Raw genomic sequence first — 72089 nt, 5'->3', positions numbered from 1 at the left:
ATTGGCCAGATTAAACGACAAAGTTTAGTTTGTGTATTGTGTGTTCTGTACAATAGATACGAGCTATACCAGTATAGCGCCTGGCCTGGCAGCACTGGCTAGAGTTTCAAGCCTGTCTGAATCCTTGTTAACTTGTCTGCTAAACTGTACGTGCATCTATTGCAAGTTACTGTAAACCTCTTGCTGAGATTAATATATGAGGGCATGTTGATCCCTCATAAAATAAAATAAATCATAAACTATTTGGTTGTAGGAAGCCAATTTTTCATAGAATAAGTAGAAAATAATGCTTCCTAGAGAAAACCTTTTTTTATCGAAACAACACAACTCGCTACCCCTCAACTGGCGAATCAGAAGTGCGGATTATAGTTTTTGTACAGTTGCACATACTAAGACACTGAGTTACTTGAGTTTTCATTATCAAACAATGTTCATCTGCGCTTCCATTGTATTCTAATTCCCATGTTATATATCTTTATCATTTCAGTTGGTGAGTACGGAATAATGGATAAGTCTTGGATTGATAAACCTAGAACTAGTATTGAATACAGAACAGGTGTTTGCCAATTCCTACTATTTGCATTCCGTGATGTGACAAACAAAGGAAAAATACTATGTCCTTGTGTTAATTGCGCAAATTGTCTAATGAAGAGCTACAAGGAGGTTAGTGAGCATCTTAGGTGTGATGGATTCTTAGAAGGATACACGATATGGACTTGTCATGGTGAAGATCCACCATCACTCTCTACTAGTGATTTCACACACACAAATTTTGATTATAGTGAAAATGACAACCTTCAAGAGGATGACATGTCTGGTCTTGTACATGCAGCTTTAGGAGTTGTCAATAAGCAGAATGTATTAAATTCAACTGGTGATGACATAGATAATCAGGAAATACTAGTTCATGATGTACCTGAACCTAACAATGAGTCACAAGCTGAAGACAACACACTAGTTAATTTACTTAAAGACGCAAAGACAGAATTGTACCCAGGCTGCAAAAATCATTCCAAACTCTCTTTCATTGTGAAACTATACCAAGATAAATGCACATACGGATCAAGCAAAGAAGCATTCACAGCACAACTGAAGATGTTTGCTGAGACCTTGCCAGATGCGTCCAATGTTCCAGCAAGCTACTACCAAGCAAAGAAAATAATCAAGAGTTTAGGCTTAGACTATGTGAAGATTCATGCATGTCCAAATGATTGCATGCTTTATCGTGGTGAGAGAGAAAACCAAGAGTCTTGCCATATCTGTAAATCGTCTCGTTGGGTGACTAAGAAGAAAAAGGGGGTGATAGGCGAAGTCGTAGAAGGTAAGAAGAAAGCAGCAAAAGTATTCCGTTATTTCCCTTTGATACCTAGGCTTCAAAGAATTTATTCAACAGAGAAAACTTCACAAGATGCAAGGTGGCACGACAAGGAGAGAACAAATGATGAAAAACTGCGTCATCCTGCTGACGGTGAAGCTTGGAAAAAATTTGATGATCTATTTCCAGATTTCAAAGCCGATCCTCGTAATATTCGCCTTGGACTTTCAACCGATGGATTTAACCCTTTTGGAATGGCAAGTAGTAAGCATAGCACATGGCCAGTAATATTAGTTCCTTATAGCATGCCACCTTGGGTGTGTATGAAGCAATCAAACTTCATCATGTCAATGTTAATTCCAGGTCCAAAAGGCCCAGGAAATGACATAGATATATATCTCGAGCCATTAGTGGATGAGCTAATGCAATTGTGGGCAGGGGTAGATACATATGATGTGGTCACTAAACAAAATTTCTTCCTACGTGCTGCATTGTTGTGGACTATGCATGATCTTCCTGCATATGCCTATTTGGCTGGCTATGGCACCAGTGGAAAATTTGGATGTCCAAACTGTGCTGAGCACACATCATCTAAATGGCTAAAAAAAGGCCGCAAGTATTGTTACATGGGTCATCGTCATTGGCTGCCAATAAATCATGCCTTCCGTAGGAAGAAGCAACCATTTTATGAAGATGTTGAACATAGGACTGCCCCTGAAATTTCAAGCGGGACAGCAGTCCTTGCTAAGTTGCGTGGAAGAACTTTCATTTTGGGAAAGCTGAATAAAAAATCAAATGTGGCAACAAATCCTAAGAAGAAAAAGGAGAAACAAAAAAGAAAGAGGAGTGGTGAGGGAGAGAGTTCAAACACTAGAGGTGGAGAAGGAATGAGTTCAGAGGATTCTAATAAGGAAAAGGATCCTAAGAACTGGTGGAAGAAGGAAAGCATATTTTTTAAACTACCATACTGGGAGTTTTTGAAATTGCGTCATAACCTTGATGTGATTCATATAGAAAAAAACATTTGTGATAATCTCACTGGAACTCTACTAGGTGATCGAAAATCAAAAGTAAATGTTGATGCACGTTTGGATTTGATTGACTTAGGAATTCAACCTGACCTTCATTCTGAAAAGTTAGACAATGGCCGCTACACAATGCCTGATGCTTGCTTCACAATGTCTCGAGAGAGTAAGGAGATTCTTTGTTCAATCATCAAAAGCATCAAGATGCCTTATGGATATGCCTCTAATATCTCAAGATGTGTTGACATGAAAGAATGCAAGTTCACTGGTCTAAAGAGCCATGATTGCCATATTTTAATTGAACACCTTCTTCCACTAGCATTGAGAAGTTGCTACCCTAGTGAAGATGTCATGTTTGTTGTTGTCGAACTATCCAATTTCTTCAAATCACTATGTTCTAAGGTGCTAGACAGTACTAAGCTTGACACGCTGAAAGCACAAATTGTGCTCACACTATGCAAGATGGAGAGATTATTCATCCCATCCTTTTTTACAATAATGGTCCGTTTGATTGTGCACTTGGTGGATGAAGCTAAATTGGGAGGTCCTGTGCACTATAGATGGATGTATCCATTTGAGAGGTAATTACATAGCCCATTTCCGTGTGTCCTATTTAACTTGTTAGAAACCTCATTGATGTGCGTAATCGGGCATATCCTGAAGGGTCTATTGCAGAAGGTTATATAGCCGACGAATGCTTAACATTTTGTTCACGATTTCTTAAAGGGATTGATAAATCATCAAGTACATCAATAAACACAAACTTGGAAGAAGAAAACTATTTGTTTGATAGTTTTGGAGATACAATTGGATCTGTACAAGATATGAAGTTTGATGGGAAAACACTTATTCAAGCACATCGTTATGTATTGCGACATATTGATGAACTAGAAGATTTCCGTGGGTATGTAGACTTACTAGTACACAAGTCGAATATGAAATATTATATTCATTTTATCTTAGTATGCCATCATTTATCTAGTGAATTTATTGAGGAGGAGAAGAGAAGGCTAAAGAAGTCAACAATAACTGAACCTGCAAAGTTAATTGATTAACGATTCCATGATTGGTTGTACCGCAAGGTTAGTATATATTGTTCACACATCCTGGAATGGTGATATCCCTTCATAACTTGCTCTACATAAATCTGGCTAATTCACAAAACCTACTATTATTATAGGTAATGCTTAATGCTGGTAAGCAACACATCACAGAGAAAATCATGAAGCTAGCTGAGAAGCCTAGTAACTATGGAAAAAGATTTAGTGGACTATTGATACGCGTACAGCACGCGACCGTTGGGAACCCCAAGAGGAAGGTGTGATGCGTACAGCGGCAAGTTTTCCCTCGGTAAGAAACCAAGGTTTATCGAACCAGTAGGAGCCAAGAAGCACGTTGAAGGTTGATGGCGGCGGGATGTAGTGCGGCGCAACACCAGGGATTCCGGCGCCAACGTGGAACCTGCACAACACAACCAAAGTACTTTGCCCCAACGAAACAGTGAGGTTGTCAATCTCACCGGCTTGCTGTAACAAAGGATTAGATGTATAGTGTGGATGATGATTGTTTGCAGAGAACAGTAAAGAACAATTGCAGTAGATTGTATTTCAGATGTAAAGAATGGACCGGGGTCCACAGTTCACTAGTGGTGTCTCTCCCATAAGATAAATAGCATGTTGGATGAACAAATTACAGTTGGGCAATTGACAAATAGAGAGGGCATGACCATGCACATACATGATATGATGAGTATTGTGAGATTTTAATTGGGCATTACGACAAAGTACATAGACCGCCATCCAGCATGCATCTATGCCTAAAAAGTCCACCTTCAGGTTATCATCCGAACCCCTTCCAGTATTAAGTTGCAAACAACAGACAATTGCATTAATAAGTCTTGCATAAGAGTTAACTCATAAAGCAATAAATTCATAGTAGAGGTATTGAAGCAACACAAAGGAAGATGAAGTTTCAGCGGTTGCTTTCAACTTATAACATGTATATCTCATAGATAGTTGTCAATGTAAAGTAATATAACAAGTGCAATATGCAAGTATGTAGGAATCAATGCACAGTTCACACAAGTGTTTGCTTCTTGAGGTAGAGAGAGATAGGTGAACTGACTCAACAATAAAAGTAAAAGAAAGGCCCTTCGCAGAGGGAAGCATTGATTGCTATATTTGTGCTAGAGCTTTGGTTTTGAAAACAAGAAACAATTTTGTCAACGTTAGTAATAAAGCATATGTGTTATGTAAATTATATCTTACAAGTTGCAAGCCTCATGCATAGTATACTAATAGTGCCCGCACCTTGTCCTAATTAGCTTGGATTACCGGGATTATCATCGCAATGCACATGTTTCAACCAAGTGTCACAAAGGGGTACCTCTATGCCGCCTGTACAAAGGTCTAAGGAGAAAGCTCGCATTGGATTTCTCGCTATTGATTATTCTCAACTTAGACATCCATACCGGGACAACATAGACAACAGATAATGGACTCCTCTTTATGCATAAGCATGTAGCAACAATTAATTTTCTCATATGAGATTGAGGATATATGTCCAAAACTGAAACTTCCACCATGATTCATGGCTTTAGTTAGCGGCCCAATGTTCTTCTCTAACAATATGCATGCTCTAACCATTAAATAAGTTGTAAATCTCCCTTACTTCAGACAAGACGGACATGCATAGCAACTCACATGATATTCAACAAAGAGTAGTTGATGGCGTCCCCAGGAACATGGTTATCGCACAACAAGCAACTTAATAAGAGATAAAGTGCATAAGTACATATTCAATACCACAATAGTTTTTAGGCTATTTGTCCCATGAGCTATATATTGTAAAGGTAGAGGATAGAAATTTAAAGGTAGCACTCAAGCAATTTACTTTGGAATGGCGGAGAAATACCATGTAGTAGGTAGGTATGGTGGACACAAATGGCATAGTGGTTGGCTCAAGGATTTTGGATGCATGAGAAGTATTCCCTCTCGATACAAGGTTTATGCTAGCAAGGTTATTTGAAACAAACACAAGGATGAACCGGTGCAGCAAGACTCACATAAAAGACATATTGTAAACATTATAAGACTCTACACCGTCTTCCTTGTTGTTCAAACTCAACACTAGAAATTATCTAGACCTTAGAGAGACCAATTATGCAAACCAAATTTTAGCAAGCTCTATGTATTTCTTCATTAATAGGTGCAAAGTATATGATGCAAGAGCTTAAACATGAGTACAACAATTGCCAAGTATCACATTATCCAAGACATTATAGCAATTACTACATGTATCATTTTCCAATTCCAACCATATAACAATTTAACGAAGAAGAAACTTCGCCATGAATACTATGAGTAAAGCCTAAGGACATATTTGTCCATATGCAACAGCGGAGCGTGTATCTCTCCCACACAAAGAATGCTAGGATCCATTTTATTCGAACAAAACAAAAACAAAAACAAACCGACGCTCCAAGCAAAGTGCATAAGATGTGACGGAATAAAAATATAGTTTCAGGGGAGGAACCTGATAATGTTGTCGATGAAGAAGGGGATGCCTTGGGCATCCCGAAGCTTAGACGCTTGAGTCTTCTTGAAATATGCAGAGGTGAACCACCGGGGCATCCCCAAGCTTAGAGCTTTCACTCTCCTTGATCATATTGTATCATCCTCCTCTCTTGATCCTTGAAAATTTCCTCCACACCAAACTCAAAACAACTCATTAGAGGGTTAGTGCACAATCAAAATATACATGTTCAGAGGTGATATAATCATTCTTAACACTTCTGGACATTGCACAAAGCTACTGAAAGTTAATGGAATCGAAAAATCCATCAAGCATATCAAAACAGGCAATGCGAAATAAAAGGCAGAATCTGTCAAAACAAAACAGTTCGTAAATACGAATTTTATTGAGGCACCAGACTTGCTCAAATGAAAATGCTCAAATTGAATGAAAGTTGCGTACATATCTGAGGATCACTCACGTAAATTGGCTTAATTTTCTGAGTTACCTACAAAGAATTAGGCCCACATTCGTGAAAGCAAAGAAATCTGTTTCTGCGCAGTAATCTAAATCTAGTATGAACCTTACTATCAACGACTTTACTTGGCACAACAATGCACAAAACTAAGATAAGGAGAGTTTGCTACAGTAGTAAACAACTTCCAAGACTCAAATATAAAATAAAGGTACTGTAGTAAAAACATGGGTTGTCTCCCATAAGCGCTTTTCTTTAACGCCTTTCAGCTAGGCGCAGAAAGTGTATATCAAGTATTATCGAGAGGTAAAGCATCAACATTGGTGTTGGGAGTTTTCTTAACTATGAATTTTATCTTATCTATGTGAGTTTCAGAGGCTCCCTTTTCATTATTCTTAGGTTTGCTATCCTCGTCAAACAAATTTTCAGGTACAAGCCAACCATAGTTATTTTCTAGAGCGTCACTCATTCCTAGGAGCTTACAAGGTATTGTTGTCTTAATCTCCCCACCATCATTAATATTATTAGTGTACCTTACTCTCTCCATGTCCATCTTTTCAAGGATACTAACAAAATTGGTATAAGAGCCAAGCATCTTATATTTAATAAAGACCTTTCTAGCCTCTCTTGCTACACCACCAAATTGTTTAAGAAGGGTTTCTAAAACAAAATCTTTCTTTTCTCCTTCTTCCATATCACCGAGTGTGAGAAACATGTGTTGGATTATAGGATTGAGATTAACAAATTTAGTTTCCAACATGCGAACTAAAGAAGCAGCAGCAATTTCATAAGTAGGAGCAAGTTCTACCAAGTGTCTATCTTCAAAATCTTCAACGGTACTAACATGATTGAAAAATTCTTCTATATTATCTCTCCCAATTATAGACCCACGTCCTACCGGTATGTCTTTTAGGGTGAACTTAGGAGGAAACATGATGAAATAAACTAAAGGTAAATAAAGTAAATGCAAGTAACTAATTTTTTTGTATTTTTGATATAGAGTGCAAGACAGTAAATAAAGTAAAACTAGCAACTAATTTTTCTGTATTTTGATTTAATGCAGTAAACAAAGTAGTAAATAAAGTAAAGCAAGACAAAAACAAAGTAAAGAGATTGTGATGTGGAGACTCCCCTTGCAGCGTGTCTTGATCTCCCCAGCAACGGCGCCAGAAAACAGTCTTGATACCCGTACAGCACGCGACCGTTGGGAACCCCAAGAGGAAGGTGTGATGCGTACAGCGGCAAGTTTTCCCTCAGTAAGAAACCAAGGTTTATCGAACCAGTAGGAGCCAAGAAGCACGTTGAAGGTTGATGGCGGCGGGATGTAGTGCGGCGCAACACCAGGGATTCCGGCGCCAACGTGGAACCTGCACAACACAACCAAAGTACTTTGCCCCAACGAAACAACAAGGTTGTCAATCTCACCGGCTTGCTGTAACAAAGGATTAGATGTATAGTGTGGATGATGATTGTTTGCAGAGAACAGTAAAGAACAATTGCAGTAGATTGTATTTCAGATGTAAAGAATGGACCGGGGTCCACAGTTCACTAGTGGTGTCTCTTCCATAAGATAAATAGCATGTTGGGTGAACAAATTACAGTTGGGCAATTGACAAATAGAGAGGGCATGACCATGCACATACATGATATGATGAGTATTGTGAGATTTAATTGGGCATTACGACAAAGTACATAGACCGCTATCCAGCATGCATCTATGCCTAAAAAGTTCACCTTCAGGTTATCATCCGAACCCCTTCCAGTATTAAGTTGCAAACAACAGACAATTGCATTAAGTATGGTGCGTAATGTAATCAATAACTACATCCTCGGACATAGCATCAATGTTTTATCCCTAGTGGCAACAGCACATCCATAACCTTAGAGGTTTCTCTCACTCCCCCAGATTCACGGATACATGAACCCACTATCGAGCATAAATACTCCCTCTTGGAGTTAAGAGTAAAAACTTGGCCAGAGCCTCTACTAATAACGGAGAGCATGCAAGATCATAAACAACACATAGATATAAATTGATAATCAACATAACATAGTATTCTCTATTCATCGGATCCCAACAAACACAACATATAGCATTACAGATAGATGATCTTGATCATGTTAGGCAGCTCACAAGATCCGACAATGAAGCACATAAGGAGAAGACAACCATCTAGCTACCGCTATGGACCCATAGTCCAGGGGTGAACTACTCACTCATCACTCCGGAGGCGACCATGGCGGTGTAGAGTCCTCCGGGAGATGAATCCCCTCTCCGGCAGGGTGCCGGAGGCGATCTCCTGAATCCCCCAAGATGGGATTGGCGGCGGCGGCGTCTCTGGAAGGTTTTCCGTATCGTGGCTCTCGGTACTGGGGGTTTCGCGACGAAGACTATATGTAGGCGGAAGGGCAGGTCAGGGGGCGTCACGAGGGGCCCAGACGACAGGCCGGCGCGGCCAAGACCTGGGCCGTGCCGCCCTGGTGTCTGGCCACCTCGTGGCCCCACTTCGTCTCCTCTTCGGTCTTCTGGAAGCTTCGTGGTAAAATAGGCCCCTGGGCGTTGATTTCGTCCAATTCCGAGAATATTTCCTTACTAGGATTTCTGAAACCAAAAATAGCAGAAAACAACAACTGGCTCTTCGGCATCTCGTTAATAGGTTAGTTCCAGAAAATGCATAAATATGACATAAAGTATGCATAAAACATGTAGATATCATCAATAATGTGGCATGGAACATAATAAATTATCGATACGTCGGAGACGTATCAACTATCCATAAATGGATTTACATTCCATACCACTTCTCGCGAGGATAATCGTCAAACCCAAAACAGTGGTGTTGTCAATGTATCTGAAGATGACAATATCAACTATTATGATCATCAAACCCAAAACAGTGGTGCATTTAAGGTCATTTTATTTAAGTGTGATTGGTACGATGTCCATCATCAAGCTGGCATGAAGAAAGATGACTTTGGTTTTACTTCACTGATTTTTTCACGGCTAATACACACCGGTGACAATTTTCTGGATGATCCATTTGTTTTTTCATCTCAAGTTGAGCAAGTTTTCTATGTTCAAGATGGGAAAAAAGATGGTTGGTCTATTCCAGTCCAGGTCAGACCAAGAGATTTGTTTGACATGGGAAGGGAAGAAGATGAAGATCACAGGGATATGTAGAACCATCTTGCGCAGCCCTAAATAAATTTCAGCACAATGAAGCTATGTTTATTTATTATTTCTTTGAGAGAGACATTAGTTGAATACTTTCTAAAGTTTGCATTCCAATTTAGTGGTATTTTTTTACATTTCTCTTTTACTGGAGCATGTATCAGTTGATAATTTAAGTCCACAATATATATGTTTAATGATAAATCATCATTGGTAGGTTATTTCTCGAGTTGCATCCTTATTACTTATAACTTTTACTCTTAACATATTTATTATCTTCCCTAGCACAGCACATGGCATCAAGAGCACGTGAATTTGAGAATTTGGAGTTTGTGGAGAACAATTATGCATATGAAGACCAAGAAATGGAAACAAATGTTGATCCAGCAAATAATAATGAAGATAATAACATAAACAAGGAGGACTGGCTCAACAACGTCTATGAGTATTGTAATTGCAAGATAAGAAATAATTCCCTATTCCATTTTTTGTATACAAACTAATTCATATTCATGTGTATACATATGCAGATCCCGATGGCCGCATTAAGAGACGACGTGGACCTACTAAACTGGCCCATCTTTCAAATCTTCCAGAAGGGGTTAGAATTATTGTCAAACTAGACCGCTTCAATGCGCCTATCTCAAAATCTGCTGGACTTCTTGGGTCCTATTTAGGAACTTTAGTGAAGAAGCCACATCTAGCTCCTCTAAATGTTCTAAAGTGGAATGATGACATGTTTAAAGAGATATATCATGATAAATTGCTTGCTGCAGTAACGGTACAGTTCCTACACTTATGATGTTGCTACTAAATTTGGTTGCATTGATATTATTTTAACTCCATCAACTTTATGTTCTCTGTCACAGAAGAAATTTGCAATTGGCCCAAAATCAAGGGATTGGCTTGTCAACCAGTTAGGCAACAAATGGAGGCAGTACAAGGCAAAGCTAAAGAAAAAACACTATAAGGCTGAGTTGCCTATGGAGCGTGTCATGGAAAATGCTCCTGAAACTGTTGAGGAAACGCAGTGGAATACACTTGTTTCATATTGGTACTCAGAAGAGGAAAAGGTAATGTTATTTGGCTCCTTTCAATAGTTCATTAGTAAATTTTCCATTCATAGCATGTCCTATTAACACATACTGTGATGAATGGTCAGGCAATCAGCAACAGGAATAAAGATAATTCAAAGAACATCAAGTATCCACACACACTAGGACGAAAAAGTTTTGCTAGGAAGAGGAAGGAAGTGGTAATTATTGATTGCAGATTGTGTATTTCTTTTCACTTCTTTTGTTGCATACTTTGATATTTATATTGTTGCAGGAAGATGCTCTTGGAAGAGAGGTGGATCGAGCAACTTTCTTTGATGAATGCCATAAAACTAAGGATGGTGTGTATGTGAATGCCTTAACAGAGGAAAAAATGGTATTGACTCTTTTCTACCAGATAACTATGCACGGTTTGGTATTGTCTCACATTTCTACAAAACTAATTCTGATAATGGTGCCGAAAGTACATAGTTGCCCACATGTTTTCTTTTGGTTCCGTACTATGCCTTGTGAGATGGCTCCTCTAATCTCATGTGTCCTCTTACTGAACCATGAAACTAGCGTAATTCACTAATCCCAAAGATTTCTTTGTTTCACATATTGTATTATCGAAACTTAAGCAGAATGATGTGATATACGCTAGCAAGAATGTGAATATCCAAACTCATTATTAAAAGAACTGATCGTTGACGCTCAGTATATTTTTTGGACACTGATGTAGCTAACCTATATTTTACACACATAAACACGTGTCATGTTTACTCACGAGCAGAAGTATATGGCTCTTCTTTAAATTAGTACCCGCATAAAGTAGTTTTCTTACTACACTAATAGTAAACATGCGAATGATTATGCTATACTATTTCCTTGCTGGATCTGATAGTTTTGACACAACTTGTCCATTATCTAATCTTTTCAAGAGCATGTACATGGTTTTTCACTGTTTACTGTAATAAAATTGGTTGCCCTCTAATTAAGATATTTTTAGAATGAGGTATATATGAAATTGGCTGAGAAAAATTTAGATGGGCATGAACTTACGGAGCAAGATTATGAAAAAGCTATGAAAGAAGCATTTGGGAAGGACCACCCTGGCCGTGTTCGTGGAATGGGCCCAACAATTACTGCATCAAAATATTTTGGTGGGAGGTTTTCCACTTTGTCAAGAGATGAAGCAGGAACAAGCAGTAGTAGCACACATGATGGACTCATGAAATTTGTGTTGTCCTATCTCGCTGAGAAGTACCCAGAAGATGACCTGCTTTCGCGTCTACCACCACATCTTAGAAGGCAGCTGGTATGTACAAACTGAATTATTTTTATGCTGACATGGAAATGCCTATTTTCTTACACATTTACAAAATCAGACAAGTAAAATGATTTTCTTCTGAATGGTAGGTTGTCGACAGAAAGAGGATTCAACTGGAACATACCAGTTCGACGCCATCTCCTGGAGAGTCGCCTGAAGCAAGTCAGGAGTAGAAAATATATATACCTAGAAATTTAATCATGGTAGCTCAGATTGCAGATATTTATTACAAAATTCATGTCTGGTAGTCAAGAGTTTGCATTTGCGATGTTAACTTCTTTCCGGAACTATTTCTTTGTACGTTACAGATTTGATTTGTGTTGTGACTGAATATATTAGTAAAATTATCATTTTCTCTCTCAGTATTCAGTGTCTTATATGATTTTGCTGATGTCACATGATGGGTACAAGATCTATTATTGTGTGGATACAAATTGTGTGGGATACCTATTGTGCCTAAATTATATTGATAAAGTAGAGACAGGTGTTGGTGTGTCCAGGGGAATAAAAACAACATCTCTAATAGTAAAATTGTGCATGTGCTCACATATACTAGAGACGGGTGTGACCGTGCTAAGCAAATGCATTACGTGACTGTTCTTTGGGCTAGACACAAAGAACCATCTCTACCAACATGATAGCCATCTCTAAGTATTTAATCTCATGTTTCACATTTCAAACTAGAGATGGGCATAATTTGAACTAGAGACGGCTTTTGTCATGTCAAGTGGATTGTATTGGAATTTGAATTCACAATGTAGCGACGGATTTGACCGTGTCTAATGATCGTCTCTAGTTGTAGACACGGTTATCAAAACCGTCCTTATATGTTTGACACGGAAGCTATGGCATCGCCTATAAGATGGGTGTTTCAACCGTCCCTATACCTTGTAGAGACGGGTAGAACCGTGGCTACAGGGCATAAAAACCGTCGCTACATGCAGTTTTTGCTGTAGTGTGTATGCTATTCTCATAATCAACTATGTTCAACGTTTACCCGCAAAAAAAAACTATGTTCAACGTTCAAGAACTGAATTTCCGATTCAATGTTCTCTTAACTATAAACAATTGTGGCAAAGAAAGGATTAGATTTTTGAAATATTATTATACTGAATTTGCCAAACCTACTCTATTTTTTCAAATGCCTCCAAGTTGGTTACTGGTTGGCAGATCGATGGTTCATGTCCACGATATACTTTTTGTGAGTATTCAACAATCGTATAACACCCGCAATCATATCCATATAGTTAGTATTTAAGTCACTTGAAAGCAATAATATTTTCAAATTTAATATCATTCGAAAGCTATATATGACTTTAAGCAGGTTGCATCACACCCAAGTATGGTTGAAATGCACGATTCTAATTTATTGTTTCCCAATGACTTTGATGGCCACCACCAATATATGTCTACATATTAAAGACACGTCAAACCTAAGATGGAATGATATATAAATTAGCCTCCATGACAACACTTCAGTATAGTTCGGGTCCAAAGAACATCGCGATGGTAGTATGCACCAAATTGACAGCTTGTTGGGTTTGAAACTAGGTTGGGAAGTATCGAGAATTCAGTTACCATTAATCACGTGATTTGAGTTAGGCAGACCTAGAAATGAAGTAGTTTTTCTATTAACAAGCTAATTAAGTTCATCCTTCAACCCATGTGGAACATTAATTAATGCCGACCACGTAACTATCCGGACATGTGGAGCTGCATAATTGGTTTCCGTCAAATTTCAGTATCTTTTGTCGAACAAGGTCCACCTAATTCTCATTATAACTATCATTCAGATGACATCACCCGAATTTTAAAAAAAAAAAAAATCTGTTGTATGCAACTGGAAACTTTCGAGCATAAAATATAAAATTTCAGCTGCAACTATTATGCAACTAAAAAACTAAACCGCAACCATAGTTTAACTTGAAAATATTCAGTTGAAAATGTGGTGATATCTCAGTTTCCATGTGCAAACAAAAACATTCTACAACCAATGTGCAACTCATAGGTCGCATGAATCATGATGCAAATCTAACCTCCCTATAGTTGATTGAGATAAAACTTGATTCCCATTTGATGAGAATTAGCAAAAATATTATAAACTCTTGAGTCAGTATGGGATCTTAGTTTTTCTTACCTCAAGATTCGGTAGAAGTTTTTTTGCAATCATTTCATTAAGATTAATAGAAGGAGCACAAAACGCTTGTAACAAGAATAAAATACCAGGCACACCGGCCAAACTACCCATGCTCCTGTCTGCTTTGGGACTGCGGCGGACCAACAAAACTACTCGATTTCTCGCTCGTGTCCACGAAGACAATGCATCCATGCATTAATCAGCACAAATGTTCTGCGTCAAAACCTGGGCCATCATTGATTTGTTGTCGAAGATGCATGTGTTTCATTCCATTCCTAAAGCACATAGCAACAGCAAGAGACAGCTCCACATCTCCACACACCTCGCAGCATCTGGCTACTATACGGTCAGATTGGTGCCGATCAAGGGTGTGAGGGTTTATATTATGCGTGATCGCACCAGCTGAATCCAGATTTGGTGGGAGAATGGGCATCCCATCATGATGGGGTTCAAGGTTTGGGCCTTGAATTTGCACAACAGATAATTGGGACTTGGGACAACTTTAGGAAAGGCTTGTCCATGCAGGAAGCCTGGAAACATATATAGTAGCATCACATAATACCACAATGTATACAATTCACTTAACTAATTATGTTTGATGGTTTCTTATATTTTACTATAAAAAAGAATTGACCTTCGAAATATCTAATTTGATGAAAGTACTCTATCGCTTGAAATGCATTGAGTTGTTACCTTCCGGGCTTGCATGTTTCGTATTCTTCAATTTTATACTAGATGGTTCCTGGTTGGTAGATGATTAGTTGCACAGTATACAATTTGTCAGTATTCAGCGGTGGTGTAGGCCAACAACGTGTACATCTAGTTACATATTTATGTCCACACATTATCCTACAGGTTTATGCATTAATATGTACAAGTTTACTCTAATTTGAAAGCTATATGAAATCAAGCCAATTGCATCATGCCCGAGTGTGATTGAAAAGGACGGATCCAATTTCGCTTCCTTACCAACTTTGATGGCTACCAAAAATGCATGCATATTAAAGACACGTCCAACCTAAGCTAGGAAGATATATAAGTTAGCCTCCATGAAAACACTTCGGTATAGTTTGGGTCGAAAAAACACCACGAATTGACGGCTTATTGGGGGTGTGCAACTGGGCTTGGGAAGGATCAAGAATTCATTTGCCAGTTGTCATGCGATTTGAGCTAGATAGGATGGTCAACTATGTAGTTTGGCCATTAGCCAAGCTACTTAAGATACTTGAGCTCGTGTGGACATTCATTAATGTCGTGATCATGAGAATGCAACACGAAGACTCAGCGAGCGCGAGAGCGGCATATATAGGAGGAGCTATTTTTTCCAGCTTTTTATAAAAGTTCGCACTACCGCTACCCCTTTATTTAAAAAAAAATAATCTGAAAACTTTACCCCATAGGTTCAAATTTTTGTTACAAAACCGTGGATGTAGTATCCTATATCATGGAAAGAATCAATATGGTATACTTCATATTCTAACCTACACAAAAATGGTAAAAGTGTGGATCAGTTTACATTTTTAAAACTTCAAAATTTATCAGATTTTTTCATTTTTCGTGTATCCCAAACTACAAAATATTTCGCTTTGAGATTTTGCACGGGTGTAAGATACATCATTGACTACATCCAAGAATTTTGTCAGTAAGCTTTGAAGCTTTCTGTCGAGATTCCAAAAAAAAAAATACCCGAGCTAAAAAAAACATTTGGATTTTTCGTACTGCCTCTGCGGTTCTTAAGAAAGAATCTATCCTGCCACTTCAGGTGGTAGTATATATGGACGACTCCCATGGATGGATGGTAGTCGACTTGCATATCTCCACGCAAGGAACAAACATACAAGCTGCCTGCAACGACGACTCGGGGTCTTTGGATAAGCCGGATATATCCACGCCGACGGAGACAAGTCCAGACGAAGACGCTTTGATTTACGATCTAGGAGCCGGCGCCGAGGTTCTAAACGCTATCTACATCACATGACCCGCGTCGATGCCTGCTTTCCAGGAAGGATCGAGTGTTTACCAACAAAAGTGTGTTTGCAAACCTGGAATCCACATATCCAATGTATATAAGAGCGTGTATATAATTATAAACCGAGGTTCTAATTCGCCAACTAGCCTGCTAGTACTACACACCAACTAGCCTGCTAGCAATACACACCAATGTTGCCAACTGTATACCATGCTACTAATAGATTGTTTAGGAGCTAAGAAATGTGTAAATATGTATCGGTCAATCAGGTGGCTCCACATGGACATGGCCGTCGATACACAACAGAGTGTACAGTTGCTCCGGCCGGCGTCAGTTTGCAGAAAACGGTGATGGCTCAATCGATCGACAAGCTCATCGCGTGATTGATTGTATTAGTTGCCATAAACAACGATTTAGAAATTAGAACGAAAAGACGTCCGTGCGTGTCGCTTCGTTCGTTTATACAAGCCCTTTCAGTGTCGTCACTTGCGTGTCCCGCGTCAGAATTCAAGGCTGTAGAGATGGCACTATCGGTTGGATCGTCACTCATGTCTTCTATAAACTTCTACCCAGTTGATCAGATTCGATGACGAACTATTTTTTGGAGGCTTCTGAATGAGTATATAAACACACCATCGTCGACGTCGATCGTGCGATTGAGCGATCCAAAGTCCACAACGTATAGTAGTGCTGGCGAAGCGTGCGCACGGCCAAAATGATTGGGATGGGAGAGACATGTTTTACAATTTCACGCGGTTTAATCTACTCTCTCTATTTGCAAAAGTAAGACGTTTTTGGTAATTTTTTCTTCCTTTCATCGGTATTCCTTTACACGGTTTAATCTATGAGCAGTTGAGCACATTGACCGGCTTGGAGTCATTTCCAAACACTGGTATTCCTCTCACACCAGATCGACCAGGCAACCAAAATCACCGTGGAGTTTAGCTTAGATCGGCTGGCTCTGTCCACAACAACTCTTCCCTGTCTCTGCCAAACCCTTAGTTCATGACTAGCACAATCTGATGTAAACCACCCCAGTTCAGGATGGTGATCCATATTATGTTGGTCACACTGCAACCTGAAAACAGGTGTTGGGCATTTTTGGACGCCACATTTCACAGCAAACATTTATCATTGTGAGGCAGCCAAGCGATCTGCAGTCCAAATCGCCCTCCGATGAAGAGCCGGGTGGCGATCTTGCACCAGAGGATCCCAGGCCTTCCAGATTGCATTGGCAGAGTCACAAGCTAGCAATCTTTGTTTTAAAATGAGCTTGATAAAACGATTTAGTAGTGAGGACACCATTATTTGCATCCCACGATCAAGACCAATTGTCCTCCTCTTCAGGAAGGAAATCGACGGTGCCCCGTGTGAATGGTCTTGGAATCAACATCAGCTTCTCTACCGCATTTGGTTCTATATGAACACACTGATCTTCTTTAATCCATGTAGATATGTTTCTACAGGCTATGTTGCTCCCCTCCAAATCTTGCATTCTGGATAATCTTTGAAAATTAACATGGGTGCGGTTAGTTTTAATTAGATTGCTTTTGCGCAAGATGAATCCATACACTGATAATATTAACTCTCGAGTCAGTATGGAAACTAGTTCTTCAAGATTGAGAAAGTCAAATTCAAGGAACTCTAGGACGTGTTGGAAACCTATAGTAACCGCAAGAAAAACATTGTCTCTAATGTATACTAGGGAAGTTGATGCGGCGACACACCAACCCCGTGGCGTCAGTTCAGTTGTGTATATGGCTAGGTTCGATATCGACATGATTTTCAGAAGTTGTTAGATGTTAGCCAATGCACACGATATGAGAGAAGTAGTAGGTATATTCACACTGATACGATATGAAAGAAGCATTATATATATTCGGACATGTTTGCACCATACGTTATAGTAATAGTGCAGGTGTGTTGCGTAGAGTAACACGGAAAATTTACGCGTTGAAATAGAAGTACGCACCCTCGAAGAGTGACAGTATGGAAACTACATGGGAAAACTATAGCTGAAAAATTCTGTCGAAGAATTGCGGAAATTAACTGTTCACAACTGGCGATAAATTGTGGCGACAAAATCATGCACCCTCGAAGACTTACAATAGGGAAACACAAAAAAAATCATGGCCAGAAAGTGTTGCTGAAAAATTACTGTAGAGTAATTAAAGGAAGGAGTTGAAAATATGCTAACTGCCGTTGAAAAGTTACGTTCGGAAAGGTGGTGTGTCAAAAAAATTACCATCTAGTAGTTAAAAAGCAGGGACCCACTACCGCGAAATAACTGCCGAAAAGTCACGTGGAACATTACGGCCGGAAAGATGTGCCAGAAGATTACCATCGAGTTACTTAAAAAAAGGAGCTAAAAAATACACGTAGGATAACTACTGCCTAAAAATTACGGCCGGAAAGATGTATAAAATAATTACCATCGAGTAGTTAAAATAGAGGGCATAGCATGGGGTAAGTGCCTGTGGGAATTACTGCAGGAAAATTATCTTGAAAAGTTAAAGGAGATGAATTAAAAAAAAGTATGTAAAAAAAATTTACCAACAGGCGAAGTGGCGGTCTCTGATTGGCTAATATTAGCTTGCTACAGTGCAAGTGCGGTAGATGGCTGTATGCTCATTGTTTCTTCCAACCTTAATATATAGATAGATTATTCACATGATGAACTATGTTCAGTGATCTCTTATGTATTATTGCAAACAATCATGACGAACGAAGGACTGGATTTTGAAATATTATTTTACCTACAGCTACTTCATCTATAGAAATGCATGGAACTGTAACTTCCAAGCTCCCAGTTTTGTATTTTATAACTCTGTATTCGTTGGAAATTTAATTCGGCTCCCGGTGCGTATGCTCCCTCTACCAAAAAATCATATTCAATTATATATTGGATATGGGAAAAAGTTTGTTCCGGTTTGGTAGATGAGTTGCTGCACACAGTATGCTACTATTGGTGAATATTCAATATGACATAACACGGGCAATCGTATCCATCTAGTTACATATTTATGTGTACGCATCATCCTACAATGAAGGTTTATGCATTAATATTTTCAAATTTAATGTCATTTCAAAGCTATATGATATTGAACGAATTGTGTCGCCCCCAAACGTGGTTGAAAAGGACGGGTCCAATTTGCTCTTTCTCAATGACAACCAATGCCTACCTACATATAAGGCCCGTCCAACCAAAGTTGGGATGATACATATAAGCTAGCCTTCATGAAAACACTTCGGTATAGTTTTAGATCGGACGAAAACTGTGCATGGCAGTATAGATGCACTAAATTGTTGGACGATTGGAGTATACAATAAGGCTGGGGAAGGATCAAGAATTCTGTTACCACCAGGGATGCGATTGGAGCTTGTCACGATGAGCAATAATGGTGTAGTACCCCATGGCCTGCTAGTTAAGATGAAGCTGAAGGTAGTGAGGAAATCAATTAACGCCGGCCTTGTAATGATTTAGGTGGAGGGGACTACGTAAAACAAATAAATTCTCTGTTGATTTAGTTAAGATGAAGCTTAAGGTAGTGAGGAAAACATATTGTTATAGGGTATAGTATTGACACAATCAACTACAATGTACAATCAACCATGTTCACTGATATTTTATATATTAATGTAAACAATTGTGATGAACAAACCACTAGGTTTTGAAAATTATTTTACCAAAATTTCTATGGCTACACTGTCTATCGAAATGCATGGAGTTGTTACTTCCATGATTCCTAGTATTGTATTCTTGAGCTATATGTTGGATATGTGAGAGGTCGGTTCCCAAACGGTAGATAGTTTGATGCACGGTATATTATCTATGAGTATTTAACAATGGCGCAACACCGACATACGCATCACATCTAGCTACATATTTATATATGCACATCATCCTACAATACCGATTCATCCATTAATATATTTAAATTTTATTTTATTTGAAAGCTATATTACTTTTAGCCTATTGCATCACACTCAATAGTGGTTGAAAAGGACGGAACCGATTAATTTACTCTATCTCAATGACTTTGATGGCGGCCACCAATTCAAATCCAACCTACGCTAGGATGATATATAAGTTAGCCTTCATGAGAACACTTTCGTGTAGTTTGGATTAGAAAAATATTGCGCATGGTCATGTAGTTTGGATTAGAAAAATAGTGTGCATGGTTGTATATGGCAAATTGGCGGCTTATTGAATGTACAATTAGGCTTGGGAAGTATCAAGAGTTCAGTTACAACTATCCATGCAGCTTTGGCTAGTTACACCGCCCAATGGGGTAGTTCTGAATATAGCTAGCCAGTAGCCAAGCTAGTTAAGGCTAAGCTTAAACCCGCGAGGAAATTATTTAATGCTGGCCTCTTAACCTTCTTGACGTGGAGCAGCACAGTGATAATCTTGCGGTTCAACTGCCTTCAATACCATTGTTTTAGATACCTTAGAGCAAATACAATAGAATCCATTCAACTCACTATAAAATATTAAATAATATATTCTAGATGACTTGGAGGAGAGAGAAGGGAGGTGGTTTTTATGCAATAGCCAACTCTTGCACGTGCTTTTAGACACTTTGTGAGAATTAAAGGTAGACCATATGTTAGTAAACTACTTTATTCTTATAACCAACTATTGTACATGTTAGTTATATGGTGACTACAAATGACATGACATCTTGTTATAGCCAGTAGTTGGCTATATTATCGGAATTGCTCTTATAACGATTAAGATATACCTCCGCTGTTTCAAATGGATTATATTTCAGAACAGAGTAAATACTTAGCTAGCTAACTATCCTAGCACAGGTTACATGGCCGAATCAGGCACAGAAATACGTATGGAAAATTTCTTCCAACTTTGAACCCCCTACCGCCGCTGTCCTCTCCACGTGTGTCATCTGACTCAGGCCCAACTAGCACTGGCCTATCCACAGGCCCCATCGCCGCCGGAGGCAGTCCACAAGCCAGCGAATCCCCGCCGGCCGTTTTTTCCCCTCCTCCTTTTTTGCTCGTACAACACTTTTCTACGGGACGGGTACAAGCGTCGTTTTCGGCAAAACGCAAATTTTGCATTGAGGGCAGAACTTTGATTCGTGTCCTTGATCTTCTCTTCTACTAGTCCGGTGGCTCTGGATTTTCAGGACTAAACTAATAAATAAGCTGAGCTTGAGGAACCATTCAGCGTCCCTTTTGCTTGCTTACCAACCGGACAAGAAATCCATGTGGCATGCTTGACTCTCACTACTCACTAGGGCCTAACGTGCTGGAAAATATATAGAAATTCTGATAAAGTACACATTGTGTCCCTAAGAAAAGTGTATGTTCTGCATGATGTATTATAATTTCTTCGTTTTAGTGAATAGGACGTCTTTGATTTTTGTGTTTTTTAATCAAGAGTGAGTCTAAATATATAAAGATTGCCGGTATGAAATTAGCACCATTAAAAACATAACGAATTCAACGATACTAATTACATAGAATATAATCAAGATTTTGTTGCTTAACCTTTTCAATCAAAGTTCGTTCTTATAATGCGTGTGTGTCTTATTCATTAAAATGGAGGTAATAATACACTTAGAGGATAGACTATGGTTTATGAAAATGGATTAGGTTTTACCGTTGATTGAGAATGACTGTTGTCAGCGTGGCTACCTAGGGTTATTCTTTCGATGTGAAGTAATATTCTAATAAATTGCTAGATGTTTATGGCTATTTTGACGTCGTTCTACACTTTTGACATCAGTCGTGCGTCTCTATATTACTCCCTCCGTTTTATAATTCTTTGACGTGGTCTAAGCATCATCTAGATGAAAATGCAATTCGGCTTAAGTCAGATTTTAACTACAGTACCCCATTTGCTCATTCACCCCCACGTCCATCCTCATTATGATCGGTCTGTGAGGTAAAATAAAACCAATCCGTTCATTACACTTGAGTCAGTTTTCTACCCGGTTTTTTCAAACGCAAAATTTCACAGTCAATCATATTTGTCCCCGGTAATGAAACACATGGACTAAAAAAAGGGAAAGCTTGTTATTGCTATTTTGGGCCTTACCCACCAACAGCAAAAGGTATCATATTTATCGGCTTGTTCTACCAACTACCACCACGTCAGCACTCTTCTTCCTCCACACCCAAACACACACTGCATCCACCGCTGACTGCCACCAAAACAGAAAAACAAGGCGAGGATGAATCAGAAGAGAAAAGGAGAGAAAGATCCACAGGAAAACAAGTGATGCACAATGGTGAGGAATGAAAGAACCTGCAGCAAACTGAAGAAGGTAGATCAGGAATTCAAGGCCCCGGCAAACTTTTGGATCTCATCCACTCTCTAGATATGTTCTTCGCCCCACACGCCTTTTCCTTTCGAGTACCTCTATCTGCATCATTTCCTGATCTAGAAATGTAGCCCTCTGTTAATTGTCTTTATCTCCATAGAAATAGTCGATGGTACTATGAAACAATACAAAAAAAAAACCATTCTTAAGAGAAGGAAAGACCCCTAGCCAGGCATCTTAGCACTGATGAGTACAAACATAAAAGGATGCAGTCATTTCCGAAAATTGGCCTGGGTAATTAGCAAAATGCAGTTAGGCATGTATTGAGAAGAAACTGAGTACAAATCAGAGGCAAGAAATCATCCTGTCAATAAGAACAGCTATGTGGACTTGGTGGTGGGGGGTGGGGGGGGGGGGGGGGACGAGCAGGGCGGCGTGACTACAACTCTCGACGATGTAAACCTACAGAAAATGAACAATTAAATCAGTTTAAACTAAAACCATGCTAAAAAAAACTATGAAACCTAGGGAGTACTATATTCGTTATTTTTGAAAAGTTAAGTTATATCTACCACTTGCTGACACTCCGGAGGTGTGGTGCCAATGATTTATTCCATCTCCTTGATCGCTCCTTGATGCAGCGATCTAGATAGAGGTCTAGATCCCAACGAGATAAGTAGGAAACCCAGGGGCTAAAGTGATAAAATAGCATTAACAAAGTTGCCAACCAATTTTCCGGCCAGACTTCCCTTTTCTTTGCAGTGCTGCCCAACGGCGCAACGCCAGCACCAGCGGTCCAGCACTACCTGCCTCTCTCTGTCTCTCTCTACCTCGCTCGCCCCGAATTCTCGCGTCTCCCGCTGCCTTCCAAAGCATCGAGCCGCCCGCCGCCCATGGACGGCACCGCAGGACCACCGCCGGGCTCCGGCGATCGCGCGGTGAGATCCCGCCGCAACCACTCGTCCGACTTGCTGTTCTTTGTCCAGCGATTATTGCTGTTCTTTTTCTCCAAAATTTTGGTGCCGCTCTGCTGCTTGCTTGCGTCCGTGATGGGTCATGAGCAGATTTACTGCCCGTCTACTGATTGTTTCCTCGCGCTCTACCTAGATTCCACGCTTAATTTTAAGTTCTTGAATTCCAAAGATGCGAGTTTGGTGCCGAATCGCGCTTCGGCTCGGCGAATCTTTGTTTTTCATGTTTTGGGCAGCTTCGATTACTACCCGGAGATCCATTTTTCTTGATTTCTTCCTCTACCGGGGTGGCTTTTCCTCAATTGTGACAAACTGTTCATTTCTGCCTACCTTGGCATCCCTGTCTGTCACTGTCCTCACATGAGCTAGAATTGTAATAGTACCATCTTGTATGGGGTTTCCCTTGCCTTTTTGGGGAAGAATTTACTCTATGAACTGTCTTGCTGTGTATGTGCCGATGTAGCTACAAGTGTGATTGCTTTGCATAGGTCGTTGGATACATTGTTGCCTTAGGAATATAAGACCAGCTTTCGTTATTTTTAATAGCATTGGCATTTAAATGACCAGTCTTCCCAATCAAAAAAATTATATGTTCAGTCAGGTAGGTATTGACTACATTTCGTGGTCCTCGTGGACTCACGGGGTCATGGTGATGGTGTAGTCACACTCCTATGATTCTTGTTCCTTGCCCATGTGTGAATTTAGAGTTCTAGACTATGTGGAAGAGGAGGGTTCATACAGCTGCACTGAGGGAGTACATCTGATGGTACTACTCACCTACTCCATGTGTCTAGAAGCTAAGATGATCTTTATGAAGTGTATCAGCTAAAGAATCATCATTTGCTCCTTACATCTTACATAGAAAGATTGATGCCCTTCTCTTCCTCCTACTCTGTTAATTTTACATGCTCAGTTACATTATTACTGAACAGAGGTTATTGACAGTAATTTTTGCTTGACCATGTAGGTACCGAACTGGGATGACAATGCGCAAAGCACACAGGGAAATAATTCACGAAGGCCAAACCTTTCTCTGCAGATACCACTCAGGACGTTGGATAGCCATGTACCTACTTCAACAAGAATTAACATATCTGCCAGCCCTAGTTCGACAAGAGCTGGGTTGCCACCAAGGCCTAATTCAGCTAGACCAAAATCATCGATCACGAACACCATTCCCCAGCAGAGTTTCAGGCTAAGGAATTCAGCACAGGAAGGTGATCGGACAAACCTTCTGGTTCCTGGGACAGGGTCAGAAGGGTTGCACGATAATCTAACTCCAAGATCTTTTTCTTTTAGAAAGGTCATTAACTCTTTATCGGCAAAACGCACCTATTCATTGCCTGTCACACCTGTAGCAACTTCAGATAAAGCTTCTCCTCCGGGAATTCAGATAGATAACAAGCCAACTACATCAGTAAGTATATAAATATCTTCACTTGTATCCAGATAAATGCTAGATTTTAGCTTATACATGGTCCAGATGGAAATGAGGCCTCACATTTTTGCAGTTTTAGTAAGGTGTTTATTTTTTGTTTAAATGTGTTTTATAATGTTGGCAGCAACCAGAAGTTCAACCACAAATTAGGCGGTCCCTTTCAGTACCAGGAAATCGCAAAAATAGGAGCTTGAGGAGAGCAGATTCGTTAGGTGTCATCCGTGTGATTCCGACAACTCCACGACCTGTTCCAGCTGATACAATTGCATCAAATGATACCATTGAAGAAACGGTAGACGGTATGTACTATTTTTAAACCTTTAATGAAATTTCCATAGATTAATTACTTCAGAAACCAGCATGTGTTCATTCAAGTGCATCCTTTGTCAGCTCCTGAAGATGGAGGTGAAGATATCCCCGAAGAAGAAGCAGTCTGCAGAATTTGTCTAGTTGAACTCAATGAAGGAGGGGAAACACTTAAAATGGAGTGCAGCTGCAAAGGAGAACTTGCCCTTGCTCACCAAGATTGTGCTGTCAAATGGTTTAGCATCAAGGGAAACAAGATATGTGATGTCTGCAGACAAGAAGTTCAGAATCTGCCTGTGACTTTGTTGAGAATACCAACTCAAACTGTTAACAGGCGACTAGTAAATGGTGCTCAGCAAACAGCATCTCAGCAGTACAGGTAAGGATACTTGATAAGTAGGGACCATACGTTGGCTCACAGTTATTTTATATTTATTGCTATTAGGCAAGTATACTGTTCTTCATGTGCCCAGATTTTTGAATCAGACAAGGGAAACTTGTTTTTAAATGCATTTTCCATTATTTTTGTATGCTTGGTTTTCACTCTTAGAAGTTAGAGAACAGCAATGCAATAAATATTAATCCATGACTTTGCATGTTCGGCAAAATCTGACACTTGAAACTCTAGCAGATTTTGGCAGGACATTCCAATTTTGGTGATGGTTAGCATGCTTGCGTACTTCTGTTTCTTGGAACAACTTCTGGTATGTGGTCCCTTGCTTCTTTCTTTACTAGTACATTTGTATGCAACTGCACCTTTTTTATATTTAGTTTCATATTTGTGGAATCCATCTAAATTACATTTATTCTTTCACTGGAACAGGTTACTAATCTGCAGTCACATGCACTAGCGATTTCATTGCCTTTCTCGTGCGTGTTAGGCCTCCTTTCTTCCATGATAGCATCCACTATGGGTAATTATCTATAATCTCATCTTTGCCATTTTGGGAAGCATTTAGAACATCAGGAAAAATAGATATCTTATTCAGACAGTTAACTGGTTCCGTGTTTCCTGTGCGGCAGAAGACCAAACGCTGGTAGTTCATTATTACCTGTTTCGGACTTCAGTTTTGCATTTAGTTTGTTAAAACTTGCATCATGAGTTCAAGTGTACAAAGGAAGCCGATGGTTGTACATCCGGTTCCAGTATTTCTGCAGTAAAATTGCTGTGCCAATTTGCATAGGGTTACAATATGTCTGTTATTTAGTGGACTTCCTGTCAACATTCTCATGTGTGGTTCTTCTTTTATCATGCAGTGACCAAAAGCTACCTGTGGGCCTATGCTTCCTTCCAGTTTGCTATTGTGATCCTGTTTTCTCATATCTTCTACAATGTGGTATGAAACTTCTTCCTTAGTTACATCTAATGCAGGTAGTGTGTTTTGTCAAACCTCTTAATGCTACCATAAAACTTGCAGTTAAACGTGAACCCAGTCCTTGCTGTCCTTCTCTCCTCGTTCACTGGGTTTGGGATTGCTATCAGTACAAACTCACTGCTGGTGGAGTTCTTGAGGTGGAGATCTAGGAGGAGGAGCCGACGGCTAGCTCAGCCTCAGCCCGTCAATGAAGGTCAGGATCCCGAATCTGGGAATAGCACTGCTAGTGAAAACAGCGGTGACAGGCAGCAGCAGCAACAAGGGCAGCATCCTGAAGCTGGCAATAACATCGTCTGATCAATCATTCAGGTTTGTTACCAACAAAGTTTCAAAGGCTCACTCCGTCGCTTTTTCTCCCAGTGAGAACTTCAACTGATGTTTATTCATGTACTTACAACCGGTCTCGCTGTTGCTTTCTGCAGACCAACACGTGCGATGAGCCAATGCTGTGTGAATAGCTAGCTTTGATCTGTGCAGTAGCCGTAGCTTGTCGGACTTCAGAGCCGCGATCACGAGCCAATGGATGGTAGTTAGTCTGGCAGATTGACATCGAATTTGCGGTTTCTAAGTTGTAAGCTTAATAGATCCCTGAACCTACAGAATCACACCAGAAAGTGAGTGCAGCTAGCTGTTGTGATTCAACAGTCATATATATAGGCATATACGAAAGTGAAATATAGTACTGCGAGAGCTCCTTAGCTTGCTTGTGAGAAGCTTTACGAACGATTTGTTCGAAGTGAGTATTCCTCTTATAAATGAAATGAAATTTGTTCTGTTGTGTCACAACTTGTCTGAGAACACTGCTGCATTTCCTGACGCTGAAAACCTGAAAACACGCATTTCCTGACGCTGTTGACAACAGGCAAAGATTCAGTGGTCAAGATCGTCTAGCTTCCATCGGACGGCTCCATTTCATTTCCGTTTGAACTGTCGCATGTGACAAGTTATTACAGTTTGTAAGGCTACTTTAATTTGAATCGCGGCTCCTCTGGAGACTCTAGATAACCAGGGAGAGTGGGTGACTAGGTGGCGCAATAATGAAAACCCTAAAAACCTTATCTTCCAGTTTATCAAGTTCTTCCTTTTACTGCATCTCCATTACTGTCTAGTACTTAGTTTCCTTATTTTGCTGCTGTTCGATCTTGATCTGAGCTAGTTCTTGCGATGAATCGGTAGTCTGCTACCCAGATCATGGCCGGATCCTGACAACCACGGACACTAAAGTTCTGAGTCAAAAGAAAAAGAAACTGCAGGACACAATGTCTTGCCTGGCAGATCATGCCACTTTGCTACATTCTTCCATAGACGTACGTAAAATTACACAACTGAATAACACAAAATTCCCACTTGGAATGGATGTAAAATTAGCGGAGGCACCGATATAGCTCAAAGTTGAACTAAATACCAGTGAACACACTATTTTACACCCAATCCAAGAGGGGCCTAAACGAATTCATAATCACACTCATCGTCATCGCTGTCCGACTGCATCGGACAAACATCCTTGTGCCCACCACGGAAGCTACCACAACTGGGATGTATAAGATCTTTAGCACCATATTCACACCCTTTACAGAGAGCTTAAAAAGAAAGAAAAGTGCATTAGTCAATGGCCAACCCAAATAAAAATAGGAATATGAAAAAAAATGACCTTCAAAGTTGGAGCATGAGTGTAATAGTATAACAAATAGAATAAAAGTGTGAAAATACCTTCGTCGTTCTTTTTTGATGGCTTCATATCTTCCTCTTCCAAAGGCTTGCAAAGATAAACATCATTCTCATCTTCGAGATCATGATGCACCTCAGCAAAAAACATTGTAATTTTACCATCTAATCCTTTCACTAAAAAGTTGAAATGTAAATATCCTAGCCCAAATTCATCAATAAGGTTTCTTCCTTTCACTTCCACAAATTCAAGTTCAGTAGGCTGCAATATATAATATAAATGTATATGTCAATATAATAGGCCCCCTTCAAAAAAATAGTAAATTGCTTTTCAATTCTGCAGCTAGCTTCAATAATGGCTTAAATCAGTTGGCTAACCTATCATCAAAGAATAAAAAGCACTCACTAGTGGCTGGAGTAACTTATTATAAGCTGCATGTTCATTCTAAAAACTGAGTAAGAGTAGTATTATTAATTAATATACTTCATGGAATAATATTTTGTTCAGTGCCTAACTAATATGAGTTGGTTTGGACAAGTAGTAAACTACATGTCCATTTTAAAAACAGAATAGAAGTAGCAATATTATTAACTAACACAGCAAGTATTGTCATGAAAGAATATCCAGAACAGTAACTATTGATTGGTATGGGTATGACCTGCATGTTATTTTTCTTGGTATAGACTTCCAGTGCTATCATCAAGAACTTGTGATCCTGCTCTTCTCTTTGTCTAACCTGCTCCTCACTAAGCCTAACTGATGACCTAGCTTTCATAAGGCTGTGATTGCGCCTGGCAGCCTTAATACAAGCCTCGCGAAATTCCTCGAAAGTAGTTTCTGAATTCCTAGGAGTGGGATCTTGCCAAGTCTCGAGCCTTGTGTCAAAACTGCATGAGTGGAAAATATATATACAAATGCATAACATCAGTTGGAAGTGTTGAAGTTCTGAAGATATGTTGCACATGGGAAGGAAGTTATAAGAAAATTCAAAATAGAGGACACACTGATTAGTAGAAATGTTTTGTCTGAATCAGCATTAGCCACAAAAGGTAAAACAACATGTGCATGTAGCACATATATTATGTACGACCTCCAACTTTTTATTTCCTTATTTTTGGTTATAACTTGTGCTGTTGTTAGTGGCCACAAGTCTGCTTACCTAGAGATATTGAGGGCTTTTCTTCCTAGATAAACATCTACCATAAATGGAATATGAGAATTAATAGATTTTCTACTCTCCACATTAAGGTGAATGATACCAACAACAATAAGTGGAAATCTTTTCAGTTTCTAACTGAGTTTCATCGAAAATCAAAGGATGCTGCATACCGTCCAACAAAATACTCAGGAGTAGTTGAGGTGGTTGTCGGAAACATGTCTGCCAATCTCTCTGCTCCTCTTTTATAGATGTATTAAGGTAAATTAGTAACGATTCCCAAACCAGATCAGTACACAAAAAGAGAGATCACGCATCCCCATCAAGAAACTGAGCAACTCTCCATGCTGGCTCACCTGTGACGAATCGAATCCAAGCAGCCCCTCCTGTCCTTCACTCCTGCCTTAGGAACCCCCTCCTGCAAGTCCAGTAAACCTTGTTTCAGCTTCAAACACAGGTATGGCAATGCTGCAAAAGAGCATCTACTGAAAAAGAGGGTCTTTTTTTGCGGGTAACCGAAGAACTTGGAAGGAGCTCATGAACCTAGAGCACGAGCGGTAGAGCCGGCCGGCCTCGCCGTCCGGCTCCCCGTTGAAGTGGAGGTGGTGAATCATACCGAGGTCAAGATACCGAGGTCGGCGACGTCTAGGGTTCCGCTGAGGAACGCGGGCCCGGGAGGGAGGCGGCGCAGAAGCGTGGAATAGGATACCGAACGAGGGAAGGAAATCTTATACGACCGGGTCGTACCTCTCCCAGCGGTGGACCAAATCCAGTGACTGACGCGTGGCAAAACGAATTTTAATGCAATCTGGCCAGTAATCCCCAATTTCCATCATCAATTCATGATTCCCACCTCCACCAATCTATTCCCAAACCAGTAATCGTCTTCAATCTTTCTGCCTGTCGTCGTCTTCCAGATTTGTCAAGATTTGCAATTATTGGATGTCTCCGGCGGACATGGCGGCATCTCCGGCGGAACAATCTCTGCCCACCACTACTCCTGACTGCGTCGTCCTGGCGGATGGACTTGATGCATCAATAGCAGTCCTGTTCTGAGATGCAGCGAGCAAGAAATAGGACCATAGGCTAGTAGCTTGGCCACAGCTAGCGGCAGTTCTGCATCGCCGACTCGCCGCGAGCAACATCGTCGAGGAGGATGGCGGAAGTTGTGGTCAGCGACAAAGAGCAAGAGAGTCTCGCCGCCGGTGCGACGAGGAGCGTGGCACTGGCTGTTGACGACCAGCTCAATCAATCTGGTTAGAACAGAATCAGAATCACGATTTGGTAACTGGAAATCAGGGAGGATGAAATTTGTTTTGCCACGCATCGGTCGCATGAGTTGGAGCGGAGGTCAGCGGCAGCAGCTGCCGGTGGCGATGGCCTGAACCAGAAGGGAATGATAACAGGTACGAGAAACGGGAATACGGGTGCTTTCGCGTGGCTTAGAACGAGAGGCAAGCGCTACGGCGATGTCCGAACAAGATTAACGAAGGTGCAAAAGACAATTTGCCGCGATTGCACTCACCTGTGACGGTGAAATTCGCCGGATGCGCCGCCTAGAGGTAGGGTTATGGCACCTCCTGACTCATGTCCTCTGCTTCCGTCTGCGTCCTGTTTCCTAGTCCTAGGGGAAGAGGAACCAATCCCTCGGATATGTAGGCAGGCCGTCTTTAGTCACCGTTCGATCCGATAACGGGCAGACTTTTGGTATGATACGTGTCTAATTTCTGCTAAAAATCCTGAATTTGCTTGGTCGCAGAAAAAAAAAACCCAGTTTTGCTTCATGAAGGCAAAAAACTGGTCCCATAAAAAATAAAACACAAAAACTAGTCGGACGCAGACCTCGCCGGTAGAAAGGGGGTCTAATGCATGTTAGAGCAACAGTTGTTGTCCACCGGAGCAACTTTGGGGTCGAACGGGAAATTTTGGTGCCTAGGGAAATTTTGGTGCCAACGTCATGATTCTAGTGAGCTACAATCAACTTTTAGCGCCCGTCAAAACCCCTTTGATGCCTGACAACATAACTATGGTAGCAGAAAGTGCAACTTTGATGCCTAAAAAGAAAATTTTGTGCCAACAAAGCAAATAAGGTGTCTACATCGCAACTTTGGTGTCCGATGGCGCAAATTTGGTGCACTTGAGTTCTCAAACGGCTTTGCGAACTTTCCCGATGGCCGCTTTGGACAGCTAGTGAAACATCGACTGTCACCGATGCTGACGGTGATACCCACTTCACAACATTCTTGGGTAATTTCATAGCATCGGCACACAACTTTAAATTGTGGTAACTATCTAGGGAAAATTACAACTACGGTAATAGTCAACAATTATTATATGATTTGAGGCAACAAACTAGCATTTTTAGCAACTATTACGTTATTTAGGCAACAAATTAAGCAACTCTCTTAATCCCTCGCTGAGACTCTCCCCGCTGCAGTTTTTGGCCATCGTAGGCCTCCCCTGCTGATGTCGTTAAGCAGCGTAGCCCCGCCAGAGTCTCCCCTTCCCAAAATTCTAATGCTCCATAGAGCAACTTTGGTGCCCCTGAAAGCAACTTCGGTGCCTCACAGCCGCAACTTTGGTGGTTGACAAGCCAATTTTGGTTCCAACGGCGTAATTCTAGCGCATAGCAGGGTAACTTTGTGCCTGAAAATACGGCTTTGGTGGACGAAAGCGCAATTGGCGCCCCATAGAGCGAATTTGGTGTTGACAACGCAACTTTGGTGCGCTTGAGTTCTCGAGTGCCTCTCCGGACTTTCCCAAGGATCGCTCTAGACATCTGGTGAAACATCGACCGTCATCAATACGGTGGGCGATGGCTACTTCACAACATACTTATGAAATTTCATAGCATCGACATGTAACTTCAAAATTTGGTAACTATACTCCAGCTAGGGAAAACACAACTATGGTAATTTTTTTGGCCAACAATTATTATATGATTTTAGGCAAAAAAAAAACTAGCATTTTTAGCAACTATTATATAATTATAGGAAATAAATTGGCACCTATATGTTGCTTCTAGGCAACAAACTGCCATTACGTAGGAAGCTAGCCTTTTTAGTAACTATTATATTATTTTAGGCAACAAAATACTATTCACGTGGCAATGCCCACCGCGGCGAGTGTTGCACTTCAGAATTCGCTAAGTACATTGCATAGAGAAAATTACAACAATAGTAGTTTTTTTAGCCAACAAATTATTATACTATTTGAGGCAACAAATTAGCATTTTTAGCAACCACTACATAATTTTGGGCAACAAATTGGCACCTATATAGCTTTTAGGTAACAAATTACGGCAGACAAAAAATTAGCAATTTGTAGCAAATGCTCGTATTGTTTAGGCAGTAGATGGCATTGTTTACGCAACTTTCATACACGAGGGACTCGCTTATGCCCCTCTCTCTCTCCTCGTTATCTTCTTCCTCCCACCGCAGCTTCCTCTGCTCTTCCCGATTGTCTCTCTGGCCTCCCGTAAGATAGCTCCCGCTGCTGATTCCGGTTGCCGAACGGGTCTCCTATGTCACTTCCATTCACCGGAGAAACCTCGCCGACCTGCTCTCGCCCAAATCCCGACCGGCGTGACGCCGTCCCCCCGCGTGCTGCTGCTCCCGACCTAGGCGTGGTCGTCGCGCAGGGCGGCGCGTGCGAGGATTCTGTCACCGTTGCTCGAGGATGCTCCACGGAGACTGGGACCAGGAGAAGGCGGCGGCGCGGGAGGGAGGCTTCGGGGATGAGGGCGGCGACGTGCAGGCCCACGGCGGTGGGTTCCGGTGCGGGAGCAGCTGGTGCGACGTCGGCAGTTGAGGAACACTGGATGCCCGGGGTGGATCTCGGTCGAGAGGCAGCGAGAGCCTTGTCCGGCCCATGCGGGATAAGCTGGTTTGGGAAGACACTTATACGGATATGTAGGAACTTTCTTAATTTGGCAGGGGCGCCAGGGAGAGACTACCGACGGGCGGTCGGCCGCCGGCTAGACGCGTCCAATAATTATAGCACGAACGGAAATAATACTGGTCATGGCACAGAAATGATGGACACAAACTTCCTAAGAGCATGTCTAACAGACCCCGTATAACCCGCCCACCCCGTAAAATTCCGGCGGGATACGGGGCAGGCGCGATATGGGCAGTCTAGCAGGCCTCGTATTCGGGCCGGCCCGTTTCGGCGGAATACGAGGCCCAGGAAATCGGCCCCGTCGCCCCCTACTTATACTGGGCGCAGGTGCGAGTGAGGGGTTAACCCCTCCCTCGCAACCCTAGCTCCGCCGTGCGCCGCCGCATCCGTAGTTAGCTCCGGCGAGCAATTCCTCACTCCCCCGCACCGCATTCCACCCCAGCTCCGGCATGGACGCCCGCCGCCGCAGTACCGCCTCGCCGGCGAGCGGATCGAAGCGATCCCGCTCGCCGGACACCGTTGAGGAGGCCTGGCGCCGCCAGTGCAAGAGATCCGCCGCCGGGAGCCGCCGTGCGGCGTGCCGGTACGCTGGCGCGCTGTACGTGCCGGATTCGCTCCGGGAGTTCGCCGCGGGTGGGCGGTGGTACCGACAAGACCCGCCGCTCAAGCCGATGAGCGGCGGAACCTTCGAGAAGTGGCTCGCCGACTGGGAGCGGGACCGCGCCTCGAAGGTGGCATGGGCGGTGAGCATCGGCAGCACCAGCGGCGGAGGAAGCAGAGGAGATCCGCGAGCCGGCGAGGAGGAAGCGGAGGCGGCAGAGGAGGAGGCGGCCTTCCGGCGTGCGGTGGCCGAATCCGAGAAGGATGCGGCCGACAAGGCTCGGGCGGAGGCAGAGGAGGAGGCGGCGGCCATCGCCACCGTCCGGGAGTTCGAGGCGCGGGAGGCGCAGGAGGAGGCGGCCTCCATCGCGTTCATCCCCTTCGTCATCCTTGACGAATAGATGTAGGGTAGATGTAGGTATGATCGCAATGTATGTATGATTCGTAGTATGATCAATGAAGATGAACTTCCCTGGGTTTTAATTTTTGAAAATACGAGGCGAAATACGGGGTCTGCTAGACGGAATGGCTCTTCCGTTAGCAATTTTTCGATACGGGGCGAAATGCGAGCGTTATACGGGGCATAGGAATACGGGGCCTGTTAGACATGCTCTAAGAGCATCTCTGACAGAGAGCCCGTAAAAGGCCCAAAATCGAATAATAACCGCCAGTTTACGGGTTCGGCCCGAAAAACGGCGCCGATCAGCGACCGTAAACGGGCCAAATCTGAAAATATTTTTTCGGGCTGCGTTCGGTTCGCTCCGTCGGCCTGTATTTGTAGGGGCCGAAGGAGCGAACCGAACGCAGCCCGAACACAATCCCTACTTTGCGCGCGAGGGAACATTCAGCTCCTCCCAACCGCCGCCGCCGCCGTCGATCTGTGCGCCCTCGCCTTCTTCTGCGCCACCACCGTCCGATTTGTCCCCGATGAGTCTCGAATCGAGCCCGCCAGCCGCCGTAGCTACCCCGCCGGCCGCAGTTGCTACCGCGCAGGCACCTCCACTCTCTCCCGTGGTCGCCGCAGCATCCACCGCTCCATCAACCACCCCGGTGACCACTCCCAGCCCTGTGACCCCCACAGAAGTTGCTTCGAGGGTGTCGTCGACGATAGGGGTGAAGCGGCGTCGCGCGGGAACGCATCTGCTTCCGCAAGCCGGTGCCGCGGCAGTCACCAGTGATGGGTCAGCGGTGAAGCCGAAGGCAGTCCGTGCGAGACCGAAGAGTTCGGCTCCGAAGCGGAACAAAGTGAAGGCGGCTACTTCCCGTGGCGCCCCGCCTCCGTGCACATCTCCGGCAATGCCGCCACCGCCGCCTCCGGAAGCCACCACGAACGCCGCCCAGGACGTGCTCGACGACGGGTCAGCAAGGTACATGATCTGTTCCTTCGTTTATTATTGATTGCGAGTAGATACTGAGGCCTCGTCAAATTAGGAACGATTCCGCGTCGTACATGGAGATGTTGGGGAAGGTGAACATTAACCCACTACCTCCGTTCGGCGATTGCAATGACGAGGTGGAAGAAGGGGAAGAATGGGAGGAAGGGGAAGAAGGGGACGACGGTGTGGTGGAGGTCACCGCCGATGGAAATCGGAAGAAGCGGCGGGCCAACAACTACACTGAGATTGAAGACGCCACCTTGTGCCGAGCTTGGGCCTCCGTGGGGATGGATGCCGTCTCCGGCACGGATCAAACCGGAAAACGGTACTGGCAGCGCATCGAGGACAAGTTTCATAAGCTCATGCCGCGCGTTCTCCATCCTGTCGATCGCACCTACCGATCCCTCCAAGGTCGTTGGGACGCGATAAAACCTGCGTGTAGCCGGTGGGCAGCAGCAATGGACCAAGTGGTGTCCAATCCTCCTAGCGGCGCAACCGTCGATGAATATGTGAGTGCATATTTCGCAAATCTAATTGTACTTTAGCTTCGGTGATATATTGACGATTGGTTGGATTCTTTTGCATATGAAGGATCGCATTGCCGATGCTAGGTAGGCCGGCAGCAAGGGCAAGAGCTTCACCATGCATCATTGCTCTGATGTGCTCTAACACCTCCCCAAGTGGAAATTGAGAGATGAAGAAGTTGCACCGAAGAAGGCTGCAATGGTTGCGCTCGACGACACCGAGGACGAGAAGGATGGCAGGAACGCCGACAAGCCGGAGGGGAACAAGAAGGCGAAGGAAAGGCTAAGGCTCGAGGGGGAGGCTGCATTGTTGAGGGACAAGTTTGATCAAATGATGAAGTCGGAGGAGGTGATAGCGACCAAGACATTGGAGACCAAGCGTGTTATCATCGACACAAAGAAGGAGGTGAGCCTTGCAAAGCTTGAAGCAAGCCGAGAGGAAGCAAAGTGCAAAGCCAAGTTGGAGGAGATGAGGATCAATGTGAAGAAGGCCAAAGCAATGAAGCAACTATTGGCCGAAGAGAGTGAGATCATGATGATGAACACGCCGAAGAGAGTGAGATCATGATGATGAACACGAAGGACATGAATGAGGTTCAGCTGGAGTGGTGGTGCCGATGCTGCTCCAGGAGGTGGTGTCGATGCTGCTCCAGCAGGTGGTGCCGATGGTGCTGATGGCGGGCCAACCTCTGTTTGATGTTGGCGGTTTTGAACTATTAATAACTGTGTCATTTGATTGTGTTATTTAATGTCTGCACTATGAACTATGCATGATTTGTTTGCGTTTTATCGTCAGGTTTGATCAATCATATGCAAATCAATTTGATAAACCCTGTTTTTACGGGTTCAGCCTGTTTTTCAGTTTTCGTTACGGGCTCTGTTCTGCGCCTGCCATTTTCCGGCCCGTAAACACGAGTTCGGTGCACTAAACACATGTTTTTCGGTTCGCCCTTTTACGGGCTCTGTTAGAGATGCTCTAATATACTCGTATTAAATTGCAGCACGGACACTAAGGTTCTGAGTCAAAAGAAAAAGAAACTGCAGGACCATGTCTTGCCTGGCAAGTCATGCCACTTTGCTACATTCTTCCATAGATGTAGATAAATTACACAACTGGATAACACAAGCTTCCCACTTGGAATGGATGTAAAATTAGGGGAGGCACCGATATAGTTCAAAGTTGAACTAAGTACAGTGAACACACTATTTTACACCCAATCCAAGAGGGGCCATTCATAATCACACTCATCGTCATCGCTGTCCGACTGCATCGGACAAACATCCTTGTGCCCACCACGGAAGCTACCACAACTGGGATGTATAAGATCTTTAGCACCATATTCACACCCTTTACAGAGAGCTTAAAAAGAAAGAAAAGTGCATTAGTCAATGGCCAACCCAAATAAAAATAGGAATATGAAAAAGTAAATGACCTTCAAAGTTGGAGCACGAGTGTAATAGTATAACAAATAGAATAAAAGTGTGAAAATACCTTCGTCGTTCTTTTTTGATGGCTTCATATCTTCCTCTTCCAAAGGCTTGCAAAGATAAACATCATTCTCATCTTCAAGATCATGATGCACCTCAGCAAAAAACATTGTATTTTTACCATCTAATCCTTTCACTAAAAAGTTGAAATGTAAATATCCCAGCCCGAATTCATCAATAAGGTTTCTTCCTTTCACTTCCACAAATTCAAGTTCAGTAGGCTGCAATATATAATATAAATGTATGTCAATATAATAGGCCCACTTCAAAAAAATAATAGTAAATTGCTTTTCAATTCTGCAGCTAGCTTCAATAATGGCTTAAATCAGTTGGCTAACCTATCATCAAAGAATAAAAAGCACTCACTATAGTGGCTGAAGTAACTTATTATAAGCTGCATGTACATTCTAAAAACTGAGTAAGAGTAGTAGTATTAATTAATATACTTCATGGAAGAATATTTTGTTCAGTGCCTAACTAATATGAGTTGGTTTCGACAAGTAGTAAACTAGATGTCCATTTTAAAAACAGAATAGAAGTAGCAATATTATTAACTAACACAGCAAGTATTGTCATGAAAGAATATCCAGAACAGTAATTATTGATTGACGTGCATGTTATTTTTCTTGGTATAGACTTCCAGTGCTATCATCAAGAACTTGTGATCCTGCTCTTCTCTTTGTCTAAGCTGCTCCTCACTAAGCCTAACTGATGACCTAGCATCCATAAGGCTGTGATTGCGCCTGGCAGCCTTAATACAAGCCTCGCGAAATTCCTCGAAAGTAGTTTCTGATTTCCTAGGAGTGGGATCTTGCCAAGTCTCCAGCCTTGTGTCAAAACTGCATGAGTGGAAAATATATATACAAATGCATAACATCAGTTGGAAATGTTGAAGTTCTGAAGATATGTTGCACATGGGAATGAAGTTATCAGCAAATTCAAAATAGAGGACACACTGATTAGTAGAAATGTTTTGTCTAAATCAGCATTAGCCACAAAAGGTAAAACGACATGTGCATGTAGCGCACATATTATCTACGACCTCCAACTATTCATGCAAATGAATATTATAGCAATTAGAAGATATATGGTCATCTTTTTTTTTGCCAACTTTGTTGCTCTCGCTATTATTTTGCTTGGTGGGCAACAAATAGGAAATTATATTCAGCGGTAGCAAGCCAAGAAAATGCATGCTTCCCTGCAAATCAGTTCAAAAATAATGGACTAGCAGAAGACACAACCTAAAAGCTGCGCTTCCTCTTTTTTTGGTTATAACTTGTGCTGTTGTTACTGGCCACAAGTCTGCTTACCTAGAGATATTGAGGGCTTTTCTTCCTAGATAAACATCTACCATAAATGGAATATGAAAATTAATAGATTTTCTACTCTCCACATTAAGGTGAATGATACCAACAACAATAAGTGGAAATCTTTTCAGTTTCTAACTGAGTTTCATCGAAGATCAAAGGATGCTGCATACCGTCCAACAAAATACTCAGGAGTAGTTGAGGTGGTTGTCGGAAACATGTCTGCCAATCTCTCTGCTCCTCCTTTATAGATGTATTAAGGTAAATTAGTAACGATTCCCAAACCAGATCAGTACACAAAAAGAGAGATCACGCATCCCCATCAAGAAACTGAGCAACTCTCCATGCTGGCTCACCTGTGACGAATCGAATCCAAGCAGCCCCTCCAGTCCTTCACTCCTGCCTTAGGAACCCCCTCCTGCAAGTCCAGTAAACCTTGTTTCAGCTTCAAACACAGGTATGGCAATGCTGCAAAAGGGCATCTACTGAAAAAGAGGGGTTTTTTTTTGCGGGTAAAGAACTTGGAAGGAACTCAATCAGAGATGCTGAGATGGTGCACGTTCTGGACTTGTGGTGGTCATCTCGTGGGCTGCAGTTGGGCTCTACATCTGATGCATAGTAGTTGAATTATTTTCGGCCAAAACTCATGAACCTAGAGTACGAGCGGACGAGCGGTAGAGCCGGCCTCGCCGTCCGGCTCCCCGTTGAAGTTAGAGATGGTGAATCGTATATCCGGTGGCCTTGCCCCGGCAGGAATCGAGGCCAAGATACCGAGGGCGGCGACGTCTAGGGTACCGCTGAGGAACGCGGGTCCCGAGAGGGAGGCGACGCAGAAGCGTGGAATAGGATACCGAACGAGGGGGAGCAGGAAGCGGAGGTCAGCGCAGCAGCTGCCGGCGGCGATGGCCTGAACCAGAAGGGATATGGCGTCGGAATGATAACAGGTTCGAGAAAGGGGAATACGGGTGCTTTCGCGTGGCTTAGAACGAGAGGCAAGATTAACGAAGGTGCAAAAGGCAATTTGCCGCGATTGCACTCACCTGTGACGGTGAAATTCGCCGGATCCGCCGCCGCCTAGAGGTAGGGTTATGTCACCTCCTGTCCTCTGGTTCAGTCTGCGTCCTATTTCCGAGTCCTAGGGGAAGAGAAACCAATCCCTCGGATATGTAGGCAGGCCGTCTTTGGTCACCGTTCGATCCGATAACGGGCAGACTTTGGTCCTACTAATCGGACACATACTTCGCTGGAGGACCTCGTGGAGACCTTGTAACAAAACGCACTAAAGTAGCAAAACCTTAGAGCATCTCCAGTGGCGTCCCCAAAACCGTCCCCCAAAGAGATTTGGGGCGCGTCGGACAGAAAAAGCGTTCCAGCCGCGTCCCCCAAAGCCCTTTTTTATCCGGCGCGCCCCTATACGGTGTCCGGCGCCCCGAGCCCGTCCCCGTCCCACAGGGGACGCTCCGGGGACGCCGGACACAACGAAAAGCGAGGCCAACCGACGCGGGCCCGACCCGTCAGCGGCACGGAAGGCTAAAACCCCGTCGCCTACCTTTGGTCAAGCGACGTTAATGGCGTCCCTGTTTTCCCGAGCGACGCGAGGACGCGTCTCGTCGTGCATGGCCGCGTGGCCGTCCGCGCCGGAGTTATTGCGTGCAACCACCCGCCGCCGCCGCTGTTTTAAGGGCGCCACTGCCGATTATCGCCGCTCATAATCCTTCTCGTCGCCGCCGCCTCCCCTCCCGCATCCTCTCTCGCCGCTCAAAAAATGTCGTCCTCCCGCAAGATCGCCGCGGCGAACGGCCGGGACGCGGCAGCCTCACCGTGGCGGAGGCGTGGCGCGCTGCGCGCCGGTATCCGATCCCGCCGGACATGCGGCTGCCAAGCGGCGGCGGCTGGAAGATGGCCGTGAACGGCATTGGCGTTCCGCCGCCGCCGGCCGCGCACGGACCAATGGTGGGACGCCGTCAAGGCCGTCGGGCTCAACTCACCGCCCGGGAGCGGAGGGATCCGACGTGGGCGGTCGACAACAACGACGCTGGTGGACGTCGTACTTCCGTGCGAAGTACGACGTCGAGATGCACAAAGACCGACGGGCTCGTCGGCGGCCCCAACAGCTGGAACAAGGACGGCCGCGCCTGTTCTAGGGCGTTCCGGGCGCACCCTCGAGAACGTCATCCGCGGCCTCCGCAACGGCGCTCCAAGGCTGGAGATGCCGTCGTCGCCGCCGCCGTCTCCTCAATGGCAGCCGAGGAGGACGACGTACTCGTCCTCCCTCGCACTCTTCTTCCTCGGGACCGGCGCGATCGACGCCGTCCTCGTCGTACCGGTCGGCGCCCTACACCGTCCCCAAACGGGAGGTCAAGGAGGAGCCGGCGACGCCCGTCAACACGAGGCGTGGCGGTAGCGGCAGCGGGCGGCAGCAAGGGAGGCGCGGCGGCGCCCTCCTCATCCCGAAGCCGGAGGTGAAGGAGGAGCCGGAGGAAGCGTCGCAGGCGGAGTACGAGCGGCAGCAGCGGCTCATCGCCAGCAGCGACGACCCCGAGGACTGCCCAGGGCTGCGGGCGGCGTTCATGCCGTCCATGGACGACAAGGACGCCTGGAGGGGCGACCTGGACGCGGCGATCGCCATGTCCATCCTCGACTCCGGCAAGCCGCTGGTGGACCTCACCGACGACGGCGAGGCAGGACCAAGCGGCTTGGTGAAGGACGAGCCCGTGGACGAGCCCGTCGACGAGCGCGGCAAGCAGGAGGTCGTCACCGACGAGATGTACAACTTCCAGCAGTACTACGACGCCTCCGGCCGCCGCAAGCGGTTCTAGATTAGATTTAGTTTTAAAGTTAGTCAAATTTCGTTCGAATCTATGTAAATTTGGACGAATCTAATCGAATCTAGTTAAGTTTAAAATTTGCGAAATTTTGTTTGGGGGACGCGACTGGGGAGCGACGTCCCCCAAACGCGGCACGAACGAAACACGTCCCCCAAACGCTCAATCCGGCGCGGTTTGGGGGACGCTTTGGGGGACGCGACTGGAGATGCTCTTAGACCATTTGTAGCAAGGGTTTCACGCTATTATAACATTGTTGACTGCCGGCGCACGCCGACAGCAACCTAACTCCGGCTGGCAGCACTGCCACTTGCTTCTTGCAGCACCTCCACTGGCCGTTTGCAGCACCATCGTCGATCATTTGCAGCAACCGACGTGACGGTTTGAAGCACCGCTCGACAACACTAGAAGCATTTTCCGTAGCCGTTGGTAGCATCTCGTCAGGTAGCATCCGGCGATGGACCTTTGCAGTTCAGCTAGCTTCTCCAACACATTGCTTGAAGCGACGCAGCCGTGCTATCATAGCACCAGGCCTCATCGCCGACAGCAAACCATCTCAACGCTAGTAGCATCGACCTTTTCCCGCCGTCTTTCCTTCAATGATAGAAGAGATTGGAGGTGGCTGGTTACCATGGAGGTTGAGGAGGGCGCGCCCCATGTCCGGCAACGGCGAGCTCCATCATCCTCAACGGTTCCCCGCGGAGCAACTAGCTAGGCTTTTCCGTGGGGCGAGGCTGGCACGTGGTGGTGTGGCTTTCCAGGGATACGAGCCAGCGCACGCTCGGGTGCGTGGGGCAGCATCCGGCGGCTGGCGAGGTGCAGGTAGGGCGGAGACGGGTGCCCCATGACGGAGGCGTGCAGAAATAGCCGGCGATGTTTGATGCAATAGAGTAGCGGTGGCGATTGTCGCTGAGAGAGGAGCAGCAGAGGCGGCAGTCATCACTAATAGTAGAGCGGCCGGGGAGAGAGGAGCGCCGACGGTGAGTGATCGTTGGCATGACTAGAGGGGGGGTGAATAGGCGATACACAATTTTTATGTCTTTTTCAGTTTTATAGGCGGTGCGGAAGTAAAGGTGAAAGATTTAGTAACCACGGTGAACCTAGGATGATGCTATGCAATGCAACAAGTAAAGGAACCACAAAGGAGTATGAGAGACGAGTGGGACAACCGGGGAACGAAGAGGAGACGCGATGTGTTTCCCGCAGTTCCTCCCACAAAAGGGAGTACGTCTGCGTTGAGGAGGTGTGGACCATGCAGGTCCAACGGCCACATAGGCCTCACCTTATGCCTCGAGAAAACCCCACGAAGGAGCTTCCTCTTTTCCACTAAGTAGCCGGTCGAGGCGACAGCTCCTTCACAAGTGTTGTGGGTATACTTCATAGGTGTACCATCGACAGTGGCTAGATCCATCAAGCCCGGGTGGCCCACAGACGGTGATGATGGCATATGGCCCATCAGGCGGCTCAGTTGCTGTTGATCAAGATGAAGGAAGTCCAGCCCAGGAACATGGAGCCGGATCCAACTGACCTTACCTAGAAGTCGGATCCGGTCTGTCCCATCAGGGGTAGCCTGATCCAGTACGGCGTATTAGGGATAGTCAGATCCTTGACGTTGTAATATCCCAGGTATTGGGGTTACAAAAATAGAGGAAACAGATGTGTGCATTGCATTCATGCATAGAAAATCTGGGGAATTTTCGCGCTTTAAAGTAAAACAGTCACAGTAACTGAAGTTTCACTTGACCTTGGTGGAATTGAAGTAGCTCATCAAGTCAAGCGCTATAAACCTCAATGTGACTTTGTTTAAAACCTTGTTTTGGGTAGAGATGATTTGATCTAAGGGGTTAGATCAAATGGAACTAATAATCAACACAACAACACTTTACTCAATGATCAACTACTTGATCTTATAACAGATCATAATATGGTAATCATTGCCATAACACAAGAACATCTGTTCAATTACAAACCAAGTAACAATAAAATGGAGAAACCATTCTTAACTTATCTTTTCCATGTCCTAAACTAATCCTTGATCCTACCATGAACCTCATGGTATTCATTCTACTTTATTCTTGGAAACATAACAAGGAGATCAATTCTAGAAATATATATTCTTCTCTATTCCAAATAGTTAAGCATCAAACCTAGAGAGGTGAGAGTTCTATTATAATTATTAGAGAAGCATTAACAAACCTTGAGTTAAACCTTGGACATACATCCCAGTATTCAAATCATCATCTTTAAGAGGAACCGTAGGATCTTATCCAAGATATTTCCTAGAGAGAGAATCCATTTATGTTAACCATAGATATTGGTGACCACATCATTCTCTATGGAGCCTAACCTTAGGTTAGTATCAAAGTCTTTCCCAAATGAGAGAGCTCATTCATACTAATCCTTGCTCTGTCTAATTTTAGAATCAAGGACAACCTCTGAACTAAAATACTAGGAGGTAAACCATTTCATCTTGGAATGGTGAGATAACCAAATACCAAATGGAATAAGACTATATCCATGAATTAGTGAAATAAGGATAGGACCAACCCAACTAAGTTTGACAAAGGAATCTTTAGCCTAGTTCCCTAAATAAATATTAGGAGTACACCATAAACCCTAGAATAATCCATTTCTATAAAAGAGAGCTCAAGCTATGGTGCTACACTCAATTTAGTTGAGGAAACACTTGAATTTGAGGGAGAGAACTATCCATATACCCAGATGAGTATATCAACATTGCTTAAGTAAAACCCTAACAGAATATCTCAGGTATTTTCCTGGGATATAAAACTATTGAGACAACCATGACCAAGTCCATCCTAGAAAGTAAAATAGAAGTACTATACCCTAGTTGATCAAGACAATGCTTGATCATGGGAGTGAGATACCATTTAATGAGATATACATTAGGAAGCCAAACCTTGATCATTATAAATTGAGTGATGATCATAAAACCTAAGAACTTGAGGTAGAGATATTAAGAACAAGTTGATCATGCCTAATCCATGATCATGCTCTTGAGGTATGTGAGGATAAGTTAAACCCTAATAGGATAAGTAGATATCATTCACCACATGAAATCATAGGGAGGTAACCAGTAAGCAACCCTAGGCTTATATCCAACCTTTACTTGTGAACCACTTGGTAATCATAAGTAGAATCCTACCATATCTATATTTCAGATATTAAAGAACCTAAGAAACCTTAAAGTAAAACTCCATACTTAATATGGTGAGAAACCATCCATCCATATGACCACAGTTAACTATAAAAAGAACTATAATCAATGTAGTTACTTTAATGATAAATTGAGGTTAATAATAGAAGTTAATTGGTAGAAGATAAAACCAATTCTCAAGTCCATAGTAATTAAAGGAGAACAGAAACAATTAAGAAAGTTTTGACCATATTACCTTGGTTAGGGGAGATTAAATCCTAGCAAATGCAATATGATGTCATCCCAATTCTACCAACTAGAATTATATCTCAACCCTAGTCTATGTATCACTATGGTGATCATAATATAAAACCAGGCCCTAATTGAGATTCAAACCAATTGCCATTAGGTGAATATGATGAGAACCCTAGAATTGTTCACTAATTAAAGCTCATGCTTCATTCTGGAACTTAAGAATAATCTAGTGCTACACCATTTGATTAGAACCATGGTGGTGATCAACCACTTAATTAAGACCAACCCATAATAAGAGTAGTATCTACCTTAGGTATTTCAAGGTGCTATTTAAATATAATCCTAGTGCCACTTTTGAAATGTGGTTATAATCAAATCTACAAAACCTTAAAAAGCAAGTGCTCACATAAAATTATGTACAAGTAACAACATTCCCAAATATGAAGTCAAATCCTTAGACACCTTTTAGTACATGAAATCATGCCATTAAAGCCACCTTCTTAATTGCAATTCAGTAATAAATATTACCATGAAATTGTTTCTTGCAAAGTAATACCAAATAAAAACCTACATATCACTAAGTGAGAAAAATATCATTGGAAAATAATTTGAATACTTTCAAGATGGTATTCAAATTGATGTCCATAGGAATATTTAAATCCAAATAACCATAGTAATTAAGAAACCAATGTTTTAGTACATATTAAATTTGTCAATATACAACAATAATCTTTAAGTGCCTGGAATAAATATTACTTGAATTCAATCAATCAAATTTACAAAATATAGTTGAATTCAAAACAGTATTTAAATTCACAAAATGGAAAACAGAATTGAAAATAGAAAAGAAAAAGAGAGAAAAAGACTTACCTAGCATACATGGACGCAGGAGCCCACCAGTAGCCCAGCTATCGAGCCCAGTAGCAGCCCCGCAGCAGCCTGAAAGAGCTCAACAGAAGCCCAACCAAACCCAGTCCAACACGGCCCAAGGCCAGCCCAATACCCCTTCGATAAAAAAATAAGGGAGGAGCTCATCCTCATCCCCTTCCTCTCGCATGCCGGCCAACACGAAGCCGTGCTTCGATTCTCCTAGTTGCTGGCGCCCTCTCCTTCATCGGCGTCGTGACGAGGCGTATTCCTGGCGCCGTATAAAGCTCGCCGAAGAACCCTAGCTCGGGATTTTCCTTCTCTCTGCTCCAAACTCGCCCCTGCCGAAACCTAGTCGCCCAACCTCTAATCATCACCGACGGTAGAGGTCACCCCTATAGGGATTCGTTGCATAGAAAACAAAAAATTTCCTACCGCGAGCACGCAATCCAAGCCAAGATGCAATCTAGAAGACGGTAGCAACGAGGGGATTATCGAGTCTCACCCTTGAAGAGATTCCAAAGCCTACAAGATGAGGCTCTTGTTGCTGCGGTAGACGTTCACTTGCCGCTTGCAAAAGCGCGTAGAAGATCTTGATCACGATCCCTCCGGCGCCACGAACGGGTAGCACCTCCGTACTCGGTCACACGTTCGGTTGTTGATGAAGACGACGTCCACCTCCCCGTTCCAGCGGGCAGCGGAAGTAGTAGCTCCTCTTGAATCCGACAGCACGACGGCGTGGTGTCGGTGGTGGTGGAGAAATCCGGCGGAGCTTCGCTAAGCGTGCGGGAAGTGGAGGAGCGGGGCGGCTAGGGTTTGGGGAGAGGGGGGCGCCGGCATCTAAGGGGTGCGGCCACCTTGTGGTTGTTGGGGTGGCCAGCCCCCTCCCCTTGGCCCTCATTATATAGGTGCAAGCCCCAAGTGTTGGACTACAAGTCTCCGAATAAGACCCGAACCCAAAACCTTCCATGTGATAGGGAAACCTACCCAAGGTGGGAATCCCACTTGGGGTGGGATTCCCCCCTTCCATGTGGGGGGTGGCCGGCCCCCTTAGGGGGAGTCCACTTGGGACTCCTTCCCCTCTAGGGTTGGCCGGCCATGGAGGTGGAGTCCCTTTGGGACTCCGCCTTCCATAGTGGTTTCTTCCGGACTTTTCTAGAACCTTCTAGAACCTTCCACAGAACCTTCCGGATCATTTTAAATCTTATAAAATGACTTCCTATATATGAATCTTATTCTACGGACCATTCCGGAACTCCTCGTGATGTCCGGGATCTCATCCGAGACTCCGAACAAATATTCGAACTCCATTCCATATTCAAGTTCTACCATTTCAACATCCAACTTTAAGTGTGTCACCCTACGGTTCGTGAACTATGCGGACATGGTTGAGTACTCTCTCCGACCAATAACCAATAGCGGGATCTGGAGATCCATAATGGCTCCCACATATTCAACGATGACTTTAGTGATCGAATGAACCATTCACATACGATACCAATTCCCTTTGTCACGCGATATTTTACTTGTCCGAGGTTTGATCATCGGTATCTCTCTATACCTTGTTCAACCTCGTCTCCTGACAAGTAATCTTTACTCGTACCGTGGTATGTGGTCTCTTATGAACTTATTCATATGCTTGCAAGACATTAGACGACATTCCACCGAGAGGGCCCAGAGTATATCTATCCGTCATCGGGATGGACAAATCCCACTGTTGATCCATATGCCTCAACTCATACTTTCCGGATACTTAATCCCACCTTTATAACCACCCATTTACGCAGTGGCATTTGATGTAATCAAAGTACCTTTCCGGTATAAGTGATTTATATGATCTCATGGTCATAAGGACTAGGTAACTATGTATCGAAAGCTTATAGCAAATAACTTAATGATGTGATCTTATGCTACGCTTAATTGGGTGTGTCCATTACATCATTCATACAATGATATAACCTTGTTATTAATAACATCCAATGTTCATGATTATGAAACTAATCATCCATCAATCAACAAGCTAGTTAAGAGGCATACTAGGGACTCTTTGTTGTTTACATATCACACATGTACTAATGTTTCGGTTAATACAATTATAGCATGGTATATAAACATTTATCATAAACATAAAGATATATAATAACCACTTTATTATTGCCTCTAGGGCATATCTCCTTCAGTCTCCCACTTGCACTAGAGTCAATAATCTAGATTACATTGTAATATACCTAACACCCATGTCATTCTGGTGTTGGTCATGCTTTGCCCTAGGGAGAGCTTTAGTCAACGGATCTGCTACATTCAGATCAGTGTGTACTTTGCAAATCTTTACTTCTCCATCTTCGATGTACTCGCGAATCGAGTGGTAACGCAGCTTGATATGCTTTAGCCTCTTGTGTGACCTTGGTTCTTGTGCATTGGCGATGGCACCCATGTTGTCACTATATATGACTAGTGGGTCCAATGCACTAGGAACCACACCGAGCTCTACAATGAACCTCTTCATCCATACCGCTTCTGATGAAGCCTCTGAAGCCGCTATGTACTCTGATTCTGTTGAAGATTTTGCCACCGTGCACTGCTTCGAGCTTGCCCAGCTTACTGCAGCACCATTCAATATAAACACGTACCTGCATCGTGACTTAGAGTCATCAGGATCAGTGTTCCAACTTGCATCGGTGTAACCGCTTACAACGAGCTCTTGGTCACCTCCATAACAAAGAAACATATACTTAGTTCTTTTCAAGTACTTCAGGATATTCTTGACCGCTGTCCAGTGTTCCATTCCTGGATCACTTTGATATCTGCTAGTCAAACTAACAGCATGTGCTATATCCGGTCTAGTACATAGCATGGCATACATGATAGATCCTACTGCCGAGGCATAGGGGATATTACTCATCCTTTCTCTCTCTTCTGCCGTAGCCGGTCCTTGAGTCTTACTCAAGACCTTGCCTGGTAACATAGGTAAGAACCCTTTCTTACTTTCGTCCATTCTAAACTTCTTTAGAATCTTGTCCAGGTATGTACTCTGTGATAGCCCTATTAGGCGTCTTGATCTATCTCTATAAATCTTGATGCCTAATATATACGATGCTTCACCAAGGTCTTTCATTGAAAAACTATTATTCAAATAACCTTTTACACTGCTTAATAGTTCTATATCATTCCCAATCAATAATATGTCATCTACATATAATATCAGGAATGCTACAGAGCTCCCACTCACTTTCTTGTAAATACAGGCTTCTCCATGACACTGTATAAACCCGAAGTCTTTGATCACCTTATCAAAGCGTCGATTCCAACTTCTTGATGCTTGCTTCAGTCCATAGATTGAACGCTGAAGTTTGCATACTTTGTCAGCATTTTTAGGATCGACAAAACCTTTGGGTTGTACCATATACAACTCTTACTCAATGTCTCCATTAAGGAATGCCGTTTTGACATCCATCTGCCAAATCTCATAATCGAAAAATGCAGCTATTGCTAAGAAAATCCTCACAGATTTTAGCTTCGCTACAGGTGAGAAAGTCTCATCGTAGTCAACTCCTTGAATTTGTCGGAAACCCTTTGCGACAAGTCGAGCTTTATAGACAGTAATATTACCATCAACATCTGTTTTTCTCTTGAAGATCCATTTATTCTCGACAGCCTTGCGGCTATCAGGTAAGTCTACCAAAGTCCACACTTTGTTATCATACATGGATCCCATTTCGGATTTCATGGCTTCTTGCCATTTGTTGGAATCTGGGCTCATCATCGCTTCTTCATACGTCGCAGGGTCCTCATCATTGTTATCCACAATCATGACATTTAGACAAGAATCATACCAATTAGGAGTGGCACGTTCCCTTATCGATCTGCGAGGTTCAGTAGTTTCCTCGTTCGAAGTTTCATGATCATTATCATTAGCTTCCTCTGTTGCCGGTGTAGGCGGTACAGGTACAACTTCCGGTACTGCGCTACTCTGATCAACGAGTATAGATTCATCAATCTCATCGAGTTCTACTTTTCTTCCAGTCACTTCTTTAGTGAGAAATTCTTTCTCAAGAAAGGTTCCGTTCTTAGCAACAAAGATTTTGCCTTCGGATCTGTAATAGAAAGTGTATCCTATAGTTTCCTTAGGGTATCCTATGAAGACGCATTTCTCCGCTTTGGGTTCTAGCTTGTCCGGTTGTAACTTCTTTACATAGGCTTCGCAACCCCAAACTTTCAGGAACGACAGCTTAGGTTTCTTATTAAACCATAATTCATACGGTGTCGTTTCTACGGATTTTGATGGTGCTCTATTTAAAGTGAATGCGGCTATCTCTAATGCATAACTCCAAAATGATAACGGCAAATCAGTAAGAGACATCATAGAACGAACCATATCTAAGAGAGTTCGATTACGACGTTTGGACACACCGTTTCGTTGTGGTGTTCCCGGCGGTGTCAATTTTGAAAGTATTCCGCATTTCTTTAAATGCATGCCAAACTCATAACTCAGATATTCACCTCCACGATCAGATCGCAGAAATTTAATCTTCTTGTTACGTTGATTTTCTACTTCACTTTGGAATTCCTTAAACTTCTCGAAAGTTTCGGATTTATGTTTCATGAAATAGATATACCCATATCTACTCAGATCATCTGTGAAGGTTAGAACATAACGATAACCACCGCGCGATGCTACGCTCATTGGTCCGCACACATCGGTATGTATGATTTCCAATAAGTCAGTAGCTCGCTCCATTATACCAGAAAATGGAGTCTTAGTCATTTTTCCCATTAGACATGCTTCGCATCTATCAAGTGACTCAAAGTCAAGTGATTCAAGTAATCCATCGGTATGGAGTTTCTTCATGCGTTTCACTCCAATATGACCAAGACGACAGTGCCACATATAAGTAGAATTATCATTTAATTTAATTCGCTTAGCATCAATGTTATGTATATGCGTATCACTACTATCGAGATCTAACAGAAATAAGCCATTCTTTTCAGGTGCTCGACCATAAAAGATATTATTCATAAAAATAGAACAACCAGTATTCTCAGACTTGAATGAATAACCGTCTTGCATTAAACAAGATCCAGATATAATGTTCATGCTCAACGCGGGTACAAAATAACAATTATTTAGGCTTAAAACTAATCCCGAAGGTAGATGTAGAGGAAGTGTGCCGACAGCGATCACATCGACTTTGGATCCGTTTCCAACGCGCATCGTCACTTCATCTTTCAGTAGTCTTCATTTATTCTTTAGTTCCTGTTTCGAGTTACAAATATGAGCAACCGAACCAGTATCAAATACCCAGGTACTAGAACGAGAACCAGTGAGATAAACATCTATAACATGTATATCAGATATACCTTCTTTATTTTTCTTGACAAGGCCGCTCTTTAGATCAGCCAGATACTTGGAGCAATTACGCTTCCAGTGTCCCTTCTCCTTGCAGTAATAGCACTCAGCATCAGGCTTAGGGCCGTTCTTGGGCTTCATAGGAGGCGTGGCAGCTTTCTTGCCACCCTTCTTGAATTTTCCCTTAGACTTGCCCTGTTTCTTGAAACTGGTGGTCTTGTTGACCATCAACACTTGGTGCTCTTTCTTGATCTCAATCTCAGCAGCTTTTAGCATGCCAAAGAGTTCAGGTAACTCCTTGTTCATGTTCTGCATATTGTAGTTCATCACAAAGTTCTTGTAACTTGGTGGCAGTGATTGAAGGACACGATTAATCCCCGGTCTGTTAGGAATCACTATTCCCAAGTCACTGAGTTTCTTCGCATGCCCGGTCATGGCGAGCATATGCTCACTAACGGAGCTGCCTTCTTCCATCATGCATCTGAAGAAGTGTTTCGATGCTTCATAGCATTCCATGGCCGCATGAGTCTCAAATATAGCTTTCAGCTCATTGACCAACTCATGAGGATCGTGGTGCTCAAAACGTATTTGAAGATCGGCTTCCAGACTGTACAGGAGGGCACACTGAACTTGAGAGTACCGAGTTTTCCGAGTCTCGTAAACAGCTTTTACTTCATCGGTTTCAGTTTCTGCAGGAGGGTCACCTAGCGGTGCATCAAGCACAAATTGCAGATTTCCGCCAGAGAGGAAGATCCTCACATGACGGAACCAGTCGGTGAAGTTGCTACCGTTGCTCTTAAGTTTTTCTTTCTCTAGGAACTGGTTAAAATTGATTGGGGATGCCATCTCTACAACATATATTTGCAAAAGTTTAGACTAAGTTTATGACAAATTGAGTTCAAATTTTAATTCAACATAATTAAAAATCTAGGTGAACTCCCACTCAAAACAATATCCCTCGCATTGTCTTAGTGATCACACGAACCAAATCCACCGCACCTAAGTCCGATCATCACGAGACAAGGTGTGATTTCAATGGCGAACACTCAAAGTGTTCATCATATCAACCATATGATTCATGCTCTACCTTTCGGTATCACGTGTTCCGAGACCATGTCTGTACATGCTAGGCTCATCACGGCCACCTTAGTATCCGCATGTGCAAAACTAGCTTGCACCCGTTGTATGCACTTGTTGATTCTATCACATCCGATCATCACGAGATGCTTCGAAACGAGAAGTCTTGGCAACGGTGCTACTAAGGATGAACACTTTATTATCTTGAGATTTTAGTGAGGGATCATCTTATAATGCTACCGTCGCGATCTAAGCAAAATAAGATGCATAAAAGGATTAACATCACATGCAGTTCATATGTGATATGATATGGCCCTTTTGTCTTTGCGCCTTTGATCTTCATCTCCAAAGCACGGACATGATCTCCATCATCTTCGGGCATGATCTCCATCATCGTCGGCGTAGCGTCAAGGTCAATGGCGCCGTCTTCATGATTGTCCTCCATGTAGCAACTATTACAACTACTTTGAAATACTACTCAACATGAAATTTAAAGACAACCATAAGGCTCCTGCCGGTTGCCACAATACAATAATGATCATCTCATACATATTCATCATCACATTATGGCCATATCACATCACCAAACCCTGCAAAAACAAGTTAGACGTCTCTAATTTGGTTTGCATATTTTACGTGGTTTAGGGTTTTCGATAGAGATCTAATCTACCTACGAACATGAACCACAACGGTGATACTAATGTTTTCAATAGAAGAGTAAATTGAATCTTCACTATAGTAGGAGAGACAGATACCCGCAAAGCCTCTTATGCAATACAAGTTGCATGTCGAACGAGGAACAAGTCTCATGAACGCGGTCATGTAAAGTTAGTCCGAGCCGCTTCATCCCACTATGCCACAAAGATGCAAAGTACTCAAACTAAAGATAACAAGAGCATCAACGCCCACAAAACCATTGTGTTCTACTCGTGCAACCATCTATGCATAGACACGGCTCTGATACCACTGTAGGGATTTGTTGCATAGAAAACAAAAAATTTCCTACCGCGAACACGCAATCCAAGCCAAGATGCAATCTAGAAGACGGTAGCAACGAGGGGATTATCGAGTCTCACCCTTGAAGAGATTCCAAAGCCTACAAGATGAGGCTCTTGTTGCTGCGGTAGACGTTCACTTGCCGCTTGCAAAAGCGCGTAGAAGATCATGATCACGATCCCTCCGGCGCCACGAACGGGCAGCACCTCCGTACTCGGTCACACGTTCGGTTGTTGATGAAGACGACGTCCACCTCCCCGTTCCAGCGGGCAGCGGAAGTAGTAGCTCCTCTTGAATCCGACAGCACGACGGCGTGGTGTCGGTGGTGGTGGAGAAATCCGGCGGAGCTTCGCTAAGCGTGCGGGAAGTGGAGGAGCGGGGCGGCTAGGGTTTGGGGAGAGGGGGCGCCGGCCACTAAGGGGTGCGGCCACCTTGTGGTTGTTGGGGTGGCCGGCCCCCTCCCCTTGGCCCTCATTATATAGGTGGAAGCCCTAAGTGTTGGACTACAAGTCTCCGAATAAGACCCGAACCCAAAACCTTCCATGTGATAGGGAAACCTACCCAAGGTGGGAATCCCACTTGGGGTGGGATTCCCCCCTTCCATGTGGGGGCTGGCCGGCCCCCTTAGGGGGGAGTCCACTTGGGACTCTGATGCGTGTGGTTGACACGTCCGTTGGGAACCCCAAGAGGAAGGTGTGATGCGCACAACGGCAAGTTTCCCTCAGTAAGAAACCAAGGTTTAATCGGACCAGTAGGAGTCAAGAAGCACGTTGAAGGTTGATGGCGGCGGGATGTAGTGCGGCGCAACACCAAAGATTCCGGTGCCAACGTGGAACCTGCACAACACAACCAAAGTACTTTGCCCCAACGAAACAGTGAGGTTGTCAATCTCACCGGCTTGCTGTAACAAAGAGTTAACCGTATTGTGTGGAAGATGATTGTTTGCAGAAAACAGTAGAACAAGTATTGCAGTAGATTGTATTTCAGTATAGAGAATTGGACCGGGGTCCACAGTTCACTAGAGGTGTCTCTCCCATAAGATAAACAGCATGTTGGGTGAACAAATTACAGTTGGGCAATTGACAAATAAAGAGAGCATGACCATGCACATACATATCATGATGAGTATAGTGAGATTTAATTGGGCATTACGACAAAGTACATAGACCGCCATCCAACTGCATCTATGCCTAAAAAGTCCACCTTAAGGTTATCATCCGAACCCCCTCCAGTATTAAGTTGCAAAGCAACAGACAATTGCATTAAGTATGGTGCGTAATGTAATCAACAACTACATCCTTAGACATAGCATCAATGTTTTATCCCTAGTGGCAACAGCACAACACAACCTTAGAACTTTCTCACTGTCCTGTGTCAATGCGAGCATGAACCCACTATCGAGCATAAATACTCCCTCTTGGAGTTACAAGCATCTACTTGGCCAGAGCATCTACTAGTAACGGAGAGCATGCAAGATCATAAACAACACATAGATATAACTTTGATAATCAACATAACAAGTATTCTCTATTCATCGGATCCCAACAAACGCAACATATAGAATTACAGATAGATGATCTTGATCATGTTAGGCAGCTCACAAGATCCAACAATGATAGCACAATGGGGAGAAGACAACCATCTAGCTACTGCTATGGACCCATAGTCTAGGGGTAGACTACTCACACATCACACCGGAGGCGACCATGGCGGCGTAGAGTCCTCCGGGAGATGATTCCCCTCTCCGGCAGGGTGCCGGAGGCGATCTCCTGGATCCCCCGAGATGGGATCGGCGGCGGCGTCTCTGGAAGGTTTTCCGTATCGTGGCTCTCGGTACTGGGGTTTTCGCAACGGAGGCTTTAAGTAGGCGGAAGGGCAGGTCAGGAGGCGGCACGAGGGCCCCACACCACAGGGCCGCGCGGCCAAGGGGGGGCCGCGCCGCCCTAGGGTGTGGCCCCCTCGTGGCCCCTCTTCGTCTCCTCTTCGGACTTCTGGAAGCTTCGTGGCAAAATAGGACCCTGGGCGTTGATTTCGTCCAATTCCGAGAATATTTCGTTACTAGGATTTCTGAAACCAAAAACAGCAGAAAACAGCAACTGGCACTTCGGCATCTTGTTAATAGGTTAGTTCCAGAAAATGCACGAATATGACATAAAGTGTGCATAAAACATGTAGATAACATCAATAATGTGGCATGGAACATAAGAAATTATCGATACGTCGGAGACGTATCAGCATCCCCAAGCTTAGTTCTGCTCGTCCCGAGCAGGTAAAACGATAACACAGATAATTTCTGGAGTGACATGCCATCATAACCTTGATCATACTATTTGTAAAGCATATGTAGTGAATGCAGCGATCAAAACAATGTATATGACATGAGTAAACAAGTGAATCATAAAGCAAAGACTTTTTATGAATAGCACTTCAAGACAAGCATCAATTAAGTCTTGCATAAGAGTTAACTCATAAAGCAATAATTCAAAGTAAAAGCATTGAAGCAACACAAAGGAAGATTAAGTTTCAGCGGTTGCTTTCAACTCATAACATGTATATCTCATGGATATTGTCAACATAGAGTAATATAATAAGTGCAATAAGCAAATATGTAGGAATCAATGCACAGTTCACACAAGTGTTTGCTTCTTGAGGTGGAGAGAAATAGGTGAACTGACTCAACATTGAAAGTAAAAGAATTGTCCTCCATAGAGGAAAAGCATCGATTGCTATATTTGTGCTAGAGCTTTGATTTTGAAAACATGAAACAATTTTGTCAACGGTAGTAATAAAGCATATGTATCATGTAAATTATATCTTACAAGTTGCAAGCCTCATGCATAGTATACTAATAGTTCCCGCACCTTGTCCTAATTAGCTTGGACTATCGGATCATCACAATGCACATGTTTTAACCAAGTGTCACAAAGGGGTACCTCTATGCCGCCTGTACAAAGGTCTAAGGAGAAAGCTCGCATTGGATTTCTCGCTATCGATTATTCTTCAACTTAGACATCCATACCGGGACAACATAAACAACAGATAATGGACTCCTCTTTTATGCATAAGCATGTAACAACAATTAATAATTTTCTCATTTGAGATTGAGGATATATGTCCAAAACTGAAACTTCCACCATGGATCATGGCTTTAGTTAGCGGCCCAATGTTCTTCTCTAACAATATGCATGCTTAACCATAGGGTGGTAGATCTCTCTTACTTCAGACAAGACGGACATGCATAGCAACTCACATGAAATTCAACAAAGAGTAGTTGATGGCGTCCCCAGTGAACATGGTTATCGCACAACAAGCAACTTAATAAGAGATAAAGTGCATAATTACATATTCAATACCACAATAGTTTTTAAGCTATTTGTCCCATGAGCTATATATTGCAAAGGTGAATGATGGAGTTTTAAAGGTAGCACTCAAGCAATTTACTTTGGAGTGGCGGAAAATACCATGTAGTAGGTAGGTATGGTGGACACAAATGGCATAGTGGTTGGCTCAAGTATTTTGGATGCATGAGAAGTATTCCCTCTCGATACAGGGTTTAGGCTAGCAAGGCTTATTTGAAACAAACACAAGGATGAACCGGTGCAGCAAAACTCACATAAAAGACATATTGAAAACATTATAAGACTCTACACCGTCTTCCTCGTTGTTCAAACTCAATACTAGAAATTATCTAGACCTTAGAGAAACCAAATATGCAAACCAAATTTTAGCATGCTCTATGTATTTCTTCATTAATGGGTGCAAAGCATATGATGCAAGAGCTTAATCATGAGCACAACAATTGCCAAGTATCACATTACCCAAGACATTAATAGCAATTACTACATGTATCATTTTCCAATTCCAACCATATAACAATTTAACGAAGGACAAACTTCGCCATGAATACTATGAGTAGAAACCAAGGACATACTTGTCCATATGCTACAGCGGAGCGTGTCTCTCTCCCATAAAGTGAATGCTAGGATCCATTTTATTCAAAAAAAAACAAAAACAAAAACAAACCGACGCTCCAAGAAAAGCACATAAGATGTGATGGAATAAAAATATAGTTTCAGGGGAGGAACCTGATAATGTTGTCGATGAAGAAGGGGATGCCTTGGGCATCCCCAAGCTTAGACGCTTGAGTCTTCTTGATATATGCAGGGGTGAACCACCGGGGCATCCCCAAGCTTAGAGCTTTCACTCTCCTTGATCATGTTGCATCATACTCCTCTCTTGATCCTTGAAAACTTCCTCCACACCAAACTTAGAACAACTCATTAGAGGGTTAGCGACAATAAAAATTAACATATTCAGAGGTGACACAATCATTCTTAACACTTCTGGACATTGCATAAAGCTACTGGACATTAATGGATCAAAGAAATTCATCCAACATAGCAAAAGGGGCAATGCGAAATAAAAGGCAGAATCTGTCAAAACAGAACAGTTCGTATTGACGAATTTTATCGAGGCACCAGACTTGCTCAAATGAAAATGCTCAAATTGAATGAAAGTTGCGTACATATCTGAGGATCACTCACGTAAATTGGCATAATTTTCTGAGTTACCTACAGGGGAATACAGCCCAGATTCGTGACAGCAAAGAAATCTGTTTCTGCGCAGTAATCCAAATCTAGTATGAACTTTTCTATCAACGGCTTTACTTGGCACAACAAAACACTAAACTAAGATAAGGAGAGGTTGCTACATTAGTAAACAACTTCCAAGACACAAAATAAAAACAAAGTACTGTAGGTAAAAACATGGGTTGTCTCCCATAAGCGCTTTTCTTTAACGCCTTTCAGCTAGGCGCAGAAAGTGTGTATCAAGTATTATCAAGAGACAAAGTGTCAACATCATAATTTGTTCTCATAATAGAATCAAAAGGTAACTTCATTCTGTTTCTAGGGAAGTATTCCATACCTTTCTTGAGAGGAAATTGATATTTTATATTACCTTCCTTCATATCAATGATAGCACCAACAGTTCGAAGAAAAGGTCTTCCCAATATAATGGGACAAGATGCATTGCATTCAATATCCAAGACAACAAAATCAACGGGGACAAGGTTATTGTTAACGGTAATGCGAACATTATCAACTTTCCCCAGAGGTTTCTTTGTAGAATGATCAGCAAGATTAACATCCAAATAACAGTTTTTCAGCGGTGGCAAGTCAAGCATATTATAAATTTTCTTAGGCATAACAGAAATACTTGCACCAAGATCACATAAGGCATTACAATCAAAATCTTTAACCTTCATCTTAATGATGGGCTCCCAACCATCCTCTAGCTTTTTAGGAATAGAGGCTTCGCGCTCTAGTTTCTCTTCTCTAGCTTTTATGAGAGCATTTGTAATATGTTGCGTGAAAGCCAAATTTATAGCACTAGCATTAGGACTTTTAGCAAGTTTTTGCAAGAACTTTATAACTTCAGAGATATGGCAATCATCAAAATTCAAACCATTATAATCTAAAGAAATGGGATCATCATCCCCAATGTTGGAAAAAATTTCAGCAGTTTTATCACAGGCAGTTTCAGCAGTTTTAGCAGTTTCAGGCAGTTTCTCGCGCTTTGCATTAGAAGTGGAAACATTGCTAACACCAATTCTTTTATTATTATTAGTAGAAGGTGCAGCAACATGTGTAGCATTAGCATTACTAGTGGTGGTAATAGTCCAAACTTTAGCTACATTCTTCTCTTTAGCTAGTTTTTCATTTTCTTCTCTATCCCACCTAGCACGCAATTCAGCCATTAATCTTATATTCTCATTAATTCTAACTTGGATGGCATTTGCTGTAGTAACAATTTTATTATGATGATTTTCATTAGGCAAAACTTTCGATTTCAAAAGATCAACATCAGCAGCAAGACTATCGACTTTAGAAGCAAGTATATCAATTTTCCCAAGCTTTTCTTCAACAGATTTGTTAAAAGCAGTTTGTGTACTAATAAATTCTTTAAGCATGGCTTCAAGTCCAGGGGGTGAACTCCTATTATTGTTGTAAGAATTCCCATAAGAATTACCATAGCCGTTGCCATTATTATAAGGATATGGCCTATAGTTGTTACTAGAATTGTTCCGGTAAGCATTGTTGTTGAAATTATTATTTTTAATGAAGTTTACATCAACATGTTCTTCTTGTGCAACCAATGAAGCTAACGGAACATTATTAGGATCAATATTAGTCCTATCATTCACAAGCATAGACATAATAGCATCAATCTTATCACTCAAGAAAGAGGTTTCTTCGACAGAATTTACCTTCTTACCTTGTGGAGCTCTTTCCGTGTGCCATTCAGAGTAGTTGATCATCATATTATCAAGAAGCTTTGTTGCTTCACCAAGAGTGATGGACATAAAGGTACCTCCAGCAGCTGAATCCAATAAATTCATCGAAGAAAAATTTAGTCATGCAAAGAAGGTTTGGATGATCATCCAAGTAGTCAGTCCATGGGTTGGGCAATTTTTGACCAGAGATTTCATTCTTTCCCAAGCTTGAGCAACATGTTCAGTATCTAATTGTTTAAAATTCATTATGCTACTCCTCAAAGATATAATTTTAGCAGGGGGATAATATCTACCAATAAAAGCATCCTTGCATTTAGTCCATTAATCAATACTATTCGTAGGCAGAGATAGCAACCAATCTTTAGCTCTTCCTCTTAATGAGAAAGGGAACAATTTTAATTTTATAATGTCACCATCTACATATTTATATTTTTGCATTTCACATAGTTCAACAAAATTATTAAGATGGGCAGCAGCATCATCAGAACTAACACCAGAAAATTGCTCTCGCATAACAAGATTCAGTAAAGCAGGTTTAATTTCAAAGAATTCTGCTGTAGTAGCAGGTGGAGCAATAGGTGTGTATAAGAAATCATTATTATTTGTGGTTGTGAAGTCACACAACTTAGTATTTTCAGGGTTGGCCATTTTAGCAACAGTAAATAAAGCAAACTAGATAAAGTAAATGCAAGTAACTAATTTTTTTGTGTTTTTGATATAGCAAACAAGATAGCAAATAAAGTAAAACTAGCAAATAATTTTTTTGTATTTTGATTTAGTGCAGCAAACAAAGTAGTAAATAAAACTAAGCAAGACAAAAACAAAGTAAAGAGATTGAGAAGTGGAGACTCCCCTTGCAGCGTGTCTTGATCTCCCCGGCAACGGCGCCAGAAATTTGCTGCTGGCGTGAAGTTGGCGTGGGAGATAGAAATCTTTGTGGTGTAACTTTTCTTCAGGTCCCCGGCAACGGCGCCAGAAATTTGCTTGATGCGTGTGGTTGACACGTCCGTTGGGAACCCCAAGAGGAAGGTGTGATGCGCACAGCGGCAAGTTTCCCTCAGTAAGAAACCAAGGTTTAATCGGACTAGTAAGAGTCAAGAAGCACGTTGAAGGTTGATGGCGGCGGGATGTAGTGCGGCGCAACACCAGAGATTCCGGCGCTAACGTGGAACCTGCACAACACAACCAAAGTACTTTGCCCCAACGAAACAGTGAGGTTGTCAATCTCACCGGCTTGCTGTAACAAAGAGTTAACCGTATTGTGTGGAAGATGATTGTTTGCAGAAAACAGTAGAACAAGTATTGCAGTAGATTGTATTTCAGTATAGAGAATTGGACCGGGGTCCACAGTTCACTAGAGGTGTCTCTCCCATAAGATAAACAGCATGTTGGGTGAACAAATTACAGTTGGGCAATTGACAAATAAAGAGAGCATGACCATGCACATACATATCATGATGAGTATAGTGAGATTTAATTGGGCATTACGACAAAGTACATAGACCGCCATCCAACTGCATCTATGCCTAAAAAGTCCACCTTCAGGTTATCATCCGAACCCCCTCCAGTATTAAGTTGCAAAGCAACTGACAATTGCATTAAGTATGGTGCGTAATGTAATCAACAACTACATCCTTAGACATAGCATCAATGTTTTATCCCTAGTGGCAACAAAGACAACACAACCTTAGAACTTTCTCACTTCGTCCCAGGTGTCAATGCAGGCATGAACCCACTATCGAGCATAAATACTCCCTCTTGGAGTTACAAGCATCTACTTGGCCAGAGCATCTACTAGTAACGGAGAGCATGCAAGATCATAAACAACACATAGATATAACTTTGATAATCAACATAACAAGTATTCTCTATTCATCGGATCCCAACAAACGCAACATATAGAATTACAGATAGATGATCTTGATCATGTTAGGCAGCTCACAAGATCCGACAATGATAGCACAATGGGGAGAAGACAACCATCTAGCTACTGCTATGGACCCATAGTCCAGGGGTAGACTACTCACACATCACACCGGAGGAGACCATGGCGGCGTAGAGTCCTCCGGGAGATGATTCCCCTCTCCGGCAGGGTGCCGAAGGCGATCTCCTGGATCCCCCGAGATGGGATCGGCGGCGTCTCTGGAAGGTTTTCCGTATCGTGGCTCTCGGTACTGGGGTTTTCGCAATGGAGGCTTTAAGTAGGCGGAAGGGCAGGTCAGGAGGCGGCACGAGGGCCCCACACCACAGGGCCGCGCGGCCAAGGGGGGGGCCGAGCCGCCCTAGGGTGTGGCCCCCTCGTGGCCCGTCTTCGTCTCCTCTTCGGACTTCTGGAAGCTTCGTGGCAAAATAGGACCTTGGGCGTTGATTTCGTCCAATTCCGAGAATATTTCGTTACTAGGATTTCTGAAACCAAAAACAGCAGAAAACAGCAACTGGCACTTCGGCATCTTGTTAATAGGTTAGTTCCAGAAAATGCACGAATATGACATAAAGTGTGCATAAAACATGTAGATAACATCAATAATGTGGCATGGAACATAAGAAATTATCGATACGTCGGAGACGTATCAGACTCCTCCCCCTCTAGGGTTGGCCGGCCATGGAGGTGGAGTCCCTTTGGGACTCCGCCTTCCATAGTGGTTTCTTCCGGACTTTTCTAGAACCTTCTAGAACCTTCCATAGAACCTTCCGGATCATTTTAAATCTTATAAAATGACTTCCTATATATGAATCTTATTCTACGGACCATTCCGGAACTCCTCGTGATGTCCGGGATCTCATCCGGGACTCCGAACAAATATTCGAACTCCATTCCATATTCAAGTTCTACCATTTCAACATCCAACTTTAAGTGTGTCACCCTACGGTTCGTGAACTATGCGGACATGGTTGAGTACTCTCTCCGACCAATAACCAATAGCGGGATCTGGAGATCCATAATGGCTCCCACATATTCAACGATGACTTTAGTGATCGAATGAACCATTCACATACGATACCAATTCCCTTTGTCACGCGATATTTTTCTTGTCCGAGGTTTGATCATCGGTATCTCTCTATACCTTGTTCAACCTCGTCTCCTGACAAGTACTCTTTACTCGTACCGTGGTATGTGGTCTCTTATGAACTTATTCATATGCTTGCAAGACATTAGACGACATTCCACCGAGAGGGCCCAGAGTATATCTATCCGTCATCGGGATGGACAAATCCCACTGTTGATCCATATGTCTCAACTCATACTTTCCGGATACTTAATCCCACCTTTATAACCACCCATTTACGCAGTGGCATTTGATGTAATCAAAGTACCTTTCCGGTATAAGTGATTTATATGATCTCATGGTCATAAGGACTAGGTAACTATGTATCGAAAGCTTATAGCAAATAACTTAATGACATGATCTTATGCTACGCTTAATTGGGTGTGTCCATTACATCATTCATACAATGATATAACCTTGTTATTAATAACATCCAATGTTCATGATTATGAAACTAATCATCCATCAATCAACAAGCTAGTTAAGAGGCATACTAGGGACTCTTTGTTGTTTACATATCACACATGTACTAATGTTTCGGTTAATACAATTATAGCATGGTATATAAACATTATCATAAACATAAACATATATAATAACCACTTTATTATTGCCTCTAGGGCATATCTCCTTCAACCCCATGGACCAATATGTAGTTCAAAAGAAGCGCCAGAGTTTGCTGATCGTTCTGGTAGAAGGAATCGAGAAGAGGCCTTACCAATCGAGCGAATTTCGGCAATTCCTTCCACGGTGGTTCGCCGGAATCCACGACGCCGTGCTCGCGTCTGACCACCCCAAGCCTCACCAAGCCTTCCATCGACTCGAGGTTAATCCCACGCGTCTCCAGAACCTCTTATTATGTCCTAGGATTGTCGGTAGCCTCAGTTCCGATACTCGCCGGAATCGCACCGCCGCAGGCTTGCTCTCCGGCGAGGCTCCGGTGACCCCCTCGAGTAGCCGTCACCACCATTCAATTCCGCGCGTCACAGGGGTTCGTTAGAAGCTAACCGCGCGTTCCGGGATGCACTAAATCGGTGGTGCCACCCTCAACTGGCCGCCGGCGTCAAGCCGCCGGCGAGTGGGTGACGTGGCCGTGGCCCTCCCCATGTTGACTTGGTCTTTGCCTGCGTGGCAAACGACCCAGTCAAGGGCCCCACGTGTCTGCGTCTGTGGGTACAAACCCAACCGGTACATTTAGTATTTACAGTTATAAATACTTTTGAAATTCATATAAATATTCCTGAAAATAGTAGAAACTTTTAAAATTCATATCTAATTCAATTTAGCTCGGAAAAATATAAATAAGATATTAAAATTCTTAGAAAAGAAAACTCTATCCAATAAAAATATAATATGAAATTTTTATTTTTAATAAAAATTTAATTATTTAATACTTGTTATTTAAGCTTTTAATTTTAATTCTAAATTCACTTAAATTCAATAATTAGTAAAAATTTCCAAAAGTAAAGAAAAACCAGTAAATAAATAAAGAAAACATTAAGACTAATTTTCTTTATTTGTTATTTTGTTAAATCATTATTAGAGAGATTTAAACCCTAATTAATAATTACCTTAATTATTAATTGTTTAAAAATAATAAAATGCCAAATTCAATATTATTTTTATTCCCAAGTTATTAATAACTTCAACTTTAAATTGAAGTTATTAATCATAGAACTACATGGTAAATAGCAAACCCTAATTCCATATTGAATGATAGTACAACCCTATCATTTCATGCGAAACCCTAACTCCATCAGGAACCCTAGTTCCACTATTACATGTGAAACCTAAATAGTTTCCAAACCTAAACCCAAGTTCACATGTGATCATATTACGTCAATAATAGTCATATAACCATAGTTGTCGTCGTGGCGAACGAGCAGATGCCATGGGATGGCTTAAGTTGGGGCCGAATGGGCGCAAGAGGATTCGGGGGAGGGTTTGTGATTAGATGGGATGAACTTCCGGATGCTTTCCTCAAGAACTCAGCCAAAGGCAAGGATACAAGAAGAAACACACAAGGAAGAACTCTGCTCTAGATCACGATCTTCATTGATCTCAACATGAGTACAAGTTTCTGGATACAAGGTTCACCTAGAGACTGATCCTCTTTGATACGGGTGTGCCCCCTCTCCTTATATAGGGGAGAGGGTGGCTTACAGAGCAAGAAACCCTAATGGAATCTTTGACTGGACAAACTACTTTACAAAGTAACTTTAATCATAGATGACGTCGGGGTCTTCTTTAAACAGGGAGGCTGACGTCCTCCGGCTTCTTTCTTCGTCACCCTTCTCTTTGGCGCCAGGGCTTCGATTAAAGCCACTTTGTTTAGCTCATCCTTGTCCTCTAGCTCTGAAGAGAATCTTTGACCAGTCTTGCCGACATGCTCCTCTTTCCGGTAGCCCGGTATCTTCTTCATCCGGTTCCGGTATACCCCTCTGGGGATACCGGCCTGGCCTTACTTAGCCAAACACTTATCTCTGTGCTCCGGTATAAACATTAAACTGGTATCTTGATAGCTCAAACCATCCGGTTTGGCATGCCTTTGGCATACCGGGGGTCATCCCCCCAACATTAGTCCCCGAAGCTGGTATAGTCTGGTGGATTCTATCCAACAGACCATGCCAGGTTCTCATATCCTAGGATACCGGTTTAATCTTTCCGGCGGTTAGCTCAGATCCGGCATCTTTGCCCGGACTCACGTTCTCTCTCTTTGCAAGGTATTTTCCGGTATCTTAGTCATTAAACACCTCCTCGGCGAAGTCGAGAATTTCTCGGGCCCCGCGCCTGTCAGTGACATGCGGACTGTGACTGACGCGCCAGTGTCAGGGGTCACTTCCCTTCGGCTTCTGCGCTCGCATTAACTGCTGCACAACGGATCCTGGCCACCGTTCTGGATCCGTGTGGCCTCCCTGTGGCTTTCCGCTTTCTTCGCGTGTATCACTGTGCCACATGGCGGCCCGCGGCGCGAACCGTCGCGGCCCAACGGTTCTCGGCCCACTTCTCCCTCTTCCTTTATAAGGCGAAACTGCCCCTTCTTCTTCCTCTTCTCGCATTCCCCACTTCCTCGTGCACAGAGTTCTCCGCTTCTTGCGCCTCCGCCGCTCCGTTTGTCGTTCGAGCTTCGCCGCCTGGAGAACCCTCGCTGCCGCTCCGCCGGTCTTCGCCGAACTTCGCTGCGCGGAGAGTCCTCGCGGTGCTCCTCTCGCGGCCGTGGCATTAGTGCTTCCTCAAGCTTCTCTCCACCTCACCATCGCCGGACCTCGTCGGCAACCGCAAGCTCGCCGCTTCACCAGCGAACCTCTTCCTCTGTGACTCCGCCGCCTCAGGTCAGGCTTAACTCTCATCTGCCCCCCTTTTGCTTGCTTTCTAGATCTTGGGCCGGTAGTGTATTTACTTCCTCTTTTCTTTTGTTTTTTCTCTTACTCGTAGATCTTCGCGCAAGGGTAGATCGTGGGATTTGTGTTTTTTCAAGTCTAATCTCATGTCTAGCGAAGAATCTTCCTCCGCTTCCTCTTCCAGTAGCCAACATAGTCAATCCTCCGACGGTTTAACCGCCGATCTTGTCCAGATGGACATTGATGCCGGTAGCAACCAAGAAGCCGGTAGCTCTAGCCAAGCTTCCGGCGTAGATCCTGCCGGTATCACACGCGGGGCCTGGATGGGCTCCAACGTTAGCCAGTACGAGATTGACTGGCTTTACCGGTCCAGAAGGATTCCGGAGGGAGTATCCTGCCGACTTCCTGGCGACGAGATCCAACTGGTGCTCGAGCCCGGTGAACATGTCGTTTTTCTCGCTCACTTTGAGCGCGGCTTCGGCCTCCCCGCCTCCGAGTTTTTCCGGAGTTTTCTCGATTTTTACCAACTTCAACCCCACCATCTTCCCGGCAACGCCGTTTTCTACCTCTCTTGCTATGCCACCTTTATGGAGGCTTATATCGGCATTCGTCCCACTCGCGAGACGTTTGCCCGTTTCTTTGCTCTTCGGATCAATTCCGTTCAGGGCAAGGAAATTCCTAAACCCAAACCCCCCGTACAATGCGGGTCTTGTATCATCGGCTCCCGCCAAGGGAGCCCTTTCTTCAAGTTTTCCGGTCTCGAGTCCTGCCGTTTATGGCAAGGGACCTTCTTCTATGTGAAGAACGACGGCGCCGCAGATCTCATCAATCTGCCACCATTTAATCCGGCGCCGGCCAGAAAAATCAACTGGAGCTACAACCCGAAGACAGATCACATCGAAACAAACTGGGTGATACGCTTCATGGAGAAGCTGATGAAGGAGACTAACATCTGCTCCGATGATATTATCCGTGCCTTCATCTCGCGCCGGGTGCTTCCTCTTAAGCGCCGCGCTCACAAGATGAGCGAGATGTATGGTCCCGGTGATCCTACCAAGATCACCGGACTTCCTCTCAGCAAGAAGGACATTGTCCTCAAGGCTAGGCAGATCTGCCAGACTGCCATGCCGGATGATTGGGAATGGGGCTTCCGGCCTCTCAGTTCCACTAACCCTCCAACTCAAGAAGTAAGAGTTTGTGTAACCCGGGTTGCTGTACCGGTAACTTTTATGCTGTGGCTAACCCTTTTTTCTTTTGTTTTCAGGCCACGGACCGCTTCCCCCGCATTGACGCAGATCGGCGAGGCCCTTGCCGGAAGCGTGCTCTGGACAAGGTCGACCCGGACCCCTACATTCATTGGCAGGACCTGAAGATCGGCCGGACGCCAGCCTCGCGCCTCGGTAAATCTCCACCTGAGGCATCCGGCTCCACCGATGATCTGACCTTGCTCGAGGTAGCTTTTCTTTTAGTTCTCTCATACTCTTCTGATATTGTTCCTCTGTAAATGTTCCCTCAGCTAGCTCCAACCCGCAGATCCACGAGCACGCGCCCCCCTGCAGGCCGAGGCCGGCCACGAGTTTGTGGAGAAGCTGATGGCCCAGGGCCAGAAGAACAAGGCTCCAGCCTCTGACGCCGGTTCGAGCCAGGCCCCTGCATCCAAGCGCTTCCGGACTGAACCCTTTGCGGGGAAGGTCGCAGGCGTGAGGCGCTACAAGAGCAGGCAGATGCCGACCTCTTCTGGGTAAGGCCCCGTTTCTCTGCTTGTTTTGTTTTTACTAAGTTCTTTTCCGGTTGCTTTTTTCCAACCCTTTCTTTTTCTCTCTTTCAGCCCTGCGCTCAAGCTCGGCCCCAGGCCTGAGGGCTCTGCTGGATCCGCAAGGACCTCAACCCCTCCTCCTCACTCAAGCCCGGCACCATCTGGTGCCGGCAACATTTCTTCCTCTCCTCTGGGAGGCACTTCAAGTTCGGGGCGCGCAGACGAGGACCTTGTCTCCCCTCCCGAGAACCAAGACACCGGCGCCAGCAACATCGGCGCCGAAGAAGAAGCTGCCGGGCGGGCGGAACCTCTGGTTCCTCCCGTCCTAGAAAAGAAGAAGAAGAAGACCAAGACGTCTTCCCCCTCCAGAGCCGCGAGCTCCAACCCGGGTGACGCGCCTGACGCTCCCCCTTCTCCGAAGACCGCTCCAACGCCACCGCCGGAAGCTCCTCGCACCGAGCCAGCCGGTGCCACTCCAACGCCACCGCCGCCCAAGACCTTGACGCTCGTCAAGGGGAAGGCAACGGCCTCCAGCGCCCCCTCCGGCGGCCAGAAGCCCTTGGTGCTGCACGTCGCCCGCGCCGCTAGCGCTGCCGGCGAGAAGGCCACCGGCCTGCTTGGCCGGATCACCGAGTTCCAGCGCGAAGGCCGGGAGCTGGGGCACTTGCTGCCCTACGCGGAGAAGTGGAACGCCGCGGACGTGTCCAAGGCGACTCGCGGCCTGGGCAAGGACCGGCTACCGGCGCCTGACCCTGCTGGTGAGCGGTGCTCAGAGGAGCACTTTATGCGGCTGCGTCGGGCCGTCAAGGAGCTGGACAGCGCGTGGTTTGATGCCACGAATAACATGATGGTAAGTCTCACAAAGCCTGTTCCATTTTTTGATTTATCTTGGTTTCTCTTCTTCTGGCTTCCTTGAACTTTCAACTTTATGCCGGTTTCTCTTTTTTGCTGAATCTTGTCTATCCTCCCAGTCCCCGAGTTTCGTGTTGAGAGCGTAGCTCTTAGCACGAAACTTAGGTGAAAATGCGCGAAACCGGCATAGCCAGTCTCCGAGTTTCGGGTTAAGATCTTTGCACTTAGCGCGAAACTTAACTAGAAACACGCGAAACCGGCATAGCCAGTCCCCGAGTTTCGGGTTAAGATCTTTGCTCTTAGCGCGAAACTTAACTAGAAACGCGCGAAACCGGCATAGCCAGTCCCCGAGTTTCGGGTTAAGATCTTTGCTCTTAGCGCGGAACTTAACTAGAAACGCGCGAAACCAGCATAGCCAGTCCACGAGTATCGGGTTAAGATCTTTGCTCTTAGCGCGAAACTTAACTAGAAACACGCAAAATCGGCATAGCCAGTCCCCGAGTTTCGGGTTAAGAACTTTGTTCTTAGCGCGAAACATAGCTAACATCTTTTCCTTGAACAGACCACGGCTGACGCTCGGAAGATCCTCTTTGAGGAGATTCTTTGGGAGCACCGGGACCTCGCTGAGGCACACAGCAAGTGCCAAGGTAAACTTCTGCACCTCCGGCATCTTCTTACCGGAAGTTTTTCTTTCTCTTAGTACTTATGATTTTCTACTTGAACAGCTATCCTGGAAGCTTCTATTGAGGCCCTCCGTACTCAGCTTGCCGCCGCCCAAGGTATTGCTTCCTGTTTTCCAGTTGGCTTGCTCCCTCTTCGTTTTATCAGTACAACTTTACTAACATTTTCTTTCCGGGTTCCAGAGGAAAAGGACCAGCTCATCCGGCAGCATCAGGAGGATCTGAGCGCCCAGAGATCCATCTCGAAGGAGCTCAAGGATCAGCTTATCCAGCTTGGTCATGACCATAACAAGGCGCTGAAGGCCGCTGAAGCCGCTGCGGAGGCCAAGCTGCATGAGACGCTGGAGGATGCTGGCAATGCCAATGTGGTGTTGCAGGCTGAGCTGGAGGAGGCCGCCAAGGCGCCGAAGGCAGCCGAGGACAAGGCCGCGCGGCTGGAGGCGGAACAGAAGGAGTACAACCTTCTGGTTACGCAGACTAACGCGCGTGCCCTCCGTAAGTTTCTCTTTTTGCCTTTCCGGTTTCTGCTTATAAGCTTATCTGTTCCGGTAGCATGTGCTTAGCTTCTTTTCTTTGTCGTGCAGGGCTCTTCCCGGACTCCCAGGCGTTTGCTGTGAAGAAGGTTGGAGAGTGCCGGGTGGCACAGGCATATGAGAACCTGGGTGCACCCTGGGATCCCTATGACCACCTAGTTGCGCTGAACGCGCGGGTCTCCCACATGCGCTGCGTGGATCGGAACCTCTCTGACATTCCGCAGGTGGCCATCCAGCTCTACAAGACTCTCTGGCCTGGAGAAGAAGTGCCAGACACCTTCTCCCTCATCAGCGACCGCCTGAAGGGTGCCGGCCGAAGGATCCGGGAGTGGCAGTGCTCTGCTGCCCGTGCCGGAGCAGACTCAGCGCTTCGCGTTGCCTGCTCCTGGTACCCGTAGCTAGATCTGGACGCCCTCATCGGAGTGCGTGAACAAGCTGAAACCGACCTGGACCCGGTCCTCACCGTGAAGCGGCAGGATCGAGCGTACCGGATCGCGGAGTACGCTGACATGCGCACCTTCATCCCCCCTCCTCCAGACGTCAAGGACTATCTGAGCGACGAGGAGGAAGGTGAAGATGCTGAGGAGGCCGGAGCCGGTGACGCGCCTCCAGAGGGTCCTGACGCCAATGACGCTCCTCCCGAAGCCCCTGTTGCCTGAATATTGCATGTTATCTGATTGCCTGTGATATGCTCGTTTGTCCTGTTCAACTTTGAAACATTGTCGGTTAAATTCTACCCCGGTATGCCGGGGTTCGTGATGTAAAACTTAATCTCCCTTTTGGTTGTGGTACAACAGTTCATGCCGGTATGCTATACTGGTAGTTAATTAACTTATGCTTGCCTTAGCATATTTGCTTGTTGATTTGCTTTTTCTTGCACTGCAAAAGATTCCAAAATTGCTTCTGCATTCAATTCAATGCACATTTGGCTCTTTTGCTTTGGCTCTGCCTGCCTTCTCTGGGCGTTCTTTGGCGTATGAGCACAAAGTTCTTTTACCAAACAAGCACTTTCTTGAACTTAGAAATAACTCGAGATTTTTGCAAAAAAACGGTTTAACCGGGGTTAGTTAAACTTTCCCGGATTGTTCGTTCCCACTCTCTCTTTTCGCAGTTCGCGTGCTTAATTGCTACCGGTTTATCTTGCTTGCCATGAAGCCGGGTTGCGGACAGCAGCAGAGTCGAAGACTCCGGTAGGTTTAGCACGCTACTAAACCGAAAAGAAAAAATGTTCACTAAGCAACCGGTCGAACTGAAAAAATAAACATATTGCATGCAACTTTTAGGGGTAGTCCCCGAGATTCATTCGAGGTTCCGACATCTTTTATTCATAGCATATAAGGTACAAAAAAGGAACTTCTTACACCACAACTTCAAGAGTAGAATGGACGCAACAGGGCTACGTTCCATGGACGCTTGCTCTCCTCTCCGGACCTGTCCGCCTTTCCTTTTTTCCACTCCTGTGCATCGATTAAGTAATAGGCATCATTGTGGAGAGCCTTGCTCACCACGAAGGGACCTTCCCACGGAGGTGAAAGCTTATGTCGGTCTTCAGTGCGCTGCACTAGGCGTAGCACCAGATCTCCTTCCCGGAATACTCTCGGGTTAACCTTCCGGCTATGATAGCGTCTGAGGTTTTGCTGGTAAATGGTTGTTCTTGCCAATGCCAATTCTCTTGCTTCTTCTAGCAAGTCCACATCGTTTTCTCTGGCCTCTTTGACCTCTTGCTCAGTATAGAGCTGCACTCTTGGTGAGTCATGGATGATGTCGGTTGGTATGACCGCTTCTGCTCCATAAACCATGAAGAATGGAGTGTATCCGGTGGACCGGTTTGGAGTTGTTCTTATGCTCCACAACACTGATGGTAGCTCATCGAGCCAACACCCCGGTGACTTTTCCACCGCCTCGATGAGTCTTGGTTTGATACCGGAAAGTACCAACGCGTTCGTTCTTTCCACCTGGCCATTGCCTTGTGGGTGTGCTACCGAGCACAGATCCAACCGGATGTTGTTATCCTCACAAAATCTTTTGAACTCACCTTGAGCAAAATTGGTTCCATTGTCTTTGATGATGCTATGCGGGTAGCCATACCGCAAAATGACATCTTTTAAGAACTTCACCGTTGTGCGCCCATCACACTTTGCGATAGGTTTCACTTCTAGCCACTTGGTGAACTTGTCTACCATGACCAAGATGTGAGTCATGCTGCTTCTTGCAGTCTTGAATGGGCCAACCATATCAAGGCACCAAACAGCAAATGGCCATGTTAGCGGTATAGTTTTTAAACCGGATGCTGGGGTATGCTTTTGCTTGGCGTACCTCTGGCACCCATTGCATTTTCTTACCAAATCCTCAGCATTTTCCAAAGCAGTAGGCCAGTAGAACTCATGCCGGAATACTTTTTCTACCAATGCCCTTGATGAAGCGTGGTGCCCACATTCTCCCTGGTGAATCTCCTCAAGCATTTCTTTTCCTTCTTCCGGTTCCACACACCTTTGAAGGACACCGGTTACACTTCTCTTGTACACCTCGCCATTGATGATGGTGTATGCCTTGGACCTCCTCTGGATCCTTCTGGATTCATTTTCGTCATCCGGCAAGGTGCCGTTGATCAGGAATTCCTTAATAGGTTTAACCCATGACGGTGCCTCCCGAACCAGAAACACCGGTGCGTCTATCTCCATGTTATCCACCAG

General features: G+C 43.9%; 3 protein-coding genes across 11 annotated transcripts; 2 read left to right on the top strand and 1 right to left on the bottom strand.

Moving 5' to 3' along the window:
* Positions 1-1158: 1158 nt before the first annotated feature.
* On the top strand, positions 1159-3395 carry LOC139833987 (uncharacterized). The gene is made up of 3 exons (XM_071824370.1): positions 1159-2921; positions 2966-3244; positions 3323-3395. The coding sequence occupies exons 1-3, from the start codon at positions 1216-1218 to the stop codon at positions 3393-3395; spliced, it is 2058 nt and encodes a 685-aa protein (XP_071680471.1). The 5' UTR covers positions 1159-1215.
* Positions 3396-23005: 19610 nt separating this feature from the next.
* LOC127312132 (uncharacterized) lies at positions 23006-27137 on the top strand. Of its 3 annotated transcripts, none has more exons than XM_051342588.2 (9): positions 23006-23198; positions 24199-24648; positions 24794-24968; positions 25060-25354; positions 25604-25679; positions 25799-25856; positions 26233-26312; positions 26394-26660; positions 26774-27137. In XM_051342588.2, the coding sequence occupies exons 1-8, from the start codon at positions 23154-23156 to the stop codon at positions 26646-26648; spliced, it is 1434 nt and encodes a 477-aa protein (XP_051198548.1). In that variant the 5' UTR covers positions 23006-23153; the 3' UTR covers positions 26649-26660; positions 26774-27137. The 3 variants fall into 3 exon arrangements, with proteins under 3 accessions (XP_051198548.1, XP_051198547.1, XP_051198546.1); XM_051342587.2 differs by having other exon boundaries at positions 23008-23198; positions 25607-25679; positions 25799-25889; XM_051342586.2 differs by having other exon boundaries at positions 23008-23198; positions 25799-25889.
* Positions 27138-27615: 478 nt separating this feature from the next.
* LOC127312133 (uncharacterized) lies at positions 27616-39512 on the bottom strand. 7 transcript variants are annotated; one of them, XM_071823697.1, is made up of 6 exons: positions 39409-39497; positions 29530-29591; positions 29347-29416; positions 28676-28904; positions 28062-28278; positions 27616-27931 (listed from the first exon to the last, which is right to left on the bottom strand). In XM_071823697.1, exons 3-6 carry the CDS (start codon positions 29391-29393, stop codon positions 27795-27797), a joined length of 630 nt encoding a protein of 209 aa, XP_071679798.1. In that variant the 5' UTR covers positions 29394-29416; positions 29530-29591; positions 39409-39497; the 3' UTR covers positions 27616-27794. The 7 variants fall into 7 exon arrangements, 6 of the variants coding, with proteins under 6 accessions (XP_071679798.1, XP_071679799.1, XP_071679800.1 ...); XM_071823698.1 differs by lacking the exon at positions 39409-39497 and adding an exon at positions 30699-30818; XM_071823699.1 differs by lacking the exon at positions 39409-39497 and adding an exon at positions 29717-29733.
* Between the last annotated feature and the right edge of the window lie 32577 nt (positions 39513-72089).

This window comes from Lolium perenne, chromosome 7 (assembly GCF_019359855.2).
Source record: "Lolium perenne isolate Kyuss_39 chromosome 7, Kyuss_2.0, whole genome shotgun sequence".
NCBI classification, from domain to species: Eukaryota; Viridiplantae; Streptophyta; class Magnoliopsida; order Poales; family Poaceae; genus Lolium; species Lolium perenne.
Note: the sequence above shows the minus strand (reverse complement) of the source record. Positions and strands in the feature narration are given on the sequence as shown.

Excerpts from the sequence above, each read along its gene's own strand:
- LOC127312132 (XM_051342586.2), top strand. The coding sequence starts at position 23,154 with ATGGACGGCACCGCAGGACCACCGCCGGGCTCCGGCGATCGCGCG. Across the intron at positions 24,649-24,793 it reads ATAACAAGCCAACTACATCA|CAACCAGAAGTTCAACCACA; the intron begins GTAAGTATATAA and ends TAATGTTGGCAG. Across the intron at positions 25,680-25,798 it reads GTTTCTTGGAACAACTTCTG|GTTACTAATCTGCAGTCACA; the intron begins GTATGTGGTCCC and ends TCACTGGAACAG.
- LOC139833987 (XM_071824370.1), top strand. The coding sequence starts at position 1,216 with ATGCTTTATCGTGGTGAGAGAGAAAACCAAGAGTCTTGCCATATCTGT. Across the intron at positions 2,922-2,965 it reads TGGATGTATCCATTTGAGAG|AAACCTCATTGATGTGCGTA; the intron begins GTAATTACATAG and ends TTAACTTGTTAG. Across the intron at positions 3,245-3,322 it reads GAACTAGAAGATTTCCGTGG|TGAATTTATTGAGGAGGAGA; the intron begins GTATGTAGACTT and ends TCATTTATCTAG.
- LOC127312133 (XM_051342590.1), bottom strand. The coding sequence starts at position 38,588 with ATGTTTCCGACAACCACCTCAACTACTCCTGAGTATTTTGTTGGACG. Across the intron at positions 37,901-38,541 it reads CCTGAGTATTTTGTTGGACG|TTTTGACACAAGGCTGGAGA; the intron begins GTATGCAGCATC and ends CCACTCATGCAG. Across the intron at positions 37,283-37,671 it reads CCAAGAAAAATAACATGCAC|CCTACTGAACTTGAATTTGT; the intron begins GTCAATCAATAA and ends TATATATTGCAG.